Here is a 72,089-nt window from a genome sequence, read left to right as displayed (position 1 = left end):
GAAACTTTAAAAATTACATATAGTATGAATAAAAATGGTTCTTTCTTGGTAGATTATGTTTTTTAATTTATTTATTTAAAAAAGAAAACAATCTTTTTCATTGTACATACCGATTCCAGTTCCCATTGCCTCCCCTACTCCCTTCCTTCCACCTAACCTCCCTACCCTATCGCCTATCCACTCCTCAGAGAGGGTCAATCACATTGCTTTGGGGAAGGTCCAAGGCACACCTTACTATTTCTAGGCTGAGAAAGGTATCCATGTAAAGAGAAAAAGTTCTAAAAAAAAAAAAATGCCAGTAAAAGCAGTAGGGATCAATCCACTGCCGGTCACCCCACAGACTGCTCCTGCAACACAACTGTCACATACATTCAGAGGGACTAGTTTGGACCTATGCTGTTTCCTTCCCTTTCTGGCTGGTGTTGGTGAACTCCCACTAGCTCAGGTAAATTGTTTCAATGGGTGTACACATTTTGGTCTTGATCTTTGCTCATTTTCCCACTCCTCCAACTCTTCAACTGGACATTGGGAGGTAAGTCCAGTGTTCTGATGCAGGTCTCTGTCTCTTTTTCTATCTCTTGTTGAATAAAGGTCCTATGGTGATATTTAAAATATTCATTAGCCTGACTACAGGGCAAGGCCAATTTGGGCACCCTCATAACTATTCCTTAGGGTCAACTGTGTTATGTCAACTATGTTCATAGCAGCATTGTTTTTAATAGCCAGGCCCTGGACACAACCTACATTCCCCTCAAACAAAGAATAGAAAAGAAAATATGGCACTTTGAAACATCAGAGTATTACTCAGTGGCAAAAAACAATGACATATTGAAATTTGCATGCAAATCGATAGAACTAGAAAAAGCAATCCTGCGTGAGGTAACCCAAACCCAGAAAGATGAACATGGTATGTACCCACTTGTAAGTGGATACTAGCAAAGAATAATGAGCCTATAGTTCATGATTCTAGAGAAGCAAAGTAACAAGGGGAATCCTAAGAAAAACACACATAGAACCACCTAGAAAGGTAAAAGAGACAAGATTGCCTGACAATATTGGGAACATGGGGATGGGGCAGGTAGGGAGGATGGAAGGGTATGGAAGGGAAGAAGGGAAGAAAGGAGGAGAACTTGAAGGAACAGGATAGCTGAGATGGAGGAAGGAAAGAGATGAGAACAAAGAAAGAGATATTTTGATTGAGGAAGCCATTATGGGGCTAGCAAGAAACTTCACACTAGAGAACTTCCCAGAAATTCACAAGGATGACCCACGCTAAAACCTTAAAAATGGTTCTTAACCACCCAAAAAACATGTATTTAATATTGTTAGTGCAAATTAACCAATAGTTCTATGTCTGACAAGATTGTAGTAATAATGACACAATTCTAAAAACATAAAATAAAAACATGTTTTAAATTCTTAAATCAAAAAATTCTTAACACCTATTAAAGGACAGTACCAACATAAGTGTTTAATAATCTTTGCCACAACGGGAGTCTTTGGATGGATTTGTGTACATTTTCTTGTAAATGTCAATATATTAAAAGATATTTTCACCTTCATGTATATTATATAATTTATTGAAAAATTCTTCCTTAAATAATTTTAATTTTATTTAAAATACTTAAAGTATTATATGAACTATGGTTGTTGTATTGTAGAAACATTTTTTATACATAGAAAGGCCAAATAATCATATGATTGCAAGCTTCTTTTATGGCATCTACATTCTTCATGAAATCCATGATCAGATATAAAATAAAAATATGACCTCTTAGTTAAACTAAAATAAGTGTGTATTTGACTAAGTGGGTTTTAATAACCATATGAACATATACAGCAAATATTAACCATTTGAAATGTTATAGAAACAAATTTTAATACTTGCTGTCTTCTAAACTAGCTCAATTTGCAGTTATGTATTGTAACATCTTACTAAAGACTGTCAAACTTACTACTCTCAAGAATAGTCTTAAAATGTTATTTATTTATATTAAGAGAATGTAGTCCTCTTTTTGGTTGTACAATACAGAGAGGTAAGATATGATATGTTATATATATCTTCAACAAATAGATAACAGTCTGTATATTTGCATATGTATTTTTGGGGGGGGGGGATTTTTTCGAGAAAGAGTTTCTCCGTAGCTTTTGGTTCCTGTCCTGGAACTAGCTCTTGTAGACCAGGCTGGCCTCAAACTCACAGAAATCCTCCTGCCTCTGCCTCCCGAGGGCTGGGATTAAAGGTGTGCGCCACCACCACCCGGCATTTCTATTTGTATTTGTGCACATACTTATGAATCTATATGTGTGTATGTAAAAATAATAATCACTAAAAAAGTGGATATTTAACTGAGCATAGAAGGACAAAGGAGAACTTTGAGAAAGTGTAGCTAAGAAAGGTTTGTTATCGGAAAGGAAGGGAGAAAGTGATGTAATTCTATTTCAATTAAAACTTTTTAAAAATCAAAAATAAGTCATTTGTTATTCACACACAAAGAATATAAAACATCGCTTAAGAATAATTAGCTCTCAACAACACTTCCTTTCCTTTGATCAAAAATAATGTCAAAATAACATTGAAAGCAATTTTCATGATAATTTGCTCTAAATAGAAATTTATGACATCAATGCCACTATAAAATGAATAATCATAATTTCTAGTGTCAAATTTAGTTTTAATTCTTCTAGTTTTTAAATAACCATAATAATTCATTTCTGTTTGACTTTAAAAATCAAATGTATTATTAGTCCAATTTGAAACGTTATTTTTAAAATTATTTATTTTATTTTTTAAAAGTATAATATAATTGCATGATTTCCCCTTTCTCTTTCCTCCCACAAACCTTCCCATATATACTTCCTGAGTCTTCTCAAATAAATTTATCTCCCTTTGCATGACAATATACGTTACACACAAAAATATGTACATACATGCACACACATGGACAAATGTATACACATATCTAAATCTATATATCTATCTTATATATATATTCATTCTCAATCTGGATAATATTGCTTGTGCCTTTCCTTTGTAGAAGATCAAACCAGTGGGTTAAGTAATACCAAATGATCAGCCCTGAAAATAAGTATGTTGAGATATAATTTAACTATCATTAAAAAAAAACAGCAGAAATTGGGGTAGAATGAAAACAAACAATATATAAAATTTACTTAAATTAAGACAACCCAATTCTTTTATTTACGGGGGATATTGTATCCAAAGGAAAGAAATAGCCATAGAAGACACATCATTAATTCTTGGCTATATTTGAATGTTGAGCATTTTTTCTGAATAGCAATATGATGTTTTCTACTGTCTTCCAAATTGGTTTTGGGGGGATGGAATAAGCATCAATGCTAAACTACATTCAACAATGATTATACAGCTTCCTACTTTTGCAATGCATTTAATTAATGAATTAATCTTTCCCCTTTTTGTAAATGACCCTAAATTTCCATTTAAGGTTCTATTCATAAAGAGTTTTAGAATATTCATTTTTTTCATGACTCTGGGGTTTTTTTTTTAACAATCTTTGCTCATTTTACATATCAACTCAGCTTCCAATCCCTCTCCTCCTCCCAAGCCCCTATCCACTCCTCAGAGAAGGTAAGGGAGTCAAAAGTCTACCACATCCCTTTGATGCAGGACGTAGGCTCTACTCCCTTTATCTAAGCTGAGCAAGGTATCCCTCCATAAACAATGGACTGCAAAAAGCCAGTTCATGCACTAGGGATAAATCCTGGTCCCGGTGACAGCTGCCCCACAAGACTGTAAAGTCACACAACTGTTAGCCACATTAAGAGGACCTAGATTAGTCCTATGCAATTTCACCCACTCTCAGTCTGTAGTTAGTGAGCTTTCACGAGCTCAGGCCAGCTGTTTCTGTGGGTGTCCCCATGGTGGTTTTGATGCATTTGCTCATATTATCACTCCTCCCTCTCTTCGACAGGACTTTGAGAGCTCAGCCCAGTGCTTCACTGTGGATCTCTGCGTCTGCTTCCATAAATTGCTGGATGAAGGTTCTATGATTATAATTAAGGTGGTTATCAAGCTGATTGCAGGGTAAGGCCAGTTCAAGTACCCCCTTCAGTACTGCTTGAGGTCTCAGCATGGGCCATCCTTGTGGATTCCTGGGAATTTCCCTAGTGCCAGGTTTCTCTTCAGCTCCATTATTGTTCCCTCTATCATGATAACTCTTTTCTTTCTCTCCATCTCTGTCTTACTGTCCTTCCCCCATCTAGACCTTCCAGTTCCCTCATGTTCTTCTTCCTCCACCCCTTCTCCCCTCACCCCTCCCCTTCCACTCTCCCTTCTCCCCACCCCCACATTCCCAATTTTCTCAAGAGATCTTGTCTATTTCGTTTTCACAGGGTGATCCATGTATGTCCCTCTTGGGGTTCTTGTTACGTAGCTTCTCTGGGGTCACGGACTATAGTCTGTTTATGCTTTGCTTTACCTTTAATACTCATTCATGAGTGAATACATACCAGTTTGTTTTTCTGAGTCTGCTTACATGACTCAGGAAGTTATTTTCTAGTTCCATCCATCTGAATCCAAATTTCAAGATGTCATTGTCCCCCTACCCCCCCGAATGGTACTCCACTGTGTAAATGTACCATAGTTTCCTTATCCATTTTTTCTTTGCGGGACAAATACCTTGCTTCCAGCTATGGCTATTATGATTAATGCTATGAACATAGTCAAGCAAATGTCCTTGAGTTATGAGAGTGCATCCTTAGGGTACATGACCAAGAGTGGTATTTCTGGATGTTGAGGCAGATTGATTACCAGTTTCCTGAGTAACTGCCATATTGATTTCCAAAGTGGCTTTACAAATTTGCACTACCACCAGCAATGAAGGAGTGTTCCTTTACTCTGTTCCCTGTACTCTGCCTCCTCTCCAGCATAAGTTATCATTAGGTTTTTGATCATTGCTATTCTGATTTGTGTAGGATGGTATCTCAGAACATTCTTTTTAAAGGTATAATATAGCACAAATTATAATTATTCTTAATAATAAAAACCCAGAGTCAGATATTGGGGGGGGGGGGTGAAAGTTGAAAGGTCGGATGAGATCAGCCAGCAACTATTTATTAACTCTACAAAATCCTCAGACCCAAGGGGGAAAGATCCTGTCTCAATAAGTCCTCCTGCCTTATATTACTGTCTCCAGTCAGCCGTATTGCTCCTGTCTCCACCTTCGCTGGTGGAACTAAGGGCATGCAAATCACAAACACTGTGATTAAAGCTGTGACCTATCACTGTCTGAATCTGTTTCTCTTTTAGACTGAATCAATCTCCTATGTTCCAGGATGGCCCTGAACTCAGAGATCCATCTGCCTCTGCCTCTGCCTCCTAAGTGCTGAGATTAAAGGTGTGTGCCACAAATGCCTGACCTCTATATCTAAATAGTAACTTAGCTTCACACTCTCATCTTCAGTCAAGCTTTATTAGTTAGATCACAAACAAAATATCACCACAGTATAGAAAGAACTTTGTTGATTATTGAACTTTTAAATACAGATTGGAAAATTTACCTCATAATTTCTGTATGATTTTCAACATATTTATTGTTTAATTAATATATGCCACTATACGTATATTTATATGATGTGCATATAACATATAATCATATATATATATATGTATACACATATAATTGTACATTCAAAGTTCCTCTCTACTTGCATTTTTCCCCATGGAAAATAGCTTTATTCCTCATAAAACATATATAATTGTTTTCACCCCTACTCCTTTCAGTTACTCCTCACTTCCCTCCCAATGTGGATCCAAACCCGTTCTATTTATCATTAGAAAAGGAAAAAAAAGAATCGGAAGGATAATAAGAAGATAAAACAAAAGTTAAGAAATTGCTCTACGACAAAGCAATCATTAAAATGAGGCTCAAGAAGAGGCCCAATAGACAGATGTAGACACAGAGTTCCATTTGTTCATACACTCAGCCATCTCATCAAAATACTAATCAGGGAGTGATAATACAAGTTTGAAAAACTGTAGGACAAAACAAGAAAATGTATTATATATTATAAAATATTAATATAATATATAATCAATAGAAAATTAAAGATAATTTTTGAAGTACTGGCAATGAAATGATATTATGTAAAACAAAGATGTTTGCAAACTATGCTTTGGCATGCAGCATACACCTAGCAGAGTAATTTGTTTCCACAGTGAGACTTCTTTAAAGAAAATAAAATTTCATTTGTAAGTGGATATCAGTTGGAGGCAGATTCTGCATTAAGGATGGATGTATGTGTCCACTTCTCCTTTCTGCTCTGGGAAAATATCTGGTACTGACCCATACATATGCTGTGCATGCTGACTCAATGTCTTTGAGTTTACATGTGCTTTGATCCTATTTTAGAGAGCATTGTTTTCTTGGTAATCTTCATCCCCTCTCAACAGTACCCACTTTCTGACTCATTTCTGTGAGGTTCCTTGCACTCCTGAGGGAGTTAAGATGAAGATCAACAGTATAGGACTGAGTGTTCTGAATCTTTACTTCATTGTGTGATTTCTGGCTTTCAGTCTCTGTATATGAGGGTGTGGCAACTAATGTTGAGCTCTGCTTTGTGTAGAGGTATACAGTATGTTCTGATTTGAGTTTCATCTTTTAGGTATCTGTGCATATGTGTATGGTATGTGGATGTGTGTGAATTTCTATAAACCTCTTATTCACTCATAAAATTTTATCTAACTGACATAAATGCATTAATATTCTCAAACAACTCTGAATTTAATAATTTGTTTAACATTTCATAACTTAAAAATAGCATGTACATGTAAATATATTGTACTATGAAATACTTATATTTGCTTACCTAATTCATACTTTCTATAACAGATTTGATTTAGATTATTTTAAATAATGCAAATTACTACTACAAGTAAAAAATGATTAATTTTTAAATATTTTAATGCATACACCAGTAGAAAATAAATACATTTAAAAAAGCAAATCTCACAGAATATAAGTGTTTTGGTTTTTGGATTTTTTTTTGGTTTTTGGTTTTTCAATTCTATTTTTATTGTATCTGGGTTATCTCACTCAGTAAAGTGTTTTGTATTTCCATCCATTTGCATGCGAAGTTCAAGTTATCATTGTTTTTTTACCACTGAGTAGAACTGGATTGGCTAGAGTCTTGGCTCTAGAGGGGTTCCCAGGTGTCCAAGGGGATTTCCCCAACTAGTTCTGTGGGCAGCAGAGAGAGGGTGCCTGTACTGGCCTTATCCTATAGCCACACTGATGAATATCTTGCATATCACCATAAAACCTTCATCCAGCAATAGAGGGAAATAGAGACAGAGACCCACATTGGAGCCCCGGACTAAGCTCCCAAGGTCCAAATGAGGAGCAGAAGGAGGGAGAACATGAGCAAGAATGTCAGAACCGTGAGGTGTGCGCCCACCCACTGAGACGGTGGGGCTGATCTAAGGGGAGCTCACCAAGGCCAGCTGGACTGGGACTGATGGAGCATGTGATCAAACCGGACTCTCTGAATGTGGTTGACAATGAGGGCTGACTGAGAAGCCAAGGACAATGGCACTGGTTTTTGATTCTATTGCATGGACTGGCCTTGTGGGAGACTAGTCTATTTGGATGCTCACCTTCCTAGACCTGGATGGAGGGGGGAGGACCTTGGACTTCCCACAGGGCAGGAAACACTGACTACTCTTAGGACTCGAGAGGGAGGCGGAGAGGGAGTGGGGGGAGTGGGAGGAAAATGGGAGGAGGGGAGGAGGTGGAAATTTTTAATAAATAAGTAAATAAATAAAATGCATTTACTTTCTTTAAATTAAGTATTTTCATGACACTGATTATCAACAATGACCTCCACCACCCCCCCCCCACACACACACATCTTTTTGATTGGATACTACTCTAGTTTCCTGGTAATTTCCCCTTCGTGTGTATTCTCTCAGAGCTAATCACATGTAGGGCATTTTACTCTTTCTTAACCTAATCTCTCACATCTCCATGAGTCTGCATACTTTTGTTCTAATTAAAATTTTAAGGATGAGAGCTATTCTATACATTAATATCAATTCATGCAACTTCTACTTTAATTCCTTGTGAACTTCTCCCATACTTTCAGTTACTACTCAGACATTTTCTGCAGCTGGAATCTTTCAGCCATTTTGCTTTTTAATGACCTAGAGCCATAAAGATACATATAAGTTACAAATGTAGTGGTTGTTTCTGAATTACGTCTTTGAAAACTGAGCAGTTCTTATTTGGAACTATGTATTTAAATGATTGAACTAGAGGGAAATACAAAATTTTAATGAAAAAAATTCCAGTAAGATATGCAGTTTAGAGAAATGTGTCACAGAGCTTGGTAATGCCACCACTAAAAAGAATAGAAACATTTTACTCACTGCTTTCTCTAATGAGATCAGAAAGTTGGCATTTGATGTTTTCAGTCATTTATGGCCACATGAGAAAAGTCTCTAAAATTGGTGAATTCTTCCTTTGATGCGCATTAGTATTTGAAGATAGACATTCCATGGCCATCATTGAGTGCCTTTCTGTGCTAGAATTATAGCAGCAGAGACAATATAAGAGCAAAAACATGAGCTTTTGTCATATTGAAATTTAAATGATATTGTCTTAATAGAAAATTAGACTCACTTTAGATGAACAATCCCTTAGTTCACACAACATCAATAAAGTTTTTCAGCATATAAGTCAGATAAAAACCTAACTTCTTCTTCCTAGTTCCTCCTTTTGTTTTTCTCAATGATTCTTTCAATAATACTTCTAGAGATGTGACTTATTTCCAACCATCCTCCATAATCTCAGACAAAGAGACCTTTCCGTCTGTCCAGGTGTAATACTTAGAAACAGAATACCTTTTTCCTGATCTTGAACACATGTACACCTCTTTTATTCATCTTGGACACTTACTCATTTAATTTAGGCATCCTCAACTATTTTATTATAAACAACTTGTAATATTGCAGGCAGAAACCACTTTGACTTCATGATAGCCATGGGGTATCAATATATTGGTAGAGGATCACTCCTCTCCATTTTAACACTTTCTATACATTCACTTGTCCATTCTTAGGCTCACATCAGTCATGATTTTCCTTCCTGAATGACATTTTTATTATGCCTAACTTTTTCATGGTTTGTACAAACTTTTGTAAGTATTATAAATTTATCCTGAAAAGAAATCATATATTAGTAAGTCATTTTTGTCAGCATATTACCTCATTTTGATAACCGGATAATGAACTTAGTATAAACACATATTGCAAATTAATTTATGTTTAAATTACGTGAGACTATTTGATACTCCATTAATTATCAGTCAAGTATCTGGCAGTTGCATACAGCAAACTGATAAAGTCAGGTCTCTGTTATATATATATTACTACACTTTTCAAAATTAGGCAAACGTCTATCTGTAGCCAATCAGTCTTTGTCTACCTTTCCTGACCTTATTCAGTCTGCACACATATCATTCCACATTGTTGGGCACAGTTCTCTGAGAACTCCACCACAGCGTAGCTAACTGCATGCTGCTACTTGGAAATTTCCTAAGAATGTGCACATCCCCTCACAACTGCTTCATTCACTGCTGCATGGTAGCATGCAAAGCTTTCAATTTGTACTCCCAGCTCCTGAGTTCTGGGCTTCTTGCTCCATGTGCGGAATTAGTTTAATTGCTTTTAATTTGCCAAGCAAAACATATAACTAATTTCCATGGGATTATCTGAATTAGAAAATGATTGTTTCTTACTGTCCAAAAATCTGGAAATTCAAAGGTGAAGGAAATTTTACTGTTTGACAAAGAATCAATTTTCAGTTTGGGGAAAATACTTTGTGTTTTACATGCCTTTTCCATGAGTTTTTTGATAAGGGCACTAATTCTATGAATGAGGCCTGTGTCAATATAATATAATACCAAAGGAACTATTTCCTAACATCATTTTCAAGTTTAATATTTAAACATATAGATTGAAGGAACACCCATACCCCAAATATATTATTAGTTGCTCAGAGATTTTCTTACCTCTGATATAACATTTTCAGAACAATAATATGTTGACTCTTCATTTATCTAGTGATGTCACATTATCTTAATGTATTTGTGAATTCTGCAAAGAGGCATATTCAAAAAAATTATAAGCTGAAAGTCTTTAAATCACCTTAATAACATAATGTTTATTTTTCAAAAATTATCAATTTTTCCCAGCCAGGTCTGCAAGAGCTAGTTCCAGGACAAGTTTCAAAGCAATACAGAGAAACCTTGTCTCGAAAAACCAAAAAAAGAAATTATCAATATTCAACTTAATTGGCTTTTGAAATATTTAAGAAAATGACATAATAAAAAATAAGTTGCAATTAGAACATTATTTAAGACCTAAATTCATCCTCAAGTCATACTTTCTGTCTGAAGAAAACATTATAATCATTATCTTCCTCCACTCTAACAGGAAATGGATCATAAATGACATTGTGCTGAGAAAATAAATAAAATAATTTGCTGGAAATTGTTGTATACATGCATATTGGAGAAATTTGTAAAATTTTATTTAGGAATCTGATAATCACGCCTAGCCCTAATGAAATGTTTTCATGGATTGTAATCAAACCAGAAGCATGCATCTCAAAGCAAAGACTGCACATTTATCGTTAAACATCTGTTAGTATTGTTTCTTCAATATATGTGGCAGACTCTTTTATTTACTTCAAATGTCTTAATATCAGTTACTACAGGGACTATGATACAAGTGATTATCAACTTATATTTAGTATAAAATGCAAGTAAATATAAAGCGTGTACAAAGAAGCCCCAAGACCCCTTTCATAATATTTATTACAATTATATTCCTTCTTACTTTTATTTCTATCATAAGATAATTACTTACTAATAATTTTGGTTTAAATTATCAGCCAACATAATTTGCTGGACTGACAGGACTACATGCACCTGAACTGCACATGAGCGAGTCAGCTGAACCTCCTCCTGGATGAATGAGTGACTTATATAATTCTATCATAACTGACACAATATTGATAATTAATTGGTACTAAGTGAATTATGTTATATGTTATATTTTTAAGGGATGTGACCCTTGAAAGTTTACCCGTGCTCCTAGAGATAGCCATACATCCTGGCATACACAAGCAGTACTAAATGAAAGCATCAGTTCAGCGGAAGAAGAGGGAAAAAGAAAAAACACCTTAAAGTTGTTATGGAAAAATCATGAGGAACTAAGAGGACCGACTGGGGATTGGGTTGTATCAAAATAGATTACATATTTGAAGAAGGATACTTAAAAGAAATCCCATACTAGCCCAGAATTGAGTATAATAGAGGGTTATTTATTTAGGGTTTAAACTCACAGATAACAATCCTCTACTTGAACAGGGAACAGCAACCGAATCCCACAGCCAGAAAAGAGGCCACCCATGCACTTTACAATGGCATAAATAGTATAAGAGGCCACGCCCAAGTGGGCGGGTAACTTAAAGGCTACTGGAAGTAGAAATTCCTACAACACGTATATGCATAAATTTCACAAAAATATAACAAAACTTATTGATGTTCTATATTAGGAAGGAAATTCACAGATATTTTGCAACCTCATTTATATCTTCTGACAAGGGTTGTCTTGCTTTTACTAAATTCTATTCTCATTTACACATACTTTTTTTCTATGACTGATATAATTATCCTTAGATATGGTAATGTTGAAAATTCAGAAAAAATAATCATTCACCCATTACAGAAATGAGAATAAATGCTTTCGGTTGGGGAGGTCCTTTCTTAAAGTACTTGTGGTAGGTATATTAACCAACAATTCCTCTGTTAGGTATCAAGTCTATTTTGTGATAGACGCTTACTCATGACTGTATGAACTTCTCCAATTCTCCTGAAGAATCTTAAACCTAGAGATACTGTATTTATACATTTTAGCATTTATAATGTCTGTCGTAGGATCTATTTTTTTTAGAAATAACATCTCTCCTTCTATACAGGCAAGTGGAAATTATATTGTTGCAGTGCTGGTAGCCGTTGTCAGCTTCATAATCTCAGAATTGCTAACAGGTTTAGAAGAATGAACCACATATACTCCAAAGTTCAAGGTTGATAAAATTTGATTTAGTGCATTTTGACTTTACAATTTATGATGAGTTTACCAATATCTCACTTCAAACATCATTTTCTCACAGATTAGTTTATTTTTACTTCTGTTAAATTGGATTATAAATGTCAGTTTAGACTCTGGTCAGTATAAAAACACTATGCTTTTGAGGTGCTCTTGCCTTTTCTATAGTTATCAAATGAAAAGAACAAATTTGAAAATTTATCTTATGGTTTGTAAATCTGAGAATGGCAGGAAATCAAGAGCTTTTATAGCAGGTAGAAAGAGCTCTTCTATTTATGAAAAACGACAAATTAAAGCATATGCATATTTCTGGAAATACAAAAGAATGTCTAAAAATGTATTGCACAAACTGAGATCTATATGCAGCAGAGAGGAGATAATACAACAGAGAATTTATCATCACAATACCATCATTTGCTCAGTCAAATCGAAGTTACCACAAAAAGTCTTGTGTGGTTACCAGCTACATGAAAGTTAATTGGATGAGTCATTTTCAGATATGTAATCACTGGAAATTTTCATAAAATTTGATAAGCCATTTATTTTGGAAAGTAGCGTAGGAGGAAATGAGAAGAACAAAATACTTAAAATATCAATTTAACTGAAAATTCCAAGCCATCATCTTGAAGAACTCAAAAGTGTATATTTTTCATGCTTTACATGAATTTTAGTTCTGATGGTGTAAAAATATTTAAATTTTATATACTGAATATATACTATGGTAATGTTTGTCTAGAATTAAATGAAAAGTATAATTGATTAATAGTTTAAATCTTACAGTGTCAACAATTTGCTGAGATAAATAATTCCTTAAATGATTTATAGACATCTCTGATATCAAGTACAAATCCCTTATAAAATGAATTCAAAATACAAATCCATTTTTATAAAACTTTAAATTTATATAACTTTAAGTCTATATTGCTACTAGTTTATTTACCAATCCAATAGTGAAAGCAAGTGCCTCAGACTCAATATGACAATTATATCCATAACAGATAGTATATTTGACTGCTTACTTTTTTTTTATTGAAGAAAAGAAAATTTCCGCCTCCTCCCAGCCTCCTATTTCCCTCCCCCTCCCCCCACTCCTCTCCCCCTCCATCTCCAGTCTGAAGAGCAGTCAGGGTTCCCTGCCCTGTGGAAAGTACAAGGTCCTCCCCACTCCATTCTGGTCTAGGAAGGTGAACATTCAAACTGACTAGGCTCCCACAAAGCCAGAACATGAAGTAGGACCAAGACACAGTGCCATTGTCCTTGGCTTCTCAGCAGCCCTCATTGTGACTGCTTAGTGATAATTCAATATTTTACTCAATAATAGTAACAGTAGTAATAATAATGATAAAGTTATTGCTAAGATATTTTGCAGAAAGTATGATAATATTCTTGTTATTAAGTAAAAAATAAAACTCTAGGTATATATAATTAATTAAAAAAATCAAAATAGAAAAACAGAGGTTATAATGACCTTAAAGGAAAAATGAGAAAAAAATTTGCTATAAGGATTTGGTGAGGGAGAAGTACTCAGGTTAGTTCTAGAAGAAGATGGTCAGTAGGGTGTTGGAAATGGGTTTACCATAGTAGCAATAGTTTTGATCCAGAGATTCCAAAGTTCATAACTGAATTTTTCTAGGAATACATTTTAAATTTAGATAAGCAACTTTGAGGATGACACCATCAGAACATGAGTCAAAAGTGGATAGAAAGAGAAGCATTGGAAACTAAAAATAACACAGTAAGTGGTGGGTGATTATAACCAAAGAACCATGCAAACAGCCACTGCAGATTGACAGAAATGGGCTTATCTACTAAAAGAGGGAATGAAGAGTTAAAAGTACTACCATATGGACTGAAAGAAAAATTGGAGAAAATTTAAGAGAAAAATAAGCAAATTTAGCAAGTCTGAAAACGTAATAAAATTAAAGAATGTTGGACTAGTTATTAAAGATATATCTATACATACATACTGCTAAAAATCTTAGACTAAAATTACAAGTGATTAAAATTAGCTCAGTATTCTTGAAGGAAAAATATGGAATACTTATTTTTGCATCAGCTAGATTCACCTTTGAATACCATGGTCAAATACGTTCTCTCAATGTTGTTGTTTTATCATTTGAACTATTTGAATTGAATAGATTTTGTAATCAAGAGGCATTTTAATGGTTAAATGAATTGCTATTTAGAGTGTGAGTAGCTATTCTTTGACCTTTTGGGCAGAAAAATAAGTTTCCAAGAAGAAATTTACTCTTTTCTTCTTTTCTACCTGCATTGCTAGGACACTTCATCATATCCTCTAAACACTTCATACTGGTACTTCTACCACTGGATCTCCTATCTTGAGATATGTAATTTATCCTGAATTAACAAGTCAGTATGCAAATCTGTTTATCTAACATCTATCTGTCTGTCTGTCTGTCTGTCTGCCTGCCTATCTGTCTGTCTGTCTGTCTGTCTATCTATCTATCTGTCTGTCTGTCTATCCATCTGTCCATCTTTAAGTCCCCAACAAAGAAATTTCACCTTCAACGAATCTTTTGCACGAATGATTAGCCTATTAGAATGTCAATGACATGCTTAGGGAGATGTTACAGATTTAGAGCTGTATTACAATTTGTCTTGAGGTATTTTTAACATTCTATATAGGTATTTTTTGGCCATCTCTGTGTAGAACTCAAAATACCTCACCTAACATTAAACCTTTTAAAATGTGTTACCTTAAAAAGAAAAAACCCTGCGATTTCCACCAATCAAAAACCTAAGAGTATCATCAGATAGAATCTGAATCCAAAAGATGGTATTTCTCTCCTTAGCTATTCCTACATAATTAATGTTTCTACAAGTGTATCTGAAAAATATTTAATTTGAGAATTTCTTCAATATTACTTACTATAACTTCATCAAGCCATTACCATATTGCAGCATGAAATTTGTGGCAATTAATATTTGTGATTCCCAAGACACGGTTATCTACACCTGGTTCTAGAATAAACAATTTTTTATGTCTTTTGAGGGGAGAGTGTGTTTTTGCATCAATATCATTTCTCACCTAGATATCATCTACTTATCTCTCATCTATTAATTTATCTTTCATCTCAATAGTTATTAATACCTAACTGTCTATCTTTCTAGCTATTTGTCTGTTTACTTTACTATGTATCTTAGTATAAAATGTCTGTTTAAGACATAAAGTTAAGTGATTCAACAATCTTTAAAACGCGTGAACAGCAATTTCATTACAATTATCTAAAACAGCAACTAAACTATATTGTACATATGCAGTTTCATTCTAGCAATTTAAACTCCATACAAACACATTTCTGAACTTATTGTTCAATGTGTCTTATTTGCATGACTAGACAAATATTACAGTTTTAAATGGTATTTTGCTATTCCCTGTGCTTCAATATTCTCTAGTCCTAAACTGAACTTTGCCACTCTTTCATATAATCATTTTCCTTGACTGCTCCATTACCTTAAAACCTTTTAATTCATTAAGTTTCCCTGCAAAAATGTGGGGTTTGTTGTTGTTGTCTGTCTGTTTGGTTGTTTTTATTTTGGTTTAAATCTGTAGTATAGTCATCCTCCCATTTACCAGATTATCAAATGAATGGGGCTGGAGAAATCATGGTAAGAAGCTGACACAATACAAGTAGACTTTAAATGCAAAACTGTCATGTCATGCAAAAATCCCAGAAAGAGGACTAATCCCTAATTAGACACAGCGCTCTCTGTTTTGTTGTCAGATTGCATTACTTGCAAAATTATTGTTTAACATGTGTGGAAGGGTTTCACAGAGACATTTAAAATTGACTTCTAAAGGAAAGATACAAAAGATTTCCCACACTTCCTCTATAAAAGCGGTAGAGGAAAATAATGTTTCCAGCTGATATTAGGTTGTGAGCTAATATCTAACAAAATTCTTGGTAATATTTTTTATAGGAAATGAATGTTCCTTGTACCACTTTTATGAACATAGCCCTGATTTTAAAACTCTCCTGGTAACTATGGGATTAACCTTGGAATAGGTACCTCTTCTAAGGAAAGGGCTTTTAAGTAGATGTCATGGTAGAATCAACTCATTCTACCATTTGCTTCACAGGATTCTTTGAGATATCCACAGTGTGAAATTTATCTGAGGAGACATGAGCAAAATATCTTCTAGCCAGAGTTAGGCTGTCAAAGACTTAAAAGCCTGACTCTACATATGTTCATAGTGTTGATGGAGGAAGGTCATTGGCTAATAAAGGAACTGCCTTGGCCCATTTTATTGGTTAGAAGATAGGTGGGAGGTGTAGACATGACAGAACGCTGGAAGGAAGAGGAAGTGAAGTCAGACTCGACAGCTCTCCCCTCGGGAGCAGACGCCTGAGAGAGACGCCATGCCCCGCTCCCAGGATGAAGCTCTGACCCAGGATGGACATAGGCTAGAATCTTCCCCGCAAGCGCACCTTGGGGTGCTACACACAGATGATTAGAAATGGGCTAAATTAATATGTAAGAATTAGCCTAGAAGAGAATGGGCCAAGCAGTGATTAAATGAATACAGTTTATGTGTTGTTATTTCGGGGCATAAGCTACGCTAGCCGTGTGGGCGGCTGGGGTGCTGGGTACGCAGCCCCACCGCCCATTAATACTACATAGTGTTGGTTAGTTTTAATTGCCAACTCATCACAACCTAGAGTCTCCTGGAAGGAAGGAAATAAAATTTAAAAAAATGCCTCGATAAAATTGTTATCTGGTCATATCAAAATCAAAATGATAGAAATGTGAAAAAAACATCCAAAGGAGAAAGAGAATCAGAGGAAAAGGTCAAGAAGTATACAAATATGAAAGACACATACATATGCACAATCTAGAATTACATAAAAACCCAAAACCAGAAGCCATAATATGCACAAAGGACCTGGAAGAAAGAAAGAAAGAAAGAAAGAAAGAAAGAAAGAAAGGAGAAAAAGGAAAAAAAAGTGGTTTCTTTCCCTAGTGATAATACCTTAGAGAAAATATTGTTTTTATTTTCAAGTGATTATGAGTTGAAGATAACTACTGGGTTAAGGATGGGGAAATGTGTCTACTTCTACTTTCAGTTATAGGATACAACTTGGATAAGACTCACAAAGGCCCTGTGTATTCTGCTACAGTCTTTATGAGGGCATATGTTATCTAGCCCTGTTGAGATTAAACAGCCTTGCTCCTAGATGTCTTCCATCCACTATGGCTCTTATACTCGTTTTGCTTCCTGTTCTATTAATTTCCTGTTCAAACTTTAATGGGATGATATGAGCCAAGCATACAATAGAGATGCTATTTATGAAGTTAAAATGTCGAGAAAAGAATATAAGGACCATTTGTGTAATTCTTTGGAGTACGAATCAGTGATGGCTAGCCAGCATTGGCTAAAGAGCAGCTGTAATAAACAAGTTGCTCAAAATGGAACTAAAACCTTTCTGTTCTTTACGAGGTGAGTGATGCTGGTTAACTGAGGCTGTCAGTCAGGTATGATTAATAAAAGATCAGAATCACTGAAGTGAATATTCTTGAATTATTCTTAGGGTCATTCGTTATTCAAGTTGTAGCCTTAAGGTTCAAGACTGATTCACCAGTTGACACATATACTTGGCAAATTATGAGACTTTCTCACACAGCTCTTGTTTTTAAGAAATGATAGATATAAGAGTCAAGATAACACGAAGAGTATCTAAGGCTTCTACCATGTAGCAGGATCAGAACTAAAAAAAGGCAGTGGCGTGCCACAGGAGAAGCAAAGCATCTGTTGTCATGGTGATCCTACAATACTGGCAATAGGGTTGTAGAATGTCCTTTGGGGCCAGTTTTATGTTTGTAGTGAAACCACCTGAGCCTATTACAAAAGCTGTGTGCTGTGGATGACAGAACTATAGAAATGGGCTATGGATGTCTTTTTCAATCCAGAAAATAACATGTGCATTCTGAAAATTGATACTGAGCTATTGACAAGTTGATTAAGATTCTTCTTATTTAACAGAAATTCTACCCTATTTCTTCCATCTGAAGTAATAAAGCAATTTATTTTTTTTATTTAACAATTAAGACTACAGATTTTAAAAGAAATTTTTGAAAGTATTAAAAAATTTTAAAAACTGTTTTATTTGATTGCTGCTGGGATAAAGAAAGTCAGTTTTCTTCCTTAGTGAGATCCATGGTATATCAGACACACTCCAGGGAAGGTTCCATACCCAAAAACAGTTGTTCAATCCAAAGTCAACTTAGTGTTGTTGAGATTCAGAGAGCATTACTAAATCTAGATAGCTCATTCTGGAATAATTCTAAATCTTATACCAAATCAATTATTCAGTAAACTTGTATAATTGAAAATGTATTCAGTTCCTATGAATATCTTTGTCAGTGACCTAGTTAAAAAAAATTTTTCAGTTTTTTTTGGTAAAGAAAAGAGAGAGTTCTTTTTCCAGATCATTTTTTTTTTATTTTATATCTGATCCCAATTTACCAGTCAAGTGCCTGACAACAGGATCATTCTGATTTAAAATTCTGAGCTTCAATACTTTCCTAATAGTTCTCAAATTTTATGCAAAAATTAAAAAAACAACTTAAGAAACTTTTCAAATTATACTTTCTTCAAAGTTTCTGAAATCTTTTGATTAAATACATTGTAAGTAAATCTTATTGTTATTAAATAAAACACGACTTTCAAGTAAAAATTATGAATTCACATTGTATACATACAATGGATATAATAAGCAAACATGCTGTTAAATTACTGTTGTATATACTGTATAGTGATACTCTTTGACTTAAATGTGAAAGAACTCATTCAAAATAATATTAGCTGAAAATATATTAGCAGATATTTATGTAATCATACAGCTGACAGGCAACTGTTGCTATCTCCTATTACCCAAGCCCTCTTGAGATTATCATAACAATATATCCCTTGTTCAGCATAAAATAAAAGTTCATAAGTTCATACAAGTATTATGAGTATTTTTCTAAATATGTATTAAAGCACTATTAAGCTGAAAACTAACAAGTCCACCTCTGATTAGTTGAGAATGTCTATACATGTAAGTATTTTTTTGCCTCCATGTTTCTGCCCTGACTTCACTTTGTTATAGACCCTGTTTAGGACATGCACATTCAAATAAATGTTTTACTCCAAAGTTTGTTTGCTCATATCTCTTATCACAGAAATAAAAATAAATTCAGAAATAATTCCAGTCTACTGGGAGATTTTTGACATAACATGATTAAGTGTAGCAAATAAATGTTTTAAAAGAGGAAGGCGTATGAAGCAATAAACATTATACCAGAAATAAGACATTTATTTGGGTAAATACAAAGACTTGTAATGTTAAATGGACTAGTGAAATCAACTTCCATTTAAGTGTATATTCTCTTCTTCAATATTTATATATCTGATCTTATACAGTTCATCCTGAAGACTTTTTAATTATTACATAATAATTTAATTATATAAATTTAATTTCCAATAAAATACAAATACCATGTGGAAAAGGTGTCTTTAGATTTTTTTTGTGTGTATGTGTGCTTCTCCCTCTGACTGTGTGTGTGTGTGTGTGTGTGTGTGTGTGTGTGGTCTTTTCATTACTCAGTGCAGGACATAGCATGGTAAAAGTGCTCATTAAATATGTATCAAATGAGTGGATTTTCAAATAATGATATTTTTCCATTTAATATTGCTTTATCAGTTGCTCTTTTAAAAAATATGGAAATTTATATATTTTATCTAACTTGTCTTATATATCCTAAGTTGTGCATAGTGCATTTCTCCTATTCTTCTAAAATTTCTGCTAAATGTTTCAGAGGACTTATATTTTAGACCTCTCTCTAAGCTAGAATCTTTTAATATACTGCCTATTTTTTCAGAATTTTTTACTGTATGTGTAGCATAGCTGCCTGACATATACCAGGCATAGCACATAAGGACAAACTTCAAGACTTCCATTTCTGTCCAAGGATATATGCCATAAGAATTATATCTACAACTGTAGCTTCTTGGTACATATTGTTATTGATGATAATAAAAATTCCATAGTTCATTTCATTTGAGTGGATTGTGAGATATAAAACAAAGTATTTAGATGATATCTCTTGCCTTAATTAGAGTTTCTATTGCTTTGAAAAATTGTCATGACCAAAAGACAAACTGGGAAGGAAAAAATATTTTGGTTTACACTTATACATCGCTGTTCATTATTGAAAAAGTCAGGACAAGGACTCAAACAGGGCAGGGACCTGGAAGCAGGAGATATTGCAGAGGCCAAGGAGTGATGATGCTTACTTGCTTGTTTCCAAAGACTTGCCTAGTCCACTTTCTTATAGAACCCAACCTAGGGATGGCACCACCACAGTGGACTGGGCGCTCCTGCAACAATCACTAATTAAGAAAGTGCCTTAGAGCCAGAAAGTTTGGAAGCAGTTTCTCAACTAAATTGCCCTCCTTTCAAATAACTCTGGCTTGTGTATCAAGTTGACATAAGAGTATCCAGCATATCTCTGCATAAACTTAACTGAAATGAAAATGCAGAACTCTTAGTTATTTCCTTGTCAGCTAAAGAAAGAAGAACCAATGAATATTTTTAAGTCTATCATAATTTTTGTCAAAGCCTGAAAACTGGCAGTTTTCTAAATAAAGTATATAAAGAGAAATGGCAAAATCAAGATGATCTACTTTGCATTTTATCTTAATTCACTATTTTAAGATCTTTAAATCAGGATACTCATAATTTCATGCCTGTTTTGAGATATAAAATATATTTTATCCAAACCTGTATGTGAGTCATTTCCATTGCAATAGTAACAGCAAGACTAAAGAGGTGTCTGTACTGGATCAAGGTTGCTCTTGTTAGCAGAGCTTTCATTTTCAAAGGAGCATACATCCCCTTTCTGGATTCTGTGGGAACAAACAATACTTCTGCTTTACTTCCTGAAGAATGAAACATCAATTTTGTTAGATCTGGTTAATTGCTTCTTTCCTCTCATATCACCTTTTAAGGCCACTTAGGTAAAATTTTTAATGAATCTCAACAACTGTAGACATCTTTGCAAAATAATTTTAAATTTTTCACCAAACAAAAGGGTACTTACTCATTTTAAAATCGATATTGTACCTAAAATGAAAGTATAAATTTAATATTGTATTATTTAAACATTTAATTGTAATTTTCTTACAAAATTATCAACAAAATGGTAAGGTATTTTTATTTACTATATTAAAAGGATGCCCAAATATGATTTGATTTTTTCTTTACAGTTAGTTGCATTTTAATGTGTACATGTTCAACATATTCATCATTGTGTCATCTCTTGAAAGATACCTATACTGATTCTATGTGCTTGCATTATGAACATATTAACAATAGAAATAGCTGTGCATATATCTAAGTAGTATGATGTAGAATCATTATGGCTGAGTCAAATTACAGTTCTATTGATGTGGGTGTGTCATATATCAATCTGTTGATTTCATTGGTTAAGCAATAAAGAAACTGCTTAGCCCTCATAGGTTAAAACATAGGTGGGAGGAGTAAACAGAACAGAATTCTGGGAGGAAGAGGAAGTGAGCTCAGACTCAACTGCTCTGCTCTCTGGAGCAGAGACATCATGCTCCCCGCTCCCAGACATGCGATAGCTCTGCTCTCTGAGGCACGGGCGATTAAGCTCCGACCCAGGATGGACATAGGCTAGACTCTCCCTGGTAAGCCACCTCATGGGCTACAGCAGATTATTAGAAATGGGCTAGTCCAGGTGCGAGAGTTAGCCTAGAAGAGGATAGATAGAAATGGGCCAAGCAGTGATTAAAAGAATACAGTGTCCGTGTAATTATTTAGGGGCATAAGCTAGCCAGGCGGCAGGGGTGCTGGGGACGCAGCCCCGCCGCTCATATTACTTCAGATTTGGTTTCTGTTTGGGGGTGATTTGTTTGTATAAGACATCTTCATATTGATTCCACAGTGGGCATACCAGTCATTTACACTCCCATTATAAAAAATTGGGTTCATCATTTCCCACCCTCTCACCACATTTGCTATCATTTATTCTCTTTATGATAGCCCTTCTGACTGAAATCTGCAGGAAAATAAATGATTTTTGAGCATATTCATAACAGCTATTTTAAGTTCTTTTCTTGTGCTACAGCTATACTGCATTTCTCGGGGCAAGATACAGTAGGGTTGCTTGTGTCAGTGGAGACATACTTTCCTCATTATTATTGATTGTATTCTCATTCTGGAATCTAGGCATCAGGCTTTGGGATGATTGTGAGTGCTAAAACCTGTTCTTATGTGTTTTGGGTCAGTTATTCAGTCTTTTACAGCTCTTATTCTCTCTTGATCTTGGGTGTCTATTCTGGCTGGAAGTTGCTGTATTGGCAGTGTTTCTGTATCCCTGCCAGGTAGCAGCACTTGGAACCTAGAGTTGCACTTGTTTCTAGGTATTAAGAGCATCCGCTCAGGGAAGGAAGAAGAGAAGTCCTGCAAGAATCCACAAGGGGCATGTGGAGCCTGTGTCTGTTGCAAGTATGTCTGAAGTCTACAAAAAATGGAGAAAATGAAGGAGGGTGTCAGCTATAATAAGGACTGAGGATGAAACTGGGGAATAAGAATTGGTGATCAGAAAGGGAAGCGAAGATCATTTATCTGACTCCCTGCCTGGCGTGACCGGTAGGGTTCCAGGAAAAGACTGGCTCAGGTTGGTGTCTGAGACTGAGGGATATGAAATGAGGAAGAAATGCAGTGGGAGAACTGTTTAGTTTCCTGGGAATGGGAGCAGAATAAAAGCTGAAATCACAGCAGGTGGTAGTCTTCTATCAAGCTGGAGATAAGACTGGGGAACTAGAGTTGGAACCTGGGAGGAAGAGTGATAATGGCCTACTTGATTCCCTGGCTGGTGTGGCTAGGTACCCAGGGATTGATTGCTTTGGGTGTTCAATATGTATTTTAAAGACAAGATGCTAAATAATCAATTAAAATAATCATTATGTAAAAGCCAAAGGAGAGCTCTTAATTAATACATGTGCTAATGGTGTGTTAACTTTCCTCTCTGTGAGAAAATATTTAAAATAAAGAATTGAAAGGTAGAATTGTTGGTGTGGGCTCACTGTTTCCCTGTCTCACAATTTCTGCATATTATCACATTGTGAATATTGTGGTGACAGAACACAGGGGTGGAGGTGACTAAGTAGAGCACAGGAGCACACCTCGTGATTTCTATACAGCAGAAAAAACACAGAAGGTTCAAATGTGTACCTCCTCTGTGTGTCTCCTCCTATCAGATCCACTTTCCACAGTTCTATCATTCCCAGGAGTTTATTCACACTTCAAATACATCAGTAAATTAGCCACTGATTAGGTCAGAGCTGTTGCGATCTAATCTCTAAAAAAGCCCATCACAGACATATTTATGAGTATACTTCACTTACCTTCTAGGTACCTCATTCCAATAATGTTGACATCAAGCTGAAACACCAGAATAAGCTAATTATAAAAGAAACAATCACAATCACAAGTTCATTAGTAGCTCACATAGGGCATGTTGATACTAGTAGATTCAAAGGTATCGGAAAAATGCTGGCAGTCAATACTTAAGGGACTGTGTTTCAGCTGGATAGAAAAGAATAAGTTGAATATCTACTGTACACACCTTTCTAAAAATTATATTTAACAACAGATTTTTTAAAAGAGTTTTATAAATATCTATATTTATTATTATAATACAAAATGCAGTAAATAAAGGATTATAGCATATAATTGAACAATTGATCAAGGTGCAATATTCCTCTGATTATATATTTTAAAGTTTAGCCTGTTCACAGGTTCATAAAATACTGGAGGAAGAAAGTTCAAGACAGCAAAAATGTGAAAATACGGCTTAAAGATAGTGTTGTTACATAAGTTGCTATATGAATTCTATCACACTCCCCTAGACTCTAAGAGGCATGAACGTGAGAATGCATACGAACTGTGTAGATGTCGCATGATTCTCCACGAAGGTTCGGAACTCCACAGCAGGACTAGCAGCCTGTGGAGTTCATTTCCATGGAGAACAGGTGGGCATGGAATTTCTGAACTGGCAGACAAATATAAATGTTAATTAGAAACATAAAATTTTCTTTGTTTGGGAAACATGCTGAATTTATCGAGTAACAAAGCAGGAAACTTGAGGTTTTCCTTAAATTATTGACATAGTTGTTAAATAATTCAAACATCTACGCTTGACTATTCGATTACAGGTGGTATCTCAAGCATGCATACATTCTTAGAATATTTCATTTTTATGAATTATTCCTGGTTTTTTTTTTTTGTAGATGAGACAATGTTTGACTTTGTGGGGATTTCCATTGAACATCCCTAAAAGAATTAGAAAGTAAAAGAATCCTTAACCTGCACAGGCTACATTAAGTACAATTTGTAGAGTGCAATAATAAGACAGGGTTATGAGTCAGGGGGCAGAGTTTGCCATATGGTCATAGGAGTGGAAGAGCTGTCCCTGATCCCTACCAACTACAACACCGGAATGGGGGCCCTTTATATTACCTGGGCAGCGCAATACAGCAGAGGCGTGGGTAAACCAGTCCCCAAATTGTGAGCATGGTAGAACTGTCTACACTTTTTATCTGTCTTGTGGCAGCATGGGCATGGGAAAGATGCTCACTCCCCAGTGCCCATCAACACCTGAAGTAGGTGGGAGGGTTGGCCTGGAGGTCACAAGAGTGGGAGAACAGACCTTACCCTTTGCTGGGACAACACAATAGAGCTATTTCTGTTGGCAGAAGTGTGGGTGAACTATTCCTGAAGTAGTGAGCGAGGGAGAGCTGTACCATTGCCATCTGTCTTGTGGCAGAATGGGAAGGAGAGTGACACTCTCCCAAGAGTAGGAGAGCTGCAAAACTCTGGAGAGCAGGACAGTCCTCTTGCCTGGGCAACAAAACTGTCAAACCTGTTGACAGAGGGGTGGATGAGCCAAGTTCCAAGTTGTAAGCATGGAAGAACTAGTTGTCCCCACTACTTATCTGCCTTGTGGTCTTGTGGGTGAGGAAGAGATAACCCTTTTCCCTCCCACTCCGGTCCTTCTACTTCAGAGCTCCAGCACTCAGGAAAGTGGGACCTGCATGTCACCTAGGCAGCACAGTAGAGCTTACCCTGTTGTTGGAGGTGTGAGTGAGCCATCCCTGAAGAAGTTAACAAGGTATTGCTAGCCTTATTACTAGCAGGGGAGAGTTGCCCTTCCCCCCCACACCTGTACATTAATGCCTGAACCAGACAGAAGAGTTGGCTCTGGGGTCCTTAGAGCTGGAGGGCTATCCCCACTCCTCATCAGCTGCAGCACTTGGAAGAGTGGCTCCTACAGTTTGCCTAGGCAACAGATTAAAGCTGGTCCTGTTGGTGTAGAAATGGGAGAGCATGGAAGCAGAACAGGCCCATCTTTAGCTCCTTGCTGCAAGGATGAATTAGCAGAGGCAATGCTCGAGAACTCATCCTGGTTGCGAGGACCAGGGTGAACTGGTGGACTGACCAGCTCTGCAGCTGCCGAGACGTGAACCAGGTTATGACTTGGCCCACCCAACATTCAATCCATTTATAAACTGCTGGGGCGTGGGAGAAAGGACTTTTCCCACAGACCCAGAGCTGCATAATCTCCACCACACAGGACAACAACCGGATAGCCGAGAAGAATTCCCATTACAACCCACCATCAATAGCGTAGTAAAACCAAAGGCTTGGAACCAAACCAATGACTCTATAATGAACACTAACAAGTAAAGATTTATTGAAGAAGTGTGTGACTCACTGTTTAAAATGGCAGCTTTATGATGAGATTTTGACTTCCTTTCTTTTTTCTTTTCTCATAAATTTTGATTTAATTGGGTGGAGTTAGGGGTTGCAGAGGCAGACGGTGGATGCAAATAGACAGAGAAATGAATGGGCTCAAGATACACAATATGAAAGACACAGAATAAATAAAAGAAACATTAAAAAAACAGTGCTATGAGACTGTTGGAATCCATAACCTATTATCACATTAAAGCCTATGAAGTTATCGGCAGGGAAGGAGACAACGAAACAGAGGCTCACAAAACCTAAGATGAACAAAACAATTGTCTTTTTCCAAAATTAGCCTTCTAAACTACCGGAGGGAAAAGTAACAAAAATTGGCAATAGAAAAGATTCATGAAAGAAATAGTACATGAGCCGGGCGGTGGTGGCGCACGCCTTTAATCCCAGCACTTGGGAGGCAGAGGCAGGCGGATCTCTGTGAGTTCGAGACCAGCCTGGTCTACAAGAGCTAGTTCCAGGACAGGCTCCAAAACCACAGAGAAACCCTGTCTCGAAAAACCAAAAAAAAAGAAAAAAAAAAAAGAAATAGTACATGGTATGATAGTCTCAGGGATAAATTTCTAAAATGCTGAGTTCTCAGCAGCACATGGGTCCTGGCTGTTAAAGAAAAGAGAGAAGCATTGCTAGATGTGGATAAAGTAAAAATTATGCACATTGTAGCTAAATACAAAACAGAAAACTAGAGATCTAAATGGAAACTCTTGAGGGTTTTTAACTGCAACTACTGGGAAGTATTTAAGCATATACTGACAATACTTTTTCATGACTCAGTTGATGTGACTGAAAATTTGCAATTTTCTATTTAGGATATCATGGACCCATCCATTTTATTCTTGGAGCAACAAACATAAATAATGGTGGTTGTTCGACAGCTGGGAGAAGCTTTATGTTTTGTGAACAAATTCTTGAGGACAGGAGAAAAGAACAAGAGTTACAGATATGGACAATTCAGTTTTTACAATACTGTTCCCTTGTACTTTATTTTTGCATCAATTTTTTCCTCATATTATTATAAAATACTCTGTATTGTATTATTTTTGATAATAGCTGAGTCCAGGAATCCTAAAATTTCAGGAGTCTTATTGGTTGGTAAGTTTTTTTATGTCCAAATTATCTTTGGGTTGAAGCAAGAAAGATATTTATGTAGCTATCTACTAAATAACAAAGAAAAACAAACAATAACAAAGAACACCATCTCTAAAATATTTAATTTTTAGTTATATCTATAAATATGTTCTGTTTTGTAAAAATAGATTCAATTGGCCTACATTTCACTTTTATGACCAGTTTAATATTTTTCTTGATACAAGTGAACCAAATATCAGTTATGTTACATTAACTCCATGAGATGAATATAACAATAACAAACTAATATCTGAATTACACGATAACTGGGCCCATAGAAAGGAAAAAAAAAACCTATGAATTTAATGTGTCTGTGTCAATTCATGTTTGCTTATTAATTTACAAACCAACTGTCAGTAGCCTCTTTTAGGGAACAACATGCTATTGCTGACATTTCAAAAATCCATTGAGTTTGGATAAATTTAAACAAGTTAAATAACCTTGTCGTATGTAGAATTAGTTGGATCTCTGAAAGATTAGAAAAGCCTGAATTCCATTTACATAAAACCACCAAATACATTATATTGACAAGCTCGTTGTTCTTTGAACATAGAAAAAATTACCTAGTACTGCAGATTAACTCTTCTATTTGATAAAAATAATATTAAACTGGTCTTTCTCACTGGATTCTTTGTATTTTGTAACAGCATTCAGTGTTTGCATTTTTTTTTTACTCCAGGGAAAACACTGAAAAATATTTTTGAGAAAGATACTAATTAGGTCTGTGAGTATAATTATTTTTTAATATGCATAGGTTAAATATAGCTGTTTAAAATAGGATGTGCATATTGTGTTTATGTTTTATTGTTAAAGAAATTGTTAGCATTTCCATATTCCTTCAGTAACGACCATTGGGTTTTTAAGGGCACCAGGTCATGAAATACTGGATAAATATTTTGTAAATCTGATCTGCATTTAGGTCTTTTCTGTACATAAGTAACTTCCAACTAATATATCATTGTCAGAAAAATGACTCAATAAGTCAGGGTTAGTTGATAATATAATGCTGCAGATTATAAAATGAAATTTTTTATTTTACCCTCATTCCATAAAATATCAGTAGTCGAATCTTTACAAATATATTTTATAAATATTGAATTGTCATGAGGATTTCATTAAGTAGACAATGTAGTTTGGCATGATGTCACACACTCTTAAAGAAGGCACTTAGGAAGCAGAGGCAGCTGAACTTTTGATTGAGTTCAGCCTGGTTTAAGTTCCAAACTGGTTTCAGGCCACCAGTCAAAGGTAGTGTGAGACTCAAATCTCACTCTAATATAGATATTTACCACTATATACACTTAAGATGTATGGATTTATATCATGAAACCTATATCTCAATACAAATAAATGGGAAGTTACTAAAAAAATTAATTATGTTTTTTAAATTGTTCAAGATATAGAATTTAATGAATAACAAAAGTAGCTAGAGATCCAGAGCAGAGGTTTTGCTATTATTTAATCTTGAATATTTTATTTTGTAAAAGAATAAACATCAAGGCATCTACTTTTAGCATTTAGTATTTCTTAGTATATTTCGAATACTAATATGTTTGTAATCTGGGGGGCAACTGTTAGCATTTAATAATAATGTGCACATATCCAAAGAATTCATTGTGTTTTAGAATTTAAAATTATTAAAGTGTTAGGACAAATAAGGTCATCAATACAGCATATATATATATATATATATATATATATATATATATATAGAGAGAGAGAGAGAGAGAGAGAGCCATCATTTTTCTTAATAAAATTCATTCAAAACTTTATCCCCATGGTTGTATATGTCTAGAATACTGATTCATTTATTATAGGTATTTCAGAAATTATAACTATTGAAATCTACATAAATTTTATTTGTATCACTCATTTAATTGAATATACTGTAAACCATTAATGATTAATAGAAGAGAATGTGATTAGAAAGTGAGAAGGGGACTCTCTCTAACAAAGGGCCTTACAAGGTATGTTCCTTGGAATGCTGTATTGATGACCTTATTTGGATAAAGAACAATACATGCTGTTTATCTACTCATCTGATAAAGGAAAGCTTATTTTTTCAATGTTTTTTGAGAATTATTATACAACTGCATAGCATTTGTGGGAATATTAGTTTGCAATAGTGCAACAGTTTTATACTGATGACTTGGCTAAACTCTCTTTAAATATATCTGCACCATTGTGTTCATGAGGAATGGATAGGAGTTGCTGGTGTTTGATGCTATCATAGATGTTTTGCTGCAATAGTTCTCAGTTGAACTTAGCACTATTCTTATCAAAACATGATTATCTCATGTTGTGTGATATTGTTGTTATTGTGTGTATCTTCTCACTTGCTTGTTGTTTATTGTTGTATTATTCACTATGGAGAAGAGGGGCTGTCTCCACATTATAATGATATGCACTGCAATACCAGCCTTCTCATTTTTGTTAGAATTTAAGAATTTATAATAAGACCTAGAAAAGTTTTATGAGATTATGTTTTCTATTTAGTTCTTTGCTGACGTGTGAATTTAAGTGTATCTCAAAGCTTTCAAGTTATTTTCTTGATTTTTAAGTAATCTTAATGTTGGTTGCAAATTCGTTAACATTTTTTCAATTTTGAAAATTTTTCTTACCCTGTCTTATTTTCTCTCTTTTTAAGTGTATTTAAAATATAAGTTAAAATTAATTAACATTTAATATCATTAAAATAATATTTTAAAATTAAGAATACAAATAATTTTAAGAAATAATAATCATACTGTATCATTTTAAATAACACATATTATATTTAAAGCATACACATGAAATCATACTCATTCATCCAAGATCACTTGAATGGCCTTAGAGGATTAAGCTTTGCAGGAAATCTCTACTTTCTTATTTCATGCCTGATGACTTCTTAAAAATTATGCTTTCAGGCCTTAAAATTATATAAAGAGACTTATTTCTGTGGTTTTGATTTTTGTTTTCTGTTGTTCTGTTTTGTTTTAGGGTGTATGTGTATCAATACAGTTACTCTTCTACTAGTTGTTGCTACATAAAATAACCTTCATTCTTTATGCTTCACTGGCCTCTTTGTCACGGTTCAGGTGACTTTATTTGAACAGATGCATCTTTCATTTTGTTTCATCTATTGCATTACCTAGTCTTCTGACTATCCCAATACTGTAACACCTTTGATTAGTATATTAATACAGTATAACTTGACATGTATGGCAAATGTGGTCTCTCTTCTTTATTCATACTTACATTAGCTTTTCCTGGCTATTTGCTGTTCTACAAATTTGAATTTATTTGCCAGTTAAGTGCTCTTTCTCTGAGTTAAAGATGGCCTCATTATTATATTCTCATATGAAGAAATACAAAGCAGGGCTAACAAAGAACCACCTATTCATTATAGAGATAAAAAAAACATAAAGCATAGGAATTTAACCTTAATGACTTAATTATCTACAAATATTACATCACTGCCCATCAAGGTTTGGAATAACATTTTTAATATATAGGCAAAGGTGTGTATATATAGTCGTTCAAGTAATCGTCCACCATATTAGATTGTCTCCATTGCTAAAAGTACAGAGATTTCTAGTACTTTTCTAGAATTTGGGTGGTCACATGATCTGAGAAAAATAAAATCATCATTTTAATATACTCTAGAAACTGAATTCAATCAAGAAACACTTAAACAGTGACCTCTCTGAGCTTTAAGAAACCCTTCCCCTATAAAGCAGACTAAGTGCATTCACTTACTCCCATTCTACAAGGATGCATTTAAGTGATATGTTTTCAGTGACCTGAAAAACAACTTCAAGAAGGTAAATGGATTGTTTTAATCTACAAAGTTTGTGATATTCTGTTATAGAATAGTGTTGTAATAGGAGCAGCATGGCTGCATCCCCGGCACCCCGGACGCCTGGCTAGCTTATGCACTGAAATAACAACACACAAACTGTATTCTTTTAAACCCTGCTTGGCCCATTAACTCTAGCCCTTACAGGCTAATTCTCATATTCCGGTCAACCCATCTCGAATAATCTGTGTAGATAAGTCTTACGGGGAAAGATTCTAGCCTATGTCCATCCTGGGTCTGAGTTTCATGCGTTTGCCTCAGAGAGCAGAGCTATCTTGTCTGCCTGGGAGAAGGGAGCATGGCGTCTCTGAGCTCACTTCCTCTTCCTCCCAGCATTGTGTTCTGTTTACTCCTCCCACCTATGTTTTAACCTATGAGGCCAAGCAGTTTCTTTATTACTTAACCAATGACCTTCCTCCATCAGAATAGTATAAAATAAATATAGATGATTTTTAATTTGGTACAATTTTAAATTGTAAATCAGTCTAAAATCATTGTTTTATTTGTTGAGTGGAAATTTGACCATTAGGAAAGGCATCTAAATATAAAAGAACTGTAAATTTGGATCTTAGGACATGGTTACTTTTAATAATTATGATCAAATCTATTTCTGGAGCTTTTATATCAAGGTTTTATTGTTTATGCTCCTGTAAGCAACTTCTTACTTGGAGAAAATAAGATGCTTCTACTTACAGCAAGATGCATTACAATCATTTCTTTGTTTCCACAAGTGATGAGTCCAATGTATGTGCGTGTGTGTGTTACTAAAAGTCTTTTTCATTTTAGCTTTCTGATGGATTTGTGCTTGTGTATTATTGAGACTATGATTTGCTTTACCAGTGATAATACGTAATTTTGTTGGTAACCCAGGGAATGCATCAGGACTTGGCAGATTCTTATAAATTAGAAACCAAATATTCTTGGTGCAACCAAATAGATTCTATTATTTCCTTCTCATTTTAAGAACATGGTATAATAAAAACAGCAGAAATAAAAGCCTGACTCCATATAAAAATTTAAAAAACGAATATGTAATGGAAAACTGATGAGTCATCAGCTGAAAATGCTGAAGTAAAAAAGTTCATAAAACAGCTCACAACAGTTTTGTAAAACTTCTGCAATACACTAAAGAGCCTTTAAGGATACAGCTTTAATCATGTACATTGGAATTAAGTTGCCATTATGCATAAGAGACTAGAACAAAACCTTATTAAAGCGTTATGCAAACTGGCAGAACACAAAATGCTGTGGTTGTAATTTGTACAGTATGTATTCTTGCTTGTCTTATTTTACTGTTATAGGCTTTATCTACATATATATACCGATATATATTGATATAAAAAGAAAATTAAAGATTGGCTATAATAAAGAAGTTTACTCTCTTGTACAGTTTTGGCTTCTTTGTAAAAAAATCAGGTGTTCATGGGTGAGAGGTTTAATGTCAGGGTCTTCAATTTCATTCCATTGGTCCATATGTCTATTTTTATACCAGTACCTGCAGGCGTCTTTGAGCCTCCAGTCACCAGGCTTCTTGAGCCTCCATACTCTCATAGTCTTTGCTTGGCCTCCTTATTCCCCAGGTAAAGGTGAGTGCGCTATCTACCTATTCCCACAGCCCCACTAGGCAGGACAATTTGACACTATAGGGAGTCCAGTCAAGAAGGAACTCAATTTATTACTGTGAGCATCAGCTTATATAGCTTAAGTGACATGTGTGTGTGATGTGGGGGTACCTCCAGCCAATGAGACCCAGCCAAACCCTCCCTCTGAATGGAGGGGCATCTACCTAGTTTCTGCTGCCTCATCCTCACTCAAACTGGAACCAGTCTTTTCTCTGTCCTATAGGCTTTGAGTTACAGTACCTGATATAATTTTGGCCCAACACCCCCCCTTTTTATATCCCACCCTCTTCCCCTCTCACCAAGCTAGAAATACCCCATCCGGGGTTTTGGCCTTGACACCCTCAAACTGAGAGATTATCCTTGGGGTGAGATGTATTGAGCCTATCATAATGTACTCTAAGTGCCATGCACCTATTGTATCTGCTTTTGGAATGCTTGTTTCAGCTTTTGGAAAATGCATGGGCCAAAAAGACAGAGCAGTAAGCAAATAGCCATAAACCCAGTTAGGGAAGAGATAAGTGTGGTAAGCCATAGGGACCAATTAAACCGGGTATCATATGGAGTCCTTGACTTAAATGCACCAATATCTTTTCTTAACTCATCCAAATCTTTCCTATTTTGTATGGTAACCCTTGCTAAAGAATCCAAAGACTTTTCTAAATAACATAATGCAGTATCTGTCTTTCCTAATTATGTCCAGCCCAGTCTGCTCACATACCCATGAAGAACAATAGTAATCAGGAACACCACCCCCCCCCCACACACACACACAGAGTTTCTAATAATGGAGGCAGTCCGGTTGCTTCTTGGAAATACGTAAAAGGATATCTGCAGAAGGACATGTTTCCTAAGGACATGAAAACAGCCAGGCTCATTAGGGTAAGATGCCTAGGGTGTGGTGCACCTCCGAGAACCTCCACATTTAAGTCTCCCTTTGATCCACTGAAGCCAGTCTCCCATAACCCAGCTCCCATGATCCAAATAAGAGAGGTCAAACATCATGTCAGCCACCACCTACAGGGTGTCACTATCTGAGAAGTCTGGTTTAGGATCCCTCCAGTGCCGGTGCTTGACAGGATCCATGTGACCTTCTATGGTTGGTGGTGGCATACTGCCTGAACCATGATTGTCACCTGGAGGGCTGTCTGAAATGGATAAACAGGAAACGCTCTCTCCTCAATGGTTAATTTCCTTTGGGCAGTGGTTATTTTTCTTTTCTTGTGTTTGAATTTAAGGTTTGTCCACCGTGCTCTCTGTCTTCCTTTATTAGTCATCTTAGTCTTCCCCATTATTCTTAGGGGAAGGGAGAAATTTTAAGTTATGAGCAGATAGCAATATAGGCGTTTCCCCTCAGTTTGGGAAGTTGCATCCATATCCTCAGTCCTGTGTCAACAAGGTATCTGGGCCCCTCCATTGGTTAATGAGGGGATCTTTCCACCTAATTTTTAGGCAGGGCCTCATTGGTAGGGGTCCCCAATATTTCTGAAATCTATTTTAAAATAGTGATGGTTAACAATGCCTTCTGAAGTTGTAGATATGGGAGGCTTCACCCCCTTTTGTTTTATAAGTACCTCTTGGAGATATTGGTGATGGATTTTGACAATCACTTGACCCTGAGGGTTGTATGGAATCCCAGTAGTTTGGGATATATTTCATCTCTGGAAGAATTCTTTACTTCTCTCCAGTTGACAAGAGTTAGGTCATGCATTTGGTAGCATTTTGTAAGGGCAGACTTGAGACCTCTCTCTAATCAGACAGGCCTCTGAAGCTGCAATAGAAACTTACTAAAATATATACATATATAAAGTCAATATAAATGAAATTTCAAAATAATGGAGGCCACAGAAACTTAACTGGTCATAACTTCTCACCAAATAAAGCTTCCAGCAGCAGAATTGGGTTACATCTACTTGAGTTGCTGACAAAAAAACAGTCCCATAGGAATCCCCAAATAACATAGAATATTGTCAAGAAAATAGGCTGCTCTCCACAAACTGACAGCAAGAACTCATTGTTGAAGACAACATCTATATATTGAGCAATGAGATGTTAAGCTGGTTACTACAAAGAGTCTTTACCCATACTTTCTGGTATTGTTGGTACAGAAAGATACTCTGCATGCCACCAAAAGAGAAAAAATAAACACCAAGCCACTAACAAAACCAGTGGTCTATAATGATGTCCTGCCTGAAAGATAGCAAAGACAGTGGTGGCACAAAACTTGTGAGGGTAGTCAGTCCATGCCTTACGTTGCTTTGGGTCCACTCCACAAGATAGAACACATACCTGACACTGCTAGGGTAACCCCAAACCAGAAAATAGGTATTACATGAACCTAGTTCATAATCAAAAACTACTGTTTTAAAAACAAAACACACAAAACAGAGCAAAGAAATGATTCCTAATGACATTGTGCTATACTCATAAATCAGTGCATTGTTCAGCAATTATCAGAAAAGCTTCTTCCTGTAGCATAACAAAAATGCAGAGACCTACAATTAGAAAGTATGCAGAGAATGAGAGAACATGAAACACTCTTTCCTAAATAGGATGTCTTCATCAAATCACTCCCCTCTTCTTAGGCAACCAAGTGTAAAAGGAAGCAAAAATGTTTAAGTTCAGAGGCCATGAGAACATCAAGAAAACAAGGCCCTCTAAATCCATAGGACTGTTGCACATATGAACTTACAGAGATTGAGGCTTACATTGAACTGAATATATTTATTTTACATTTATTTAAATTCAAATATTAATTGAAATTAAATTATACAAATATGTAAAATACATTAATAATTAAATGCTTTTTTTGGTGGCAAAATTAGAACACAATCTTTAGCATGTTAACAGTGCAGGAAGCTATGAACCCATTGGAGCTTTCTGTTGAGACCATTCATGTATGTACCTCAGCCAGGCTACGGAGTAACTAGAACACCTTTTGTGGAACTTGGTTTTGTGCCATAAATAATGTATTTAACCATTTTTACTTCTGTCTACTCTTTTTTTAACCATAACACAAAAGTTGTATCTTACATTTAGTAAAATCAATGCTGAAAGGAAGTTAAAGGAACTATATTCAATTAAATAGAACTGAAAACAATTTAGATATATATATTATCAAGTATAGCTTGTGCAGAGTATGACAAGAATAAGAAGGTATAGAAAAGAACGTTGGAGTGATTTTTATCATAGGAGCCCTAAATTTGATTAGTTGGAATACAACTATCTGTGTGTGTGTGTGTGTGTGTGTGTGTGTGTTTGTGTGTGTGTGTGTATACTTGTGCAGATGTGTGTTTTAAAACAAGTAAGTATAATACAAACCAAAAATAAAAAGAATTCAGCAAGATCATTAATCTTTGTACAATATGTCATTTTTAATAGAAATGATGGCTTGCAGAGCATTAAAAATTTCTATCTGTTTAAACATGATATAAATATGTTTCTGAATAAAAAGATTCAATATATGTAATATGTTTTGAGAAATAGGAAAAAAAACGTAGTGAAAGAGTGAAGTTTTTGATTCAAGGTACCAACAATAACAGTGCTTTCCGTGGATGCAAGTAACATTCAGGGTGGGGTGATAATTCATGTCTATAAATAAAGCAACAGAGAGACAGGCCATGAAACTATTATACCTAATTATAAACACCTTTTCAGTCAGAAGCTGTGGTCTCTTAAAAATGAAGCCAGCTCTTAGCAACCCGTGGCCTCCTGTATAAAGTGTCACTTGCGGAACTCTGCAGAAGTTCCTGAAATTGGTTCATTAACGCAAAGCCTAGTAAAGTGTCTCCTATCAGAACATAGGACAAAGGCAATAAACAAGGTATGGTTTGTCAAAGGTTAAAAACTGATTCATCTTTTCTTATTATGAATCAAAATTGCAGTTTTGGTTGGCTATGTTCATACTTGCCCTCCCTGCAGTGTTCGCACCCATCCTGGAAACAGGACAGGCAAGATGGGTTCCCCCATGTTCCCAATACAGGAAAATTCCATTATTAAGGGTCCACAAGAGGGGAAGGTACATCTCTCAACCCTTTCACTCAATGCATTTGCAGTCACTGAAGATGTATTCCAAATTATCTGATACTAAATGCCGTAAAGTGCATAAAAATAAAAGGTATTGGCAATTGCATCACTTTTACAATTATTATTGAGAAATTAATTGCCTTCCTTTTACAGGCTACCACTTTAGAAGCCCACTTTCATTAATTTTATAGAAGCTTTTCAGAGCTTTAGAAAAATATAAATATCACTTTTTAAGAAATTGCCTTCGATATTTTATTTTACTCAAAAATATTTGAACATTCTACATCATTTCAAGAAGTTTTTACAATTCTAAAAATATGCAGCAATGATACATGGTTTTGTTTATTTCTGTTAAATCCTTTGTAAGGTTTTGCATTTCTTCTATGTCATTTACTGAATACAATATTCAGGTCTTGTGCATTTTAAAATAATGATCCTAAAATTAACACAGTTATTTGTCACTTTTCCTGGCTTGCTGCCCAACAATATTTTCACCTCCTTTTGTGAAATTTAATCTTAAAAAGCCAAATAAAGTTACAGTTACATCTCGAGTCACTGCATGCATCATCACTTTTTTTTTACATAACACTTAAAGTGAAAAGTACAAAATAACAATACTGACATACTGTACTGTATGTATTTGTTGTTGTTGTTTGTAGTAGCCATCAGAATTATGGTTGTGGTGATGCCTTTGTTTGTTTAGTTAATATCTATTAATTTTTAAGACAAGGTCTCCCTATGCACACTGATGTCAATCACTGTCATCCTTCTTCAGTCTTGCCAGTATTTGGTTGCAAGCATGAGCCAAACTTCATGGCTTTTTTGCATGTGTCCTATTCCCTCAACTATGAGAAATTTAATTCACTTTGTAAGGTTATAATTTATGATAGACAGGACGTTGAATAATGAGTAGAATACAAAATTAAAAAGACAAAAATGAACTGTGGAAGTTCCAAGTAGAGTTTTGGGGGTCACATATGTATACTATTATATCATCTGAAAATAGGAATAGTCTGATTTTTCCTCTGCAATTCATATCCCCTTGATCTCCATTTGTTGTCTTATTGCTCTAGCTAGAATTTAAAGTACTATATTGAATAGATAAGGGGACAGTGGACAACCTTGTCTTGTTCCTGATTTTAATGGAATTGTTTTGTGTGTCTCTCCATTTAATTTGATGGTAGCTTTTGATTTTCTTAAATTGCTTTTTAATATGTTTAAATATGTTCCTTGTATCTCTGATCTCTACAAGACCTTCATCATTAAGGGAGGGGTCTTGGATTTTCTTGAAGGTTTTTTCCGCATCTAATGAGATGATCATGTGGTTTTATATGGTAGATTACATTGACAGATTTCCATATGTCGAACCAACCCTGCATCTCTGGGATTTGTTCATGGTGGATGATTTTTTTTTTTTATGTATTCTTGGATTCAGTTTGCAAGTATTTTATTGAGTACTTTTGCGCAAGTGTTCATAAGGGAGATTGGTCTGTAGCTCACTTTCTTTGTTGCATCTTTGTGTGGTTTTTGTATCAGAGAACCAAACTCCTGGAAACTTAGGAACTCTGTCTAAACCGACAGCTGCGGAGCATCCGTGGGACAGAACTAGGTCCTCCATATGTGAGAGGCAGTGGTGAAACTAGGACTATTTATGAGGTGCCTGGCAGTAGGACCAGGATCTATCCCTGGTGCATGAGCTAGCTTGTTGGAGCCCATTCTCTATAGGGAGGGGTGCCATACTCAGCCTTAATGCAGTGGGGAGTAGCTTGGCCTTGCCCCAACTTAATGTGCTAAACTTTGTTGATTTCCCATGGGAAACCTTGCCCATTGGGAGGAGTCTTGTGGTACAGGTGCGGGGGATGAGGTGGGGGGAGAACTGTGGATAAAATATAAAATGAAATAAAACAGACAAAAATGTCCTAAAGTAGTACAAGGAGATAGGTTTTTGTACAAAGAGGTAAGAAAATGTATAAAAAAGATATTAAAGTTAAAGGAGTAAGTGCATCATAAATTGCTAATGAATGAAGATCTGTAATGAGTGATTTTTGGATACTACCCATGCATTATTCCACACTGTATGGGTAGCTATATCCAGGAACCAAAAATGAGTGATATGCATCTTATGATATGACTACTGGTTCCTTCTCCCCTATTATCATATAAAGTTTTACATAGCTTTTATTTAAAGGATACATATAAAATGAAATTTACTTTTCTTGTGGACAAACCTCTAATCTTGTTAAGCATAGAGGACAGAACATCAGAGCGTAGCACACTATGTGTCTTTAGCTATTGGATCTCAGAAGCCACTTTCTTTTACTTTCTCTCCTTGCTGCTAATTCTACTTGCTCCCAACAGTTTAAGGCAGTGTGTAAAAATGTTATGGTCTATTCATAACTATTGAAGCATTAATCTTTACAAACGACTGCTTAGTATAGCCATAATTGTAAATGTTAAATTTTTAAAAGCAATACTTCATTGCCATCATCCAGTATATTATAACTGCCTTTTTATGTGGACATCTTCCCAAGTCTCCTTTGAGAACAATTCATGAAACCATTCCCAGGAAAATCAGAAAATGATATTAGCACTTCATAAACAGTTGGCATTCCATGGTCAGATAGACATCATCAGACTTAATCAGCTGTAATTGAAAGGAAAAATACTCCTGTATTTACCATGTATGTAATTTGTTTTTCATTATTCCTCACATAATACTGTTGGACAACAATTCCCCTGGAGTTTATATTACACATGTACTGGAAGTAGCTGCATTGACTTATTGCACATGGGAAAATGTGACTAACAACTTCCCACATTATGTAAGGGAATAAGGCGCAATGCATTCTTGTACATGAAGCAATTCCTGAATGCTATTCCCAACGTTGGCAAGAGCCAATGTGTTTGCTTTCTCCTTGTTGAGGGTAAATTTGACTATCTATGGTAGTTTCTATTATCACTACTCATCATATATTATAGATTTACATATTCTCTACTTAATAAAATAAATCAAATTCTATAAGATCCATCAGACTCTATAAATGTTGAATCTGCTTGTTATTTTCTGAAATAATTGTATTTTACAAAATGAGAAGTGACTTTAGTGCTTATCACATGATACCCATTTCAAACAACTCTTTAGGTTTCCAGCGTTTTGCCAAAAACTCCATTTAACCTGCATGCTAAAGTGCATAGTAACTGATGAGCCACAGAGTAGTCAATATGTTTCTAGGAAACTGTGAGTCAGCAGGAAGGCTTCAGTGGTGTACAGGAATGAATACGACTTATTGCTGAGCACAGTCTCTTTGGAGCTAAAGATCTGAAAAGCAAAAGCTAACCCTTGTAATTCCATTGATTTAGCAGAATTAATAACCTCATTTTAGTGTCCGGTAAGTATTTAATATAAAAATGATTTTGTTCAAGTAGCATGTATATACTTTATCATTTTATAAATTGAGATTTTTCTATAATTTTATTTCTGAATAATAACAGTGAAAAGCATGTACTTGTACACATTGTGTGTGTATGTATATGTATATGTTGCATTTTATATATATTCTACTACACTGATTTATTAAAAATGTCAATGTCCTAATCAGTTTTTCAAAATATCCAATAAGATTTGTTCTGGCTACTTTTGTCTCAACTTGAAACAGGATAAAGTTACCTGAGAGGAGGAAATCTCAAGTGAGCAGATTCCTACATAATAGTGAGCTGCAGAAAGCCTATAGAACATTTTCTTAATTAGTCATGGATTTAGCAGGGTCCATGCCTAGTTTCAGTTGAGCCATTTCTGAACTGGTGATCTTGGAACTGATATAAGAAAGTAGGTTGAAAAAGCCATAAACAGCAAGCCAATAAGGTGCTTTTCTCTTGACTCACGGTTCCTGCTCCATATGAGACCTATGCTGACTTTCCTCTGTGATAAATTGTTACCTGGAGTGTAAGCTAAAATAAAACCTTCCCTCAAGTTGATTTATGCCATGGTGTTTCATCATAGAAATAATAAACCTAACTAAGACATAATTTTAATTCATATGTTCAAAATATTTTCTCTTCTATTTCTAAAGTAGTACCCTTTGAATACTTATTAAGTCCTTCAACACTGTTCGATTGATCAGCTTATTGTTTTGCTTTTATTTTTTTTTCTGGAAAAGTAACAACACAAAACCATTAAAGATGAGTTGTAGAAAACACTTCTAGAAATGATCAAAGATCAAAAGTAAGATTACTTAAAATGATTTTTGAACAAAATCTAGCTTTAAAAATAATAACATTTGTAAAAACCCTTTAGCTATTACTTGAGTTAAAGAAAAGCTGTGTTTATTAAAATAGTTTTTCTCAATAAGATTTGACTAATATTTACAACCTTGTTTGAACTTGAAATTTTTATTTCATACATTTGTGAAAGTCAAAATCATTTTTAAAATGTCATAGACATACGTCTATTAGCTTGGAAGGACAAAAATATCTGCATATGTAATGGTCTTTGAGGATGTGGAAAAAAATACATGTATTCACAATTTAAAAGAAATTCCTTTAGGCAACTACAATTCTACACAGTACTATGAGCAAAACACCTTTGCAATTCTTAAATTATGACCAAAAGCAAAACATTATTTCAAAATACAGATTTCCATATATTTGTTCATGAACTCAAAAAGTAGCCGCCATTAAGAGCACATGTCCTATAAAGAAAGGAAAACGTGAATAGCACTGTAATTTGCAATGTCTTATCAATTTGCTTTGTTCTCTTGTTTTCCTTTATTTTGCCTTTGTTTGTTGAGGCAAGGTGTCACATAGACCAGACTAACCTCTGTATAGGCAAAGGAGAAATTAGATACCCCTTATGCTTCTATTCTCCAGTGATAAGATTATAAGCCTGCACTGTCATGCCTGGCTGTTGGATTTTCTTACTATTAGTTAATAGATATTCAATGTGAGCTCTTGACTGTGAAGCACATAATAATATAAATAATGAAAACCCACCTAAATTCTAGTTGCAATTTTAAAACCACCTATATGCTATTTATGTATGATGGGCATCTAGAAAACCGATGTATATAAATACATACACAATTACAAAAATTCAACCTTCTAAAGTTACATTTTAAAAAAACAAACAAAACACAAATATCCATGTAAGGTCACCTTCCAGTTAAAGAGGTATTATAACTTGTCATCCATGCAAGTATTATACAGAAGAGCAATGGGTGGCATTACAAAAATTCCCTTAAAAAAAAGATTTTTCGAATAACATAGTTCAAAGAAAAATGTTATATGTCTATGTTTCCTTTTCTTAATAGGCACATTATACGTTAAAAACAATTGTTATTACCTCCATCTAGGATTATAGTTTATATGTTTATATATGAGTCCTCATTATATTACCATTTTTGTGATCATGTTTAGATAGTTCCAGGCCAGGGGACTGAACTATCACTGTAAGCTTATAAGGGAGAGTCTTTGTCTTGTTTCTTTTTTATTTGGGACAAATTAATTCTACATAGTAGACTAATGATATATACTCAACTTATCTATGTGCTTCTGAAAGACACATTATATATAATCTATATATGCCACTATTGAGGTGGCATCAATGCACTAGGGAATAACTTAGACTAACAACAGGGCACTCAATGAGCAACCATGACTATAAGTATGTTGTCCTTTGTATTGATATTCATTTTTTTCAAGTGTGGAACTGTTTTTATTATCAGTTAGGGTGACAACTTCAGTAGGTGCTGTATTTGAGAATATTAATTGGGGGAACCTAGGGACATAGTTTTCTTCTCCATTCATGCAGAAGGAAGCTGTGTCTGTAATCTGCGATTCAAGTGTCCTTTTCCCTTCCTTTACAATGCGGTTCATTGTTACCATACATTGAAATTGCTGACTCTCATCTAGCTAATATCTATTTTCTTCATTGACCAAAAAAATTTCCAGCAGCTTTACAACTAAAAGTGAAAGTCAATGATAAACTTGAACTTCAAGAGCTTCTGAGAAACACCACTGAAAGCAGTTTAGAAACAAACAGTTTAAGAGTCCTCACTAAACTAACATTTTTATGATCATATTTGCATACTTCCGGGCCAGAGGACTGAACTATCACTGTACCATATATGGGGGCAATCTTTGTCTAATTCGTTTTTTTCTTTGGGACAAATTAATTCCACATATTAGATTAATGATACGTACTCAACTTATCTATTTGCTTCTGAGAGACACATTATATGATTAGAAGGTACTATTGAACCATAAACATTAAAGGTAGTCAATAATTTAAGTATTACTCAACTGATTGGACAGTCAATCATTATTTTCAAAGTTTATTTATTGGAAATTTCACTCATGAATCAAAGTGTCCAGATATTCCTAAGTGCAGAGTCAGTAGAATAGCAAAACCATCTGGCAATTTAAGCTCAATTTGTAATGATGAAAGCTTACACTAGTAGATTTCTCCTTGATGGTATAGTATCCCTTGCTGATGTCTATTATAGTCCTTCATCTCTGAAAGGATAGTCTGCTAAAATCTTAGAAACTTTAGCACTAGAGAAATACTGTTCTTTATTTTATTTTGTTTATTGTCCTGAAGATCTGACTAAGTATTCAGCATAAACTCAAGTATCATTATACTAGCCATGTAGGATCGGGGGAGGGGGAGGGAAATGGGAAGCGGTTGCGGGGAAGAAATAAATAAATTAAAAAAATAAAAAAACACACAAAAAAAAGAACACTTGATGCTCGTGCAGAAGACTCTAATGGGCTTACAGCCCCTTTAACCGCAGTTCTAGGGGACCTGATGCCCTCTTCTGGCTTCTGTGGGCATCCTCATGTGTTATGTATAGGTACACATGTGTATAAACACATAAATAAAAAATATTAAAAAATAAAAAAAAGGAAAGAGAGACAGACATTTGCAAAGTCTTTATTTTGTTTGATATTGTTTTGTTGATGGTGGCTCATTTGTAAATCTAGTTTTTTTTTTTCTGGAAAGTTGTTATTGTCTTCTCTTGTCAAATATATTGCTATATAAAAATCCTGTAAATCAGTGGTTCTCAACCTTCCTAATGTTATGCTTTTTTTTTAATACAGTTATTTATGTTATGGTTCCACCCAAACATAAAACCCATTTTCATTGCTACTTCATAATTGCAATTTTGCTACTGTTATAAATCATAAAGTATTATGATATCTGATATGTGACACCTGTGAAATTTAGTTTGACTCCAAAGGGATTGTCGCAGAATTTTTTTTTTTTGGGAGGTGGGCTCTATTTGTTAGAAGCAAGTGCATCTTATTTAAGAGAAGCTTCCTGACTCAGTATTAGCTGGAAAAACCCTGCAGTTCCCCACCACCAAACACTTAAATAGCATTTTAATAGCTGACAGCATCCCTCTTGGGGGTGGCAGAGTTCTTAAAACTCCCTAGAGTTGTGGCCACATACATGGCTCCTGCCAGTATCTTCACCATGAGGTTAGACTCTTACAAGTTAAGTAATGGGATGGATCCAGCCATCAGAGCCACAATTTTAATTCTAGTCATATCAGTTAGCAAATTAAAGACTCATATGGGCAGAAAAAGATGTATAGTAAAGACAGATTCAGAAGAAATTAAAACACTAAATGGTTTACAGTGTCTTTAAAATCTATGTAGGCTTGGGAGAGGAAAAAAAACAGAAAAAGTCATTAAAAAACAAGAGAATAGTTGGGTGTGATGGCACACAAATTTAATCCTACTACCGTTGAGGCAGATGTAGGTGTGTCTCTCTAAATTTAAGGACAGCCTGGTCTACAGAGTGCGTTCAATGATAGTCAAACATACACAGAGAAACCCTGTGTCAACTAACAAAAAAATAAAAATAAAAAATAGATTTTAAAATACCAATTGGCCAGTATCCAGGCAGGAAGTATAGGTGCAGTAATCAGAATAGGAGCATTCTAGGAAGAGGAAATCTTCAGCCTGCAGTCACAACTCAGACAAAGAGGAAGCAAGATGAGAATGCCTCACTGATACAATTAATGTAGGCCTCTGTGTGATTATTTGGGACTGAACCCTTGTAGGACTGGGACAGGGGGTGAAGCAGTCAATGTACCAACCAATAAACCTGACGTTTTTACTTGCAACTAGGTTCATGAATGAGGAGATAGAACCAGGGTGGGGTGACAGAACTTACTGCCTTGATTTCCTTGAGTCTGTGTACCGTGATGAAGCCAACCATGCCACAGGGATGCCTCAGGGATGCCGCAGGGATGCCGCAGGGATGCTACTTGCTGGTGCCTTTCAGACCTGTTGGTATCAGTGTTCTAGATTCCTTCACGCTCTCCTTTTTAATGTCTCAAAGCTAATACTACCTATTCAGTTGCTGCCTTCAATAAACAATCATTACCTTTTTTTCTGTGTACAAATGGCTATCAGCTGAACCTGAAGTCATTCATATAGAGAGAAAAGAAAACATTACCAGCAAGTTATGGTTGCTGAATTTGTTATTATGTGTGTAAAAACAGGTGAGATATATTAAATGACAGATAAACATAAGCTGTAGTTATGTAGATCATATGCATTAGAGGTCAATACAAAAAAAAACATCAGCCTGATTGTTCTATGATATTAATATCAGCATAGCCATCCTAAGTCTATGGAGCATTCGGATTTCAGTCTGCCTGCCTCCAATGTCTGTCCAGCTCCACACTTTTCTCAAGACCAACTACCCCAAGCATCTGTTCTTGAGGCACAGATGCAGCACTTTGTCCATTCCTTCATTTTGGAATGGTTCTTTTCCCAGCACTTGATTTAAAGACATTTTGTCTAAAATATGGCAGGTATGTGGATTTTACCAGATGTCTGTCACAAAAGTGACAGTTTCAATGTTGTTAGTAAAAGAGGGATCGACATTGCTGACAAGATGACGGTGCCTCAGTTGCTGGATAACAAAGGTGACAAGAACTTGAAAATGGCTCTGAATTCTTGACATTTCCCTACAGGGGAAGGAAGCACGTGTATCAAATGCTGAAGAGATGATAGACTGTTCAAAGATGTGATGCTCACAGGTGCTCATTCTCATCTAGACGTGTGATAAGGGCTAAGGAGAAAGTGTCGGATAGTTAAGTTTAAACATCAAAATATAAAAAGCAGACCCCAGATCCTTAAACCTAACACAAAATGAGGACATATCCATTTAGGCAAAGTTCTAGAAAAGTGAGTTTTTCATATTTCAATTTCAACTTATCAGGAAGGTGCAAAGTTACGTTTCATCCAAATTATACAAGGCAGAATTATGCCAGGTCCTTATCTTGTTTAATTCTGCTCTATTATTATATACAAAATTGAACTTCCATGGAACATGGCTTATTTACTTGTAAGATCAGAAGTGTTTATCTGTTTAAATATTTCAGTTGGGGAACTTAGGTATGTAGATTCTTAAATGTTTACATGCAAGAGTTAGTTGTTTTTATGATGCTTTGGTAAAAACACCATGATAAAAAGCATTTATAGAAGAAAAGGTATTTTAGTTCCACAGGAACAATTCATCAATAATGGGGAAGCATGACAGCTATCTACCAGAGCAGAAAACTGAAAGATTGTATCATTAACAGCACTAATGAAGAAGAAATTAAACTAGATTTGAAGCAATGCTATAAACACTCAAAGTTTATCTTTGATGACATATTTCCTACATCAAAGCCCCACTTTTTAAAAGTTCCATAATATTCCAAATAGCATCACTGATTCAGGGACACAGTATTCAAAAGCATAAGTGGCTGACAAGGAGAGTGGACTGAGAAGCCAATCATAATGACATGACACTGGATTTTTATTCTATTGCATGTACTGGCTTTTTGGGAGCCTAGTCTGTTTGAATGCACACCTTCCTAGACCTGGAAAGAGGTAGGGCCTTGGACTTCCCACAGGCAAAGCACCCTGACTTCTCTTAGGACTGGAGAGTGAGGGGAGTGGGAGTGGGAGGAGTGGGAGGGAAAAGGGAGGATGGGAGGAGGTGGAAATGTTAAATAAATAAATTTTTTAAAAATTCACAATCAGCACACTGAAAAAAAAGATGTTGGCAGTTTTGTAATGGATTGCTAGTTTTTTTTCCACTGTATTATTTTTATTATTAAGGAGAGCTGCTTTAATTTGTAAACACATAATAATATTTCTGAAAGTCTGCCAAGATGTTCTATAAGAATTCTACCTAACAGGAGTTTAACACAATTGTTACATAATAGTATTTTTAACAGATGTTTGTTTGGTGATTCCACTGAGGCATGGTATATTGTCATATATTAAGGGGTGAAATTATCTGCCCTCATGCATCCCACATTCTAGAAATGAGAGACAGATGATAAAAACAAGTGAGTGAAGTAAATTATAGTCATATTAATGATAGTAACTTACTATGTTAGAATAGTGAAAGAAGATGAAATTACAGTTACTGTAGGAAGTTTGACATGTTTACACACGATAGTGTTCCAGAAAAATCTGAAAACTGCACCACTAAAAGGAGGGATAAGATAAAATACAGGACTCAAAATAATGATGTAAATTTTTCAAAGACACAAACAAAAGCTAATTAAAATAAAGAATGCAATGCATTTTATGAAAGAGAATGTTTGAAATTGGCCTAAATCCATGAATTCTTAGAATCAAGGAAAAAAATATGGCTTAAATGTAAAGTGTCTCCCAGTCTCCTCTTCTGAATATTTATCCACAGATGAAGGCACTGCTTTGGAAGATGCTGAACTTCAATGACAAAATATAGTTACCCACAGCACCTTCGGAGTGTATTTTAAAAGGATGTAGCTAGACTCTTACCATGAAAGAGTTTCTGTATTCTGTTCAGAGATTATTTTCCCAGTGGCGACTACATACTCCTGCCACAATGGCAGGCCTTCCCATTCATGAATTACTGAAATCTCCTGAAACCATGAGTGGCAATCAATGCTTCTTTTAAGCTCTTTCTGTCACATATTTCATAATAATTCATAGTTTGCTAATAGAAAATATTGAACTTCTAATGTGAGTTCGCTATTAAAAGATGAACAAGTTTAATTATGGATGTACAAACAAAGTAATTAAAACACACACATTTTTGGGGGGAACTGGGAGCATAATATAGCTTTGTTCTAGTGTGTTTGCTTAAAACTTACATGAGCCGGGCGATGGTGGCGCACGCCTTTAATCCCAGTACTTGGGAGGCAGAGGCAGGCGGATCTCTGTGAGTTTGAGACCAGCCTGGTATACAGAGCTAGTTCCAGGGTAGGCTCCAAAGCCACAGAGAAACCCTGTCTCGAAAAAAAAAAAAAAAAAAAAAAAAGTAAAACTTACATGATCCTCTAATCAATTACTAGTACCACAAATAAGCAAAAACAATAAGAACAAAAACAAAACACATACTATTTGATTATTAAAGTTCTTAAAATATCATTTAAATAACATTGAAAACAACATCTGTTTTATTTAAATATACTTACACTGTTACTTCATAAAAGAAAAATAAAAAGGTAACACCTTTATAAATATAGAATAAATTAAATTCACTTACATAGACATCATTATTTCAATTTTGAGGAGGCATGATATGTGACAAATGTTTCCTCTGCATTAAATATTCATTTATACTGTAGAAAAATCATACATAAGCCAGGAATAGTTTACTGAAAAATAATTTTGAACAGTATAAAATTAATACTATTTTAAAGCAGAGTTTTCTCACAAGTATTTGACTTTCTGATTTATCTCTGAAATATCTACCTTGATTGCAATTAGAAAAAGATATTTTCTTATAAATTTAGAGTTATTTGAAGTCTTAAAAAAAGTCAAAGTATGTTCAAATCTACTGATTAGATTGAAATAAAAATACGTTTTTCTGTCTCTGATCAAGAAAATTCAGTAGTTTTACTAAAAGCTTGGCAAACATGGTAGTGAATAAGGAAAAAAAAGAGAGAATCAAGGTGTATTTGTTTGTAAACAGAGCTGGCCAGTTTGTACAGACCTTTATTCTGAAAGAAAATTTACCAGTAATTTACTGTCTAATTCTTCAAGAGAAAATGTAGCATTTTGATGAACATTAACAAATATGTCTCAAAATCAGAACACATTTTATGCAACCACAGATCTCACTCTTGCCTTGCTTCAAGCAGTTAATCATTTCAAGTTTTGCATATCATAGGTTAGTTTTGCATATATTGAGTTACTGAAGATTAACCTAACATTTCCACTACTGAGATCTTGAAGCCCCTAGGAGTCAGACCTTAGGACATATCTATGAAGAATTACCCTGACTCTGCTGCTTGAGATGGGAAGACGCACTCAAAGTGACTGACAACTTTCCTTGACCTGGGATCCTGGAGTGCATGAAAAGAATAAAGTAGTATGAGTGCCATCATTATTGGTCTCTGTTCCTGCACCTGGAAAGCAACAGGAATAGATATTTCAAGCTCTTGCTGATGTTGAATCTATGCCTTAGTGGTATGCACCCTCGGAAAAATGATACAGAATGAACTTTTCTCCCACACACTGCTTCTGCCAGAACAACTTGTCATAGTAAATGAAAAAAACAACTAAAACATAATTCATATGATATACAGAAAAGCACATTTAATATTTAGATTCTAAATTATGTTATTGGATTGGAGAGTGGCTCATATTTTGAGGATATTTTTACTATTCTATAGAATTTAGATATTTATTTTTTTATTGCTTTCTTTTAAAGTAACATTTCACTATATGAGTATAACAAAAACATTCATGTCTCTTGGACAGAATCTTGGGGTTCTTTCTAGCATTTTATTACTCAATAAAAGCAGCTACAAATAATTCAGTTAGTATGATTTAGATAGATAATTTTGTTACATGTTCATACTCATATATGAAAAATATGTAAATAAAAATTAATTTATTTGAACATATGAAATCATGACTATGACATTATACTTATTGTTTAAATTTCATAAATGTGATGAGAAATACAGACAAATATACAAATATGCATATGTATATATATATACTTACAGTCATGCAAGTTACATCTAAAATATTTTATATTTTTTTAAGTATTAAGAAAGCTTTTACGAATAAACAACTTCAAAGCACAGCTTGAAAAGGGAAAAATTGTAGGAAACAGAGTAGCAAAATTACGCTACCACACACAACTGTGAATAGGCTTTCAGACAGCTAAAATGTGCCATTTAGAAGGAATGTGTCTCATTTATCCATTGTTTCGAGTGATTGAAATACATTGCTCTCACCCTACTCCTTGGCAAGTGTTTCAATTAAGTGGGCACAAAATTTATCCTAGTGCAGTGTTCTATTATTCTGCGCTGTAGTATATAATTGTATGTGACTTTGGACTTGTAGAGACCTTCCATTGTAAGGAAAATAAAATAACACATCTCATTTAAGGTAACAACCATAACTTTTCTCAGTGGAAATACTTGTTTGGTAAAAAGGCACCGATGCTGGAAGCACAGGGCTTTTATTTTCCTCAGTGTATTAGAAAATCATGGAAAATGTCAGAAAATGGGCAAGAGATTCAAACAGACTTTTCTGAAAAGAAGACATACAAACAGTCAACAGGTATGCGAGAAAAAAAAAAGGTCTCCTCATCTTCAGTTGTCAGGGAAATGGCAAAGCAAAATTACAAAGATTCCACCTCACTTCTAACCAAATGACTCAAAAAAGTAGCAAAACCTGGGGAATAGATTCCAAAAAGCTCAGGTGCCGGGGACAGGTCCTGATCCCAATGTGAGGAGCCCCACAAACAGACTAAGCTATCCAACTGACAGCCGCATGCAGAGGGACCAGGTCGGTCCCATGCCATTTTCTGAGCTGTCAGTCCAGTGTTCATGAACTCCCACAAGCTCAGGTCAGCTGTGGCGGCGGGTTTCCCCTTCATGATCTTGACACCCCTGGCTTATACAATCTCTGGTTCCTCTCATCAGCTGGATTCTGCCCAGTCTTTGTGGATCTCTGCATCTGCTTCCATCAATTACTGAACAAAGGCCTTTTGTTGACAATTAGAATAGTCACCAAACTGATTACTGGAGAAAGCAAGTTCAGTCACCTTTTCTACTATTGCCAAGAATCTTAGCTGGGTCATTCATTAGGAATCCTGGGTGTTTCGCTGGCAGCAGGTTTCTCCTTAACCCGCAAGCGGCCCTATCTATCAAGATATCTCTTTCATTACTCTCCCCCTCTGTCCTGCCCCCAACTCAATCACTCATGGGTACCTAGTTTTCAGGTAAGAGGAGAAGCTTGGACCTGACTGAAGGTGATAGATAGGCTTTATTTACGCCCATAGGATGTCTGCCCCTTTCTGACAGAAGAAAGAATGGAGGAGGTGGGAAGATTAGGCAGTTGGAGCAGGTAGGAAGGAGGGAGTGGAAACTGTGGTTGGTACATAAAATGAATGAAAGAATTAATAAAAATGCAGAAAAATAAATTAAGCAGGCATTGGTAGGATGTGAAACCTCGAACCCCTGTTTACTGTTGGTGCTAATGCAGTCTATCATTTCAATTGTTTGAAAAGCTTTTATTTATTTGTTGAGACTATGATATAATTACACCGTGGAGATACTTACATTCTACGAGTGAGCCAGGAGTAGACTAAAGATATCTAGTACTTATACTTCCTCCTCTGAGGGTAAAAAGAGTTTAGAGGAAAGAAGTATTCCTTTTATTCTATAATGTTGTTGTGAAGACATACAAACTATTTCCAAAATGTTATTTTCAATATATTGTTTTCAATCTATTGTCAATATTCTTAAATTATCTGTTTTAAATTTTCAAAGGCTGGGAACTGTAATGAAAAGGGAAACATCTCCTAATGTTTAAAACATAGAGCTCCACAGAGGCAGATCGGAGAGGCACACACAAATTGAAATACAGTTATGCATTTTTATTTGTTGTAACCAGTATGCAGCTTACTATATTTTAATGTAATAGCAGAATGACCTGTTTATTCTCTGAATGCCAGAAGTCTGTGTCTCACCCTTGCCAATCCACTAGCCACAGGCGTTTTTTACCTAATCTGCTCACTTTCTATTTTTTTCCGTTTATTTATTTATTAAAGATTTCTGTCTCTTCCCCGCCACCTCCTCCCATTTCCCTCTCCCTCCCCCAATCAGTCAATAGAGCTATCAGGGTTCCCTGCACATTGGGAAGTCCAAGGACCACCCACCTCCATCCAGGTCTAGTAAGGTGAGCATCCAAACTGCCTAGGCTCCCACAAAGCCAGTACATGCAGTAGGATCAAACCCACTGCCATTGTTCTTGAGTTCTCAGTAGTCCTCATTGTCCGCTATGTTCAGCAAGTCCGGTTTTATCCCATGTTTTTTCAGACCCAGGCCAGCTGGCCTTGGTGAGTTCCCGATAGAACATCCCCATTGTCTCAGTGTGTGGGTGCACCCCTCGCGGTCCTGAGTTCCATGCTCGTGCTCTCTCTCCTTCTGCTCCTGATTTGGACCTTGAGGTTACTGTCAGGTGCTCCAAATTGGGTCTCTGTCTCTGTCTCCTTTCATCGCCTGATGCCCTTCAATGGAAGAATGGAAGAATGGATGAAGAAATTATGGAATGTATACATATTAGAGTACTACTCAGCAGTAAAAAACAAGGACTTCTTGAATTTTGCATACAAATGGATTGAAATAGAAAGCACTATCCTGAGTGAGGTAAGAGAGACCCAAAAAGAGGATCATGGGATGTACTCACTCATATTTGGTTTCTAGCCATAAACAAAGGACATTGAGCCTATATATAATTAGTGATCCTAGAGAAGCTAAATAAGGAGAACCCAAAGAAAAATATATAGGCATCCTCCTGAATATTAACCTTCATCAGGCGATGCTCACTTTCTATTATCTCTCATTAAAATAAACAAGTTTGTTTAAAAACATTGAAATGTTTTCAAACATCCACTTTTGATATTCACAACAATTTAAATTTTAACGTATGCATCATATGATATCAGAAATGTCACTGGAATAGAATTTGTTGCACGGTTTTTCTACGGTAATTGCCAGTTTTTCCAAATTTTTGTCATTTTGCAGAGAATATCATGATTGATAGCAAGTATTTCTTTCTTAGAAACCTTGTTTGAGTTTGGAATGTGACATTTTCAAAGGAAAAGTTGTACTTTTAGCTGATTTTTTAAAAATCTTTCTCTCCCACTGTCTCACTGTTCCTTTAGTCATCTGAGAACTCAGACTCTGTCACTCTCTAAATGTAAACTGAGGAAAATCATAGGAGCTGGTTAGGTAGATTGGGTACTTTGGCTAAAAAACATCCTCAAAATGTCCCTCAGCTGAATTTGTGGAACTTCACTGCAACCAAAATTAATTTACATCAGTAAATTTTAGATTTACCTCTTTCTATCTCACTACATGTTCTAAATAGTTGTTATTGTTTTCTACCTCATTAGAGTTAACTTTGAAGTTTTCATTTTCCCATTTAATACCTTTCTGCGAATTAGTGCATAATTTCTTACTGCTTTAAGAAATAAAACATTTTTCCAGATTGTTATTGGCCAAACTCATGATACATGGCTCCAAGTCAGGCTGATTGTTTCCAGGATTACAAAACATCAGGAGATAATCCACATACATGAATTTGTCTGTGCAACATGTTAACGTTCCAGAGTTTTGATTAAACTATGCTATAGAAAATAGTCAAGATGTAAGAGATAGGCCAAACCTCTCTGTATAACAAAATGGATGAACTTGTCATATATATATATATGTATATATATATGTATATATACATATATATATATATGGTAAAATTATGTTTAATGGTAGGATTAATTACAGTAGCTATGAAGATGTGTTTTTCACAAAAGAAAAAATTCTAATTCTAGTAAATATACTTGTAAGCTTCCAGTCTACAGGACAGGAAAAGATGAGTAGAACAGCATTTCTATCAATGAAGATGGAAATGGATCAGTACTCATCAATAATAGGAAGAATAGTGGTAAATTTTAAAGGTCCTAACAGGATCTTTGTATAGCCTTTATAAGGCTCTTGAATCAAAACCATACGGTTTCTGCATGACCCTCAGTAGGTTTCCCTAATGTTCTTAAGCATCAATTTGGCATTGGAAACCGCTGTTTCACAGCAGAAATTGAAAGCAACCATCATAGTTATGTTGAGAAAAGTAATAATTTGCAATTCAGGGCAAGCTTAGACTTGAAAAAAATCTGACTGACTTTCTCATGAGGTTTTAATTCAGATATCATTATCAAGGAGAAAAGAGTATGCATTGCAACAGAATTGAACAGCTTTCTTGCTGAGTACTGCATTCAAGCATTCCAGCAAATTGAAACCATCATTATTCTACCAAAACAAACATGCATTGACTAATTATATAGCTTAAGACAGCATCTCAAGCTACTCTGCATAGTATAGTTTCTTTCTTTGAACTCTCAAAGCTGTTTCCTTGTTTCAGGGATTTTGTGCTTCTGTCTAAGGACTAACTTTAGCCATGACCAAATAATGGTAAATAAGTTGGATTCATACTTTCATATGAAAAAATTCTATTTAAATAAAATAGGAACACAGTATAAAGTAGAAAATTACAATAGGCTGAAATATGAAAACAATCAAATTGCAAATGAAATGTATTTATTAAGGTAAATATTATTCATAAATATACATGCATGGTAGGTTATCATATAATTTTTATAATTGTGTGATATTGATTTTAGATAATTTTCTTAATATTTTTATTGCTTATAATTTTAAATTTTAACAGCTTTAATGTAGAAAATGGTTTCTTTTTAAAATATGTGAATTTCTACTATGACTATTATTACTTGAAATCACACACACACTCACAAATGAATTGATGAAAATTGACAATCAATAGACATAACTCATAACAACTAAGAAGGGAATTTCATGTACAAAATAAATAAATAAAAGAATCTAAATTTCCCAATGTTCTTATTCACTGTTTCACCAACAACATATAAGAGTTCTTTGGAGCCACACACTCACAATGATTTTGATCTTTGTGTCTTTGAAGTCCTTTGCACTGTCAGAGATATAAGAAGAAACTGCAACTGAGTTTTCAGAAAGAAAAATGCTCATTAATAACTGTTGAGTAGACATGGAGAGACTAAAATGAATATTTCAAAGTCCTTGATAAGAATTAATGCATCCCAAATGTGGAAATAAGACAGAAAGCTATGACTGCATTACCTAGAGGCTACAATGATACCTTTTGGAAGCCTTCTTCAACCATGAAAAAATGAAGCACATTTACTACCAAAAAGAAATATCAAGATCAGTGAGATCTTGTTAGTTTACTTTTGCGGGCCAATTAACTCTTCATAAGGACTTTTATTGACCAATCTCATCTCTTGAAAATACAACAAACTCTAATTTACTCCACTGATTTTCAACATCTATTAATCAAATATTTTAAATACAAATAGTAATTTTCCTATTTTTATCTAGGGAATTTTATACAATTCAAGGTAATTGTTGAAAAGTAATTGGTTATATATTGATGTAAATAAATTATATATATATATATATATATATATATATATATGCATGTATATACATATATTGCTCCTGCATTCCAAGAGCTGATATTAAAGTCCTGCGACATCAGTTTTGGCTATATATGTTTATTTGCAAAATGAATGGTGAGATGCAAAAAGAATTAGTCAAATGTTTGTTCTATGTTTAAATTACCTATGGATAAATGATTCTCAACCTATGGGTTGTGACCACTTTGTGTAGTATATCAGATATTTATACCTATCAAAATTACTGCTATGAAATATCAACAAAATAATTTTGTGGATGAGTGTCACCAAAACACCAAGAACTGTATTTAAAAAAAAAATTAATGCATTAGGAAAGTTAAGAACCGCTATTTTAGAGTATCAGTATTGATGTCCTTTATTTGATATTACTTTTGAGCCTTATTTCTATTTTCAAATAGTAAACACTTTTCACAATGCTATGCATGGCGGTATGTAGAAGTGCATCAATAATTTCAAAGAAAAACTCATTGTTAGCAAAACAATCCTATTAAACCAAAAGCTGCATTTCAGCTTTTGGAAACTGCTAGCACTGCGAGCTAGACCTTCTTGTAAAATTGGAAACAGACTTGTTATAGACATAAAAGCCTGTGATACTGTGTCAGCAATTTCTAAATCTGTATTTTACTTTTGTTTCAAATGTAATTAAGGCCAACCCTATACCAGCAAACATATCTCAGAAACCTACAAAAATAACTTATGGATTTATCAATAATGATTTGCCCATGCCCTTTACAGTACAAAGAATCTCTTAGGAAGCAAAATGAACTGCTTGTTCATTGTGTGTGGAAGATTCTTCAAAAGTATTTATTTAAAATACATTTAATTAAAAATACAGATAGGAAAGTAGTCCTATGCTTATATAACAACTTATACATAGATTTTTATAGTCATTGGTAATAACAAGACTTCTATCAGTTGTTCAATTTCTGCTAACTGTTATTAAAACCAACTTTTTACTAGGTTTTCTAGACTCTAGATTATACTGTATATTGCACAAAAATCAAAATTTATGTTAGAAGTTTTAAAATTTAAGAAAGGCATAGTTGAATAAAATGTTTTTTATATTAAATTAGATTATATTGAAAAACAAAAATTTCACTCACATAAAATAGTGATAGTTTTCTTGCTCATTGAGGGCAGACAAGAGACTTCTAATTTTTATATTAGAAAATTGGAAAAAAACACCAAATACTTTTGCTGAGTACTAAGTCCCTATGAAATAGAGGAAGAATTTTTTAACCCTTTGTGAACTGGCATTAATTGACATATCTAAGAAAAGACATAAGCCTCTTAATTGGACATTATCCTAAACATCAACATGACCCTTCAATCCATACTAGGAGCAAAAGAGAAATTTTATCATTAGTATTCCTAGCACAACAGTCATATTGATAATAAATATGAATAAAGCAATTTCAAAATAACTAAAGAGAGGAGAATTTGTCTGATCTCCAAAAGTGAACAAGTGTATGAGTATTTTGTGCATTATATAAAATCTGTCCCCAGTGTATTGTATACCATGGATACACATGTTAAATAGATAGAGCATGTACACATGTGTAGGGAATTTAGGTATGCCATTCAATAAGGCATGTGAGGATGTTGTCTTAGTTAATAATCTACTGATGTGAAGAGGCACCATGACGAAAGCAATTCTTTGAAAAAAGCTTGTTTGATTGGAGGCTTACTTACCGTTTAATATAGTTAGTACATGAACATCATGGCAGGAAGCAGGCATGCATGAACATGGAGCAGTATCTGAGGGCTTTAAGTAATTATTCATAGACAGTAGACAGAGAGAGGAAGAGACACGGGGCATGACATGGACTTTCCAAACCTCAAAGTCTATGCCCAGTGACATACCTAGTCCAAAGTCACACCTACTCCCAGAAGACCACACCTCTCAGTCCTTCTCAAACAGTGTAGTAATTAAGGATCAAGCATTCAGACATGTGAGCCTATTGGAGCCATTCTCATTCAAACTACTACACATCTATGTAGTAAAAGGAAATACTACTATAGAGTAGCTAAATGAAGCAAGAGATTTAATTCATTCTACTGTTGATGAAGAGAATTCTCAGTAAACTTAGTACCATAGCAACAGAAACACAGACGACTATTTACATAAAAAACAGTCATGAAATAAAAAACAGAATTGCATTAATTTAATGGGATGTTTATTTGTGTGTGTACATATCTGAGTGTGTGTTTGAGTGTACCCATGTGTGTATGATTAAAGAAAATATGAAGAAGTGGAAATGAATAAGATATTAGGTAGATATCGGAAGGTACTTGTCCTTGTGAATTGGACTGTGTATACTTTGAAGTAGGAAAAATCAAACCGTTTTAGCAGCCACTGAGGCTGATACCGACTACAGACTGCTCCACAAAGAAGCTGGGATAATGTTTGGTCAAAGCACCATGAGAAGTTTCTGATTCACGGCGATAAGAACTAAAAGTATGAAAAATAGACATTCATAAATAAAGCAATAGTGCCCCTCTATTATGATTAGAAGTGCACAAAGTTTGGAGGACGAAGGAGTGATGTGATGAGAATTTGAATATAGGAGGGTTAATGTGAAAAATGGCACAATGAGGAAAAGAACAAGAAGGAAAACGAACAATGTGGGTTTAAAGAGAACATATTTGTGAGGAGTTACTAGAAAGTGAATGCAGTGTTGAAGTGAGATGTGATATATTTACTGAAAATAGAATTTGATGAGACACTTCGGGAAGTGATGAGTAAAGGAGGGATCAAAATTTGATGGCTTAAAATGCTCATAAATAAAGAGCAGAGTAAAGGATGACAGTGGACACATTATTTCAAGACTTTCTACTATGTGTAGTTTGCTGATGGTTGGAGCTATCCACTGATCGTTCATTTTCTCTGCATTTTATTAAAAGACCTGATGTGTTCATCCAGTGAGACTCACTTGTTCAGTATTTTATATTCTCTTTCTTCATTTGTTTCTCATTTTGACTGTAGCTCCCTCCTATAGAATGTGGCTTTGGAAGTACAATACTGCTTTCTCTGCTGTGAGAAAACAAGTTGTTGTAGATTGATGGATTTCTGGAATAGGTAAGGAATGCGCAAAGTAATCAGCAAATGGTGTCACTTACTTTGGCTTCTTGTTTAAATTTTGATTTATGAGAACAATTCACTTTGTAAAATTCCCTCAGATAATTCCCTCAGAGAGGGAAAAAGAGAGAAATTTGTAACCACTCTTTTTAATTTTTTATTTAATTTATTTTTTTAAGAAAAAAAATCTAGCCAGGTGGTGGTGGCGCATGCCTTTAATCCCAGCACTCGGGAGGCAGAGGCAGGCGGATCTCTGTGAGTTCCAGACCAGCTTGGTCTACAAGAGCTAGTTTCAGGACATTCTCCAAAGCCAGAGAGAAACCCTGACTTGAAAAACCAAAAAATAAAAAAAGAAAAAAATCATTTTGTTTTAAATGCCAATACCAGTTCCCTCTCCATCCACTCCTCTCATTTCCTCTACTTATACACCCCAGACTCCAATTCCTCAGAGGGAATTTGCTTTGAGGGAAGGTCCAAGAACCTCCCTACTATATTAAGGATGAGGAAGGTATCCATCCAAAGAGAACTGGTTCCCTAAAAGCCAGTATAAGCAGTAGAAATAAGTCTTGGTGCCACTGCCAGTGGCTCTGCAGTCTGTCCCAGCCATACAACTGTCAGCCACATTCAGAAGGACTAGTTCGAACCTATGCTGGTTCATTTCTTGTCTGGCTAGACTTCGTGAGCTCCCATTAGCTCAGGTTAACTATTTCTTTTTTTTTTTCAATTTGTTAAAATGGTCTTTTCTTTTCTTTTTTTCAATTTGATAAAATGGTCTTTTCTTTTTTTTAACTTTTTTTTTATTGAGAAAAGGAGAAAAAAGAAACAAGCTTCCACCTCCTCCCAGCCTCCCATTTCTCTCCCCCTCCTCCTACCCTTCTCCCCCTCCTCCCACCCTTCTCCCCCTCCCCCCACTCCTCTCCCCCTCCCTCTCCAGTCCAAAGAGCAGTCAGGGTTCCCTGCCCTGTGGTAAGTCCTAGGTCCTCCCCGCTCTGACCATATCTAGGAAGGTGAACATCCAAACTGGCTAGGCTCCCACAAAGCCAGCACATTACGTAGGAGCAAAACCCCGTGCCATTGTCCTTGGCTTCTCATCAGCCCTCATTGTTCGCCATGTTCAGAGAGTCCAGTTTTATCCCATGCTTTTTCAGTCACAGTCCAGCTGGCCTTGGTGAGCTCCCAGTAGATCAGCTCCACTGTCTCAGTGGGTGGGTGCACCCCTCATGGTCCCTACTTCTTTGCTCATGTTCTCCCTCCTTCTGCTCCTCATTGGGACCTTGGGAGCTCAGTCCAGTGCTCGTATAGAAGACCCGAATTTTAACCCACAAACCTATGAACACCTCATTTTTGATAAAGGAGCAAAAGTATACAATGGAAGAAAGAAAGCATCTTCAACAAATGGTGCTGGCATAACTGGATGTCAACCTGTAGAAGAATGAAAATAGACCCATATCTATCACCATGCACAAAACTCAAGTCCAAATGGATTAAAGACCTCATTATCAGTCAGAACACAATGAACCTGATAGAAGAGAAAGTGGGAAGTATCCTACAACAGGTTAACTATTTCCGTGGGTGTCACCATAAGGTCTTTTGATGGTGACAACTCTTTGCTCATATTCTCATTCCTCACACTCTTCAACTGAACTTTGGGAGCTCAGCCGAGTACTCCACTACAGGTCTCTGCCTGTGTTTTCATAAGTTGCTGAAGTTTCTTTAGTGATATTTACTATATTCATCAATCTGACTGCTGGACAAGGCCAGTTTAGGCACCCATTCCTCTATTGCTTAGGGTCTTATCTGGGTTCATCCTTGTGGATTTCTGGGAATTTCTCTAGTGAACAGTTTCTTGCTAGTCTCATAATGGCTCCCTCAATCAAAATATCTCTTTCTTTGTTTTATTCTCTGTTTTTTCTCCATCTCGACTATCCTGTTCGCTCAAGTTCTCCTCCCCTCTTCTCCCCTTTTTCCCTTCTCTTCCCTTTCCACCCTCCCTTCTGTCTCCATGCCCATACTCCCTTAATATAGCTACAACGATTTACTCAAGAACATTCATGGCCTTAACATACTGATCATTAATGCGGAGTTTAAAAATATGAAAAATGAGTAGGTATTTCATGTTTGTAAATGTAACTATAGTAAAAAATCAGTATGAATTGTGTGTTTTTATTTTTAATTAGAAAGTTTCACAAATTTAATATTAATATTATAAAATTAGATAAACACATGTTTATATGAAGGGGAAATATTACAATCATCACATTTGATTTCATGTTCCAGGATAGAAAATATTTCTATTTCTATTAAATGATGTACAAAGATGCTGAGCTGGTATATTGCTGGCAGAAACAGATCTAGTATTTATCATGGTATTCAGATATATATAGTATATGTGGCCATGTCAATATGTAGCACCATGGCCCATCATCTCTGTGTGTAATAGACACTCATGCAGGAGTATGGGGAAGGATCTATGATATTTTAGATTCTGAAGTTTAGAAAGAAAAAAAAACTCATAACACAGTGTTATGTAAATGCTCTCTAAAATGGAACAACACTTTTTTTCTGAGGTAAAATTTATTCTTAATGACTGCTTTCTTTTTATTCTGTCTCTAAAAGAGATAAGCAACAACCAGTTCAGTGTGCATTGATGAAGGAATAAAAGATAAATATACTTGTGGGAAAGGACGACAGTTTTGTCATACCTCTTAGGCACGAAAGGAAACTTGACATTTGTATCAATCTATTTCTAGTTTCATTATTAATTCATTGAGTTTATACAATATTATAAACAGCTTCAATTTCTTGGATGCATTTTTTTTTTATATATTGTATAGAACAGGGCCAGAAGTTAAGTCGTCTGTGCTCTGTTTCAAATCACATTTTGCCCAATCATTCTGTTATATCCATGCTGTCAGAGCAGATTTTCAACACTTCTCCTTCTTGAGGAGCATTCATTGAGTTTTCCAGCTCACTGAGAGGCATGGTTTGATCTTTCCTTCTGTGTCATTCTCCCATCCCTCCATCTTCTGCATAGAGTCTCCACACCTCTTTACTACTTTTAAGGACACCGGTACATGTTCTCTTCATGTTTCATTTTCTCACAATGGCAAACAAAGGGTATTCCAAATCAGGAATAAGCTTTATTTTTTATCTGTGCACCAAACACATTACATCTTGTGTTTCCCAGTGTGAACTACAATAGAAGGCTTTTCAAAGACTAAATAAATGAATGAAAAAATAAAGTTGAATGTAGAACAAAAAGATGTTATATCCTAGTTCTTAAACTTTTTGATTATTAAACATTGACCTTACTTACTTACTCAGAGAGCATATATTTATAATAATCATTTTCTCCCTAATTATGTTTGATCTATGTTTTGGATTCTACAACAGTTGCTTCATAGATTATTGTTCTAGTTTTAGAATACTTTATATATCACAAATTTCACCTCAAAACTTCCAAGAGGGTTTTTATACCTGTTACATGGTTCTCATGCAGAATTGTTCCTAGAAATATCTCTCTAAGTACTATCACAATAGAACCACTCTAAAGGATTCATTTAATGTTTTGGCTCAACTTCAGTCCCTATGAGATACACGTTTTTAGATATACACAACTTTATGATGAGTCAAATTATCTATTCTTCTTCTACTAAGTGATAGCAGTGCCAACAGTCAGTAAGTGAAGCAGAAGATTGCTCTGCTTTGCATTTCGAACATTTACCAGTCATCTCTATGCTGTAGGTTTGGTACCCAATCAATGGGTACCATTGGAAGATGCTAGAGACAGCAAGAATAAAGTCTGTTTATCAAAAGTTAGGGGTTAAAAATGTGCTTTTGAAATGTTCACTTGAGATGCCTCCTCTTCTGTGTACTCATTATATGCTAGGAGATGAATATGTTGTTACATGGAGAGAAAGCTAAGATATCATTAATGAGAAACAGATAGAAGATAACCAAGAAAAGGCCACAAAGAAGGATATTTATATACGGCATAACAAGAAATATCAAAATAATTTATGAGGAGTTAAACAAATTCACAGATAACAAATGATGGAGAGATACAATAGTAGAGGAATTTTGTAGTAGCCTCCTATAGAGAGACAGAAAAAAAATGCTATAGTAAATTCAGCAACTTAACCTCATGTTTGTAAGATATATTTGCAAAAACTTCTATTCAGAATCAGGAGTTGTCCCTACATCACCTAATTTTTGTTTTATTTTGCTATTTCTAATATCCTTAGGTAATAGAAGGCAGATCACTATTCAAGAAAAAATGTTTCTGCTCATATAATTCAATTTAAAAACTCTGCACTTGGATATGGTAAAAGTGAGTCTCCCAGGGATTCATGTGTTTAAATATAAGTCCTAGTGTAAGGTGTTAAGAATGAAACCTTGCCTAGAGTTGGTGATGCATGCCTTTAATCACACCACTTGGGGAGACAGAGATAAGTGGATTGCTGTGAGTTCAAGGTCAGTCTGGTCTGTAGGTTGAGCTTCAGGAAAGACTCTAAAGCTACACAGAAAAACTGTGTCCTGAAAACCCATGGAAACACAAACAAAGAAAGAAGAAAGAAAGACAGATAGACAGAAAAAAAAGAAAGGAAACGAAAAAGAAAAGAAAGCAAGAAGGTAAAACATTATTCAAACAATGGTGCTCAGATATCCTGCTTTGGAGAAAAGTTTAGAACCAAGCATGGTCCATAGATGTATGTCTATGATTAAACAACCAAAGAGACAAGAATGGATGTGAACAAATAAGCTTCCAACCAACCATCACATCCTCCAGACTATACCACTCTGTGCCACTTGGGCTTGGCATTCAATAGCTGGAAACATAAAAAAATAACATATGGATTAAAAATAACCTCTTCTGTAGTTTTGTATTTCACCAACAGAAAGTGAATTTATAGGGTCTTGAATATATAGGTTGTGGATTGTGTGGTAATTTTTTATTAATTTTATGAGCTATCTGTTCAGTGCAAATGAATACATAGTGAAAGTCTAAAATATTTGTAGATCTTTATCACAGTCTATATAGTGAGGTTATTTTTTGTTATTTTATTAAGTAAACATTGCAGTTTTTCTTTTTCACATATGTGGTTAAAGCTGGGCATGGTTAATGAGAACTGGTATTAAAAATCTATGTCAACAAATATTTCTCATGAATAAACAGGATTCTGATTAAATTTTATTTTAAATAGAAAGAAAATTTCAACAGTGTATTTCCACCAGAAAACAATTTCTGGGGTATTTTATCTTAACATTTCAGGAATGCTCAATTATTGGAATTGAGCTCATTCACCAATATCAGTGGAGGTCTTATTCTATACAATGGAAATGAAATTTCAGTACAAATCAATTTGTGATATGCTGTTTTGGGAAATAAGGGAATACATGAGTGTGTGCTGTCATAGTTTTCATATTATATTAGTTACAAACTCTGTGGGTTCACTTGCTATGCTAAGTCCTTCTCCCTTTTATTAAACTGCATTTATTCTCTAAATTCACAGTCAAACTATATTCTGTCTCATGCTGGCCAATAGCATATTGGCATGTTGAAATCAAACACCTATTTCCAAATGAGGAAATAATTTTCTCATCCAGGTGTTAACTTTTAGCGATATAGTTATCCTGCAGGAAATAAGAGGATGGTACTGACAGCCAAAGCTTTCATTAGCAACACATTCATATTAATAAAGTAATTGTTTGCTAGTTTAGCTTTGATTACTAGTCATGAAAGCTTTGCATGAATGACCTAAGCTTCTTCACCATTTCTTAGAATGTTACAGAAGTATACAATGAGCATGTTGGTCTGTTCACCAATAAATTGAGTGCATGATAAAAAGTTAATTCTAGAGTTTGTGTCTCTCCATAAGTAGTGTTGGATTTTTTCAACATATTGAAAATCAAATACAAATCCATATAAGTATAGACTAAATAGACTAATCATAATTTTTTTATTTCAAGAAAATCAAGGAAGCATTCCATCATGATTTTCCTGGCCACAAAATCTAATAAATCTTCACAGAAGATTTTATAAAGAAAATAATTTGTCTAACATTTTGATGACAACACAACAAATAAAATTAAGAATTATTTGTCCCTTTATATTTGTGTAATTCTTCAATATTTGCTTTTGGCATCTGATTTTACAACCATACTTAAATAATGAGAAGGCCCACAGTTATACTCCACATATATACTATGTTTGTTTTCCTGAAACAAACCAAACTACTTTTTCAAACAGATGAAAATATTTTAACATGTAAGACATGCAATAAAGAATTGGTGCTAGAATTATTAAAATAATGAGTTTCTTATAGTTTATCACAGGTTGATATTAAACAAAACCACCCCAAAGCTAAGAAACAATATGTGTGAAAATATAAAATCTTATTCACTGTTTATGAATTAACTACTCTGTCGAGTTATTGACTCAGGCCTGGTAAAATCTGCTGCCTTTAGGTTTATTACACATCAAGAGTTCAAACAGATATATAGTATAATTATCTTCTTCCCTGATGGAGACCATGACTTTTGGCATGTCTTTCTGGGGGACAACAGCAATGACAACACCACCACCAACAAAGGCTCAGCAAGTCAAGCTTCTCTTTGTAGTATGCCTGCAAATGTAAATAGGCCAAGGGCAACTTCCTGTCTCATGAACAGGGCTAAGGAAGGGAGAACTAATTCTTTCCATTGGAAAAGGCTGATTGCATGACATAGGCTATTACAAATGAATACCTTTACAAACTTTAAAGGTCCATTAAAATGAAGGGCTTAAATAAACTATAGCATCAAGGAAAATGAGAAATGTAATGCAAAGATGTGAGAATTACTACTCTCTATATCCCTGCCATTCATGACAGGGCACATCATCTGTTTGGACGTTCTGTTATGTTTACTGATTGACCATGTGGCTTGATATATGATATATTTTTCAACACTATTCAAAATTACATTGACATTTAATTTATCTTAACTGAAGACCTGCATTAAAATGATTTCACTGACTCCTTTTTCATGGACAACTTCCATATGATTAATTTTCTTTAATGGGTTTGCTTTAGTTATTAGTTTTCAAATTTTATTTTGATTATTGATAAACATGACACAAAAGTTGACTTTGATTTTAATTGCCAAAAATATTAATAATAACCAAGACTTAAGCTCCAAGAGTCTTTTTTAAGACCTCTGGTATTAGGTAAATATATAGTCTAAATTTGGGGATATAACTTGCCAAGTTATTTATTAAGGATTTTTTTTTTGTTGCTGATGTTGTTTTGTTGTTGTTGTTGTTGATGTTGTTGTTTGCTTGTTGCAAAAATTTATTATGTATCCATGACTGACCTGAATCTCACTAAGTAGACCAGGCTGGCCTACAATTGTGATCCACCTGCCTATCCCTCCTGAGTCTTGGGATTAAAGGAATACACTATCACACTTAGCAAAGTTACTGTTTTAAATTATAGCCAAGAAGAAAACGCCTTAATGTGAGAGATTTTTGTCTCATTTTGGAAACTTTAGAAAAGCAAATTTCAATATTTCATCAAAATTGACATCATGAATATTTATTCCTTCTTTGCATTACAAAGCAGGTTCTGCCACAACTTTCACGTATATTACAGAGACCTAGTTGCTATTGTATCAAATCTGTAAACACTTTTGGTTAAATTGTTAGCTTTACAAATTCAGTTCTACCAATTCATGACTATGGAATTTTCTTCCACTTTCTTATGATTTTTTTTTTATCTCTTTGTTAAAAGTATTAAAGATTTCATTGTAAATATCCTTCACTTTCTCGGTTAGGTTTATTCTGAGACTTCATTTTCTTTGAGGGTATTGTCACTGAGTGAATTTCTCCAATCTCTTTCTCTATTTTTGCTGTAGGTATGTAGAAAAAAGTATTCATTTGTGTATGTTCATTTTATATCTACCACATTGAGAAATTTGTTTATTATTTGTTGAAGTTTTCCAGTAGAACTGTTTTGATCTCTTAGGGGTCAATATGCTATCTGTAAACAGGGATAGCTTGAATACTTTTCCTATTTCTAGACTTCTTCCATTGCCTTCTTTAATTGCTCTCATTAGTGTTTTAAATACTGTATATAAACAGCGTGAGGTGAGTCAACAGTCTCATTTTATTTCTGAACTCAGTGAGATTGCTTCAAGGTTTTCTCCATTTAGAATGATTCTATCTGTGGGTTTCTCTAGTATATCTCTTATTATATTGGTATATATTCCTTTTGTTATATATTGTCTATGACTTTTATCATGAATCTATGGTGAATTTTGTCAAAGGCTTTTTCTGAATCTATTGAAATAATCATGTGATTTTTGATTTTCCTACCTTGCTTTTTGCAGTTTGCTAAATTTATTGACTTGCATATTTTGAACCATCCCCGCATTTCAGGAAAAAGGACAACATGGTCATGGTGGATAATTTTTGTGATGTATATCAGCATTCTATTTGTTAGTATCCCATTGATCATTTTGGAGTTTATGTTCATCAATGATAATGTCCTTTAGTTTAGTTTTTGCTTTTTATTGTGTTTCTTGGAACAAGTTTAGAAATAGTCCACTTTATCTCCTTTCTTTATCCTTCCCTTCTTCCTTTCTTTTTTTTTTAATGAATTAGGAAATGCTGACTGGGGTTCTTTGATTATCTGGTCAAATTCTGCTATGAATCCATCTAATCTTGAACTTTTTTCGGTCGGACGGCTTTTCATTATTATTTCAATCTGTTAATTATTATGGGTCTTTAAAGTTGTTGATTTCTTCTTGGATTGATTTTACTGGTTTTGTTGAATCTAGAAATTTATCCATTTCTTTCAAGTTTTCCAGCATAATGGAATACATGTTTTTAAAGTATTCCATTCATCAGTATACCTTTAGTAACCAGTTTAATATTTACATATTCACTTCTGATCTGTTAGTTTGGGCCCCTTTTTATTTCCTTTGATTAGCTGGGCTAAGTGGCTGCTATTCTATTTTATCTGCAAAATAAAACATAAGAAAATAAAGAAGAGAGGAAAAAAAACCTCATAGTTTCATTGAATCTTTGTTTTATTTTCTTAGTTTCTACTTCATTGATTGCTGCTCTAACTATTATTCTTTCCTGTTATTACTTGTTTTTAGGTGTGTTATGTTCTTTTTTTCAAATGATTTTAAATAAAATTTGGGTTGCATCTTTAACAAAACCTGTATAATCCCTAACTACCTTCAAAACTTGTCCTTAAACTCACAGATGAATGTTGTATTTACCACCCATCAAAGACTTTTCTGTCTTCAAGAGATGATGATTATTACATGAAACTTTAAACAAAATGAAAAGTTTTGCAGTCAATTTCCAATGAGTTCATCTACTTTGTAATTCTTGAACCTAAGGTTCAGGATTATTGTGGAAGAGGGTAAAGGAAATATGAGAAAATTAAAAAATCAGAGGATTTGCAATGAAATTGTATCGCCTACAAATGTCGAAAGCTATACACATAACACCTGAACCACCTAACAGCCTAGATATGAAGTGAACAATGACAACAGCAACAGATGTGCTAGTATTGGAAGAGGAAAGTTCATGAGCCTCAAATCTACACACTGAGCTATACCCAAATAAAGAATGCTGGTAGCAGGAGTTAGCTTTCTCCAAGAAAAGGCATGACAATTGATTATCTAATACTAAAAGTCAGCCTGAAAACATGCATATACAAATAATGTTATGCAGAATGAACCGATTTGCCCAAATATATATATGTATATGTATGTATATATATAATGTATAATATATATGTATGAATATATGTCCATATATATGTGACAACAATTAATGGGAAAGAGATCATGACCTTGAAAGAGATCAACCAGGGGAATAAGATGATAGGAAGGGAAAAATATAATTATAATCTCATAAAATAAATATCTTTAAAAAAGTTCAGAAGAAAAATAAAGGGATTAAAACTTAAAAAGTTGTAAATGTTCTCTATTACCTCGATAGTTTTTCTCTATACTGATAAGATTATTATAATATCAAAATAACTAACTTGTTTGCCAAATTTAGTGTCAATTAAATGTGACAAGTCATAAAAATAAAAATATTAATCCAAAACCTGCTGCCTAGTTGTGTCCACATTTATATGGGTACAAACTTAATCAACCTAGATCTGTTAACTCTTTTCATTGTGATTATATAGACTATTTTAAAATAAGAAATAAATAATTATTTCAATGCTTACTGCTAGAGACATAAAACTTTTCTTCAATGTCTTGCTTTTATAAGAATTATCAGAAATTTTAGTATACTAAAATTATTAGTTATCTGTCTTTTTCCCTCTTAAAATAATGTTTCAAACTAAATATGCATTTTAAAACATGTAATCGATTATTTGAACAATATATGAAACAAAAATCATTATTAATGTGTTTTCAATATAGTTTCATTTCACTTTCCTTTGAAATTCAGTTTAGTTTCTCAGATTATTTTAGTTGTGTTAGAATTTTGCAAATATTTTCCCATCTGGATTATGAACACACTGTAGATCAACATTTATATAATTTGAGTCATGGAAATATTTGTACAATGAATAAAATGTGTACTACTGTGGTTTGGGATAAGTAATCAGCTGTGTAATAAAATTAATAAATAAGATATGCAAATTAAAACTTCAGTAAATTTCCCAGATGGCATTTTTGTGATCTATGTTATTTATTTGTATTGTATTTGTGTTTTCTTTGCAATGACAGATTTTAAAAGACTATTTTTGAAAGCTTTTTAACTTTTAACACAGTTTAATTTACTAAATCAATAAATAAAACTATTTTCATTTCTAATAGTAACTCTTTTTGTTTTGGATAGATGAGGAGATTTTTAATCAAACTATCTTTCAAAGTATAGGGTTCATTAATTAAATTTACACTATATATATTTAACTAATATTTAAGATCAAAGTACTATGCTTTTGCACTAAATATTTTGTCATAAAACAATGACATTAAGCTCAAAGGAATACTTTTAATTTTCATGGTTGCCAATGTACTTATTATGGCTATGTAAACAAGCTTGGAAGATGTTCAACATTCTATGTGCTATATATCTTTAATATAAAATTAATTTATTTTTATAGAAATCATTAGTAAAGAGTGGAATAACAGTATATTATTAAACATTTTTAATTTGAAAGGTGTATGCAACATTTTGTTACCCTAAGATCTATTTAGAAGACACCAACATGTTTTGTTAAAAAAAGGACATATACACATGACAAAATAATTACATACAATTTTAAAGGCATATTTTAAGCATCAAAATAGTATATCACTAGCAATATATATAATTTTTTGAAATAATACTTATTAATTTATTACTAGGTCTTTAGACTTGTACCTGTTCTACAATTTTGACTAAATATGACAGAAATGTCTTTTATATTAATATATTTATATACAATATATAATTTATATTATTATACCCTTATTAAACCCCTTTATCAGAAATAAATGTAATTTTCTGGTTATTGTATTCTGTTGAAATAAGATACAAGCAGAATAAGGCCTAACCAAAATGAACTTGGCATGAGAAAAAAATGTTGGAAATTTATCTTATACCCTGACTGAAAATTTTATAAGGCATGCAACAGTGGTCCTAGAAATAATGGATCACCAAAAGAAAAAAAAAATAAAAACCTTAATTAAGGGGTGGAATGGGGTAAGGGGAGAGGGGGAGAGAAAAGTGAGAAGGGGAGGATGGGGGGAACTTGGGGAAATGGGATGATTGAGATATAGGAGGGTTGGATAGGGGAGCAGGGAAGCACATATCTTAGTTAAGGGAGCCACCTTAGGGTTGGCAAGAGTCTCGAACCTAGAGTGGCTCCCAGGTGCCTCTGGCGTTGTCCCCAGTTAGTTCCGTGGGCAGCTGAGGATAGGGAACCTGAAATGACACTATCCTATAGCCATACTGATGAATATCTTGCATATCACCATAGAACCTTCATCTGGCAATGGATGGAAATAGAGACAGAGACCCACACTGGAGCACCTGACTGAGCTCCCAAGGTCCCAATGAGGAGCAGGAGGGAGAACATGAGCAAGGAAGTCAGGACAACGAGAGGTGCACCCACCCACTGAGATAGTGGGGCTGATCTATTGAGAGCTCACCAAGGCCAGCAGGACTGTGACTGAAAAAGCATGGGATAAAACCGGACTCTCTGAACATGGCGAACAATGAGGGCTGATGAGAAGCCAAGGACAATGGCACGGGGTTTTGATCCTACTTCATGTGCTGGCTTTGTGGGAGCCTAGCCAGGTTGGATGTTCACCTTCCTAGACCTGGATGGAGGGGGGAGGACCTTGGATTTTCCACGGGGCAGGGAACCCTGACTGCTCTTTGGACTGGAGAGGGAGGAGGCGAAAAGTGGGGGGAGGGGGAGAGGGGCGGGAGGAGGGGGAGGTAAATGGGAGGCTGGGAGGAGGCTGAATTTTTTTTCTTTTTCTTTTCAATAAAATAATTAAAAAATTATATATATATATATATATATATATATATATATATATATATATGAATGATAGGTTTATTGGATTTATTTTTCAGGGAAGTCTTAGAGACCCCAAAGCAACTAACTATAGGCTTTTGTCATCCCTCTTAATTACTCATTAGAACTAGATATTAAGAACTTATTTCTGAAGACACCAAATGTAGAGAGCTGCGTGGAGCCTCACCTGATGGTGCTGGCTCTCGCCCTCCACGATCCCAAAAGCGAGTGCTCTCTGTGATAATCAGCTCCTAATATGGCTAAGGCCTGACTCATCCTATTATTACGCAATGAATGTCAGCTGCTTGCATATGCGTGGACCTATGGTCAGTGCCCACCTGGCGATCCGGAGTTGGCAGCCTGTGCCCATTTAAGGGCTAGGAGAGGTTTGCCCAGAGAGAGAGAGGGAGAGAAAGAGAAAGAGAAGGAGAAAGATTGCTGTGAACAAGGTCTTGAATAAACTGCTTGCAAGAAGAGCTCAGGTGCTGCATCTTCCTTGCTGGTGGAGGCGGGTGCGACAACCAAATATTTTGGAAGTAAGACATATAGAAATAAAACTTCAATAAAGCTGAAAACTTCCTCTATGTACACTAGTTTTGATAGATTTAGATGGAGATACACAGGTTTCTTGTGATGGCATGGTTGTAAACACAAGAATGGTCTTACAAAGCTGTAAATTCTATAGACTACAACATTAATGTAGTAGCAAAATGTACCCATCAGGAAATAGGGTCACTGCATGGTGGGGGTAACCAACCACTTTGTGTTCGTATCTGAAGTATATGAGGTATATGAGGGAACCCATACCTACTTCTTTAAACCTTTTCAAAATACCATGATGAATCAGTCTTGTGCACTAGGGAGGAAATCAAGACTGCTCTTTAGCTAAATTATCACAGCATCCAGCCATCTTCTAAGTATTTATGTTTATTCCAAAGACATAGAGTATTCTCAGACTTAATCATCCTTTCCCATCCTTTTGCTTATGAATAGAGGTAAATAAAAAAGACATGTGGATGCAAAGATACTGAAAATATATGATGGTGGAGGTCTGAGCCCTAAAAAAATTATATCACCACTTTATGTAGATGTTAGCTCGATTCATGAAATGATCAGGCTACCTTAAAGATAAACAATTTTATTTTTACTTATTATAAGGGAAAACTCACGCCACAAGAATGGAGCATCCAAGTTCTGCTATATCCCCGGGAATTACCCAGAGAGAGCAAGCACCTGGTCCATCCCAGATTTTCTTGCTGGGCTCCAGGCAGCCACGCCATAACTAGGTTCTACTTCTTAAAGATGATTGGTTAACAAA

This window comes from Microtus oregoni, unplaced genomic scaffold, assembly GCF_018167655.1.
Source record: "Microtus oregoni isolate MIOR12 unplaced genomic scaffold, Mior012 000021F_ref0000039, whole genome shotgun sequence".
Classification (NCBI taxonomy): domain Eukaryota; kingdom Metazoa; phylum Chordata; class Mammalia; order Rodentia; family Cricetidae; genus Microtus; species Microtus oregoni.
This window is presented reverse-complemented; position numbering follows the sequence as displayed.